Source organism: Amblyraja radiata, chromosome 20 (genome assembly GCF_010909765.2).
Source record: "Amblyraja radiata isolate CabotCenter1 chromosome 20, sAmbRad1.1.pri, whole genome shotgun sequence".
Taxonomy (NCBI): Eukaryota; Metazoa; Chordata; class Chondrichthyes; order Rajiformes; family Rajidae; genus Amblyraja; species Amblyraja radiata.
The window spans coordinates 24,267,966-24,321,911 of record NC_045975.1 but is presented as its reverse complement, the minus strand read 5'-3'; the positions used below and the strand labels follow the sequence as shown (position 1 = coordinate 24,321,911).

Genomic DNA, 53,946 nt, shown 5'->3' with positions numbered 1-53,946 from the left:
CACATGGGTTTTCTCCGGGTGCTCCGGTTGCCTCCCACACTCCAAAAACGTACATGTTTGCAGGTTAATTGGCTTTGTTAAAATCGTAAATTGTCCCTACTGTGTAGGATAGTGCTAGTGTATGGAGTAATCGCTGGTCGACGCAGTGGACTGCAGGGCCTGTTTCTGCACTGTATCTCTAAAGTCTTAAGGGAAATTGAGTGTTATTCTTCATTTTGACAATTGGTTTGAATATTTGTGTGAAGTCTGAAATGAATGTGAATCGGTCTGCAGGGACACCAAAGGCCTGATTTCTGTTGGCTCTTTGCTAATAGCTAAAGGTTGGGCTTTCTATTTTACAATAATGATTTAGGGAATTCTAGTTTCACTTTCGGAAAGTATAGACTACTGACTCTCTTAAACATATAATTGAGACCTGTTGTATCTTACAGTAAGCCATCTTATTTTGGACTACACATTGAGTTTTGTATTATTGTGGCAGAAGATTGTTAGGGGCCTGTCCCACTTTCGTGACCTAATTCACGGCCTCTGCCGAGTTTGCCCTTGTCTCGTACTCGCAGCATGGTCTTCACGCGGTCGTAGGTAGGTCGTGATGCTAGTCGTAGGTACCCGTGGCATTAAGTAGGTCGTGGCGTTTTTCTACCCTGATGAAAATTGTCCACGAGTAAAAAAATTCTCCACGAGTAATTAGGTCGTGAAAGTGGGACAGACCCTTAACCCTATTTTAGAATTATATTTATTAAAACATGGTTCCAATTTTGTAATGATTGAATCAAAGTGTTGCTGTATATAATTACCATGCAATAATTACTGATGTATTGATTTCTTTACATTGGGAACAACACTTTTCACAATGGACCATTTCCTGTCTTGTTGATCTATTCTATCTATAATGCCGCTGGCCAATTAGTAAGTATTGTGTTACTGAGCTTTGAGCATGGATTTGCTGTTGGTGTTATCCTGATCTATGTAATGAGTAATCTGAATTTTATTACTTAAAATGGGATTTGCCTTCTATTTGTACGTTTGATTAGTGTATCCTGGTTTATTTGTCTTTGGTTTCATGGTAAAGAGCTTAATTTTGACATTAAACTAACACTGGCGTGAAGTTGTTCAGTGGCAAAATACTGAAGGCTGTCATTTGTCTAAACAGCAAAGACCAATTGCACTCCAGCTTGAACTGAGACTAACCTTGCAGCTTAATATTTGCTAATAAATTATATAAATCAAATTAGTGACCTTTAATTGTTTAATTATTTACATCCCACTCCTCCTGTTCTGATTTATTTGGTTTGACCTTTGTTGGATGTAGTTCTGGGGATATATTTTGACCCAGTCATTGTAGTTATGCACTGACTTTAGACTTTAGAGAAACAGCGTGGAAACAGGCCCTTTGGTCACCGAGTCCGCTCCGATCAACAATCACCCATACACGAGTTCTATCCCACATACTAGTGCCAATTAACCTACAAACATGCACATTTTTGCAATGTGGGAGGCATCCAGAGCACCTGGAGAAAACCCACACAGTCACTGTGAAAATGTATAAACTCTGTACCAACAGCACGCGTAGTCAGGATTGAACTCTGGTCTCTGGCACTGTGAGGCAGCAACTCTATCATTGTGCCAGTTTGAACACATATGTTAAGAGTTAAGAATCTCCAGTATCCATATTTATAGGAATGACAATAAACAGACAAATTAGTCAATTGGGTCAAATGGAAACCACAATTTTTATATGTGTCACTTTTCTTGGGTAAATTGGCTAAGCAAAATGTTTGGGAAAAGAAAGTGAGCCAAATCAACACCTAACCAATAATGTATTAATTATCACTATGGGGTCCAACTGCCTATAACCTATTTTAATCTCTCTGCCTTCATAATAATGAAAAATCGGGCTGAAGGCCCATCAAGTCGGCCCTGGTATTTGACAAGGCAATGACCAAATTACGATGACCAAGGCAGCACCGTGGCGCAGCGATAGAGTTGTTGCCTTACAACGCTTGCAGCACTGGAGCCCGGGGTTCGATCCCAACTATGGGTGCTGTCTGTACGGAGTATGTACGTTCTCTCTGACCGCATGGGTTTTCTCCAAGATCTTCGGTTTCCTCCCACACTCCAAAGACGTACAGATATGTAGGTAAATCGGCTTGGTATGTGTAAAATTGTCCTTAGTGTGTGTAGGATAGTGTTAATGTGCGAGGATCGCTGGTCGATGCGGACTCGGTGGGCCGAAGGGTCTGTTTCCGCGCAGTGTCTCTAAATTTTCAGGCTGAAGTAGCCTATTCCTGCTATTTTAAACTATACTTCCTCATCCTCTTGTTTGTAGTGCCCAAAAATTATTTACATTTCATTCTTCAACTTACTGATTTGACTATTCCTCCACAACCTCCTGGAGTCAAGCACTAAAGATACACACCTTCCATGTAAATAGGTTTCTCCGCAACCTGGTCATAGGGTCATGCAGCACGGAAACAGGCCATTCGCCCCAACTTACCCATCCTGATCAAGATGCCCCATCCTCGCCAGTCCCACCTGCCTGCATCTGCCAACAAAACATTTCCCCTCCATCTACCTGCCCAAATCTATATTATAAAACTCTGAACTTGGATGTTTATATCCTTGTTTGTGCCTTGCGTGTTTGATTCTCTTTTTCTGTGATTCACATCTCGAAAACCCGACGCGCTAATGGTGTCATTTTTACATATTCCGGTAGATTTACCTCATGAAGTCAAAAATCGCCTCATCTGAAAATTTGATTCATTATTTCCCGAGTCATTTCTTGAAATTCTTCACCAATCTGAGATATTTTTTGAAGTTAACGAGCTGTAGCGAGCTGATGACGTCACAATGGCTCTGCTCCTCACGGCCAGCGTACAGTTTCCAATGCGCAGCCTGCTGGCCACTGTTTTCCACGAGCTGCGAGTCACGTAACCCCCCACCACCCCACCCCACCCCCCCCAACCCCCCACCGCGCGTAACTCGCACTCGGCAGCCGTCTGCAAAGTTGCCCCTTAGTTTCCTATTAAATCTTTCTCCTCTCACCTTAAACTTGGTTCTTTGGTTCTTGAATCCCCCCACTTGGGGTAAAAGACTGAGCATTCACCCTATCTATCCCCCTCATGACCTTATACACCTCTATAAGATCACCCCAAGCTCCAAGGAGTAAAGTCCTAGCCTACCTAACCTTAGATTGTTATGTCCTAAATTGTTCACCCCCTATCCTGTAAAATAAGTGTATGTAGGAAGGAACTGGAGATGCTGCTGTATATCGAAGATAGACACAAAGTGTCTGAAGTAACTTAGCGGGACAATAAAAAGAGGGTTCTTTTAGATTTTTTTTACAGGCAGTTATATTTTGTAAAATACAAAGAATGAAAAATTGCAGTTCCATTACAGACTTTCAGCCGATCCATTTCTCCGATCTCCCTGATTAAGTCGTCGGCAATGAAGGAGCTGCTTGTTTAGGCCCCGGCTTCTTCAACATTTTACTCCTTGCATTCTTCAGACGATAAATCGTACTTGCAACCTCATCGGACAATATCTGTTGGGAATTTAAAGTGGATGCATGTTACTTTACAGGTCCTTTGGAAAGACACAAAATCCTGGAGTAAATCAGTGGGTCGGGCAGCATCCCTGGCGAACATATACACTGCACCAGCCTCTGATTACATTTTAATATGTTCAAACACGAAGCAATTTAAGTTGTTTCATGAATCTGAGGAAAGGTAAAATTAAATGAGGAAAATCTCTGATAAGAATGCACCATCCGTAGCAAACTAAATTAGTAAAAAGTGCTGGAGTAACTCAACAGGTTACCACCATCTCTGAAGAAGAATCCTAACCAAAATGTCACCTATCCATGATCTTCAGAGATGCTGCCTGATCCACGTAGTTACTACAGCATTTTGCTTCTTTCCTTGGTAAACCAGCAATAAGCGAGTTTGGTATTCCGAAAAACGCAAGTAATCATGGGATTTGTCAAAGGTCAAATGCTATAAAGAAATGGGTCTTTTTTTGTCTTTTTTCAAGCTTGCATTCGTCAGGGGGCAGATAGAGGGGGCAGATGCGAGTGGGAGACTGGGGGGGGGGGGGTATTCCGACTGCGCTCCCTCAGCTGCCACCCTAAATACAAGACGGAACCTTGCCGCACCTTCCACATCACCAGCTACTGCCCCTACGGTACCCGCTGCCATTTCATCTACAACCCACTCTCAAGACATTTTATAGTAAGTATCCTGCAATTCATCCTCCAGTTCGTGCCAAAACATGGTATCAATTTCCCTCTTGGTAATATAGCAATCTACCAAACCCTATCTTCTTGGCAAGTGGGAGGATACTGGAGCAGCTGGAGGAAACCCATGAGGAGATAGGAAGATTGTGCAAACTCCACACAGATAGCGCCGGAGGTCAGGATTGAGCTGTGATACAGCAGCTCTACTTATTTTGCTGCTGTGTCAATTTAACAAGCCTTTGGTCTCGTGGTTTTAATTTCTTTCCTGCTGCCAGATTGCTCCTCTCTTGAAGGCACTGATATTTCCTAACATAGTGTCAAGGACACTGGCATCCTCATTTATGTAACACATCCGCAGTTGGCAAGCTCTTTTGCCAACTTTGTCTCGGTCACAAACTACTTCCTTTCTTCGATGCTTTAAACCAAGCCTCAGCCAAGTGTAATGCTTCAAATTATGCCAGTGATACAGTTAACGACTTCAAACTAACATCTGACGACAACTTTAGACTTTAGAGATACAGCGCAGAAACTGATTAGCGGGTATCCTATACACTAGCACTATCCTACACCCTAGGGACAATTTACAATTTTACTGAGGCAAATAAACTTTGGAGTGTTCGAGGAAACCGGAGTACCCGGCGAAAACCCATGCGGTCACAGGGAGAACTTACAGACAGCACTCGTAGTCAGGATCGAACCTGGATCCCTGACGCTGTAAAGGCAGCAACTCTACCACTGTGTCAGCCTAACTTCATCGGTGAACATTTACCTTGAAAACAGAATCACTTTTTTCTTCATAATTTTTTGATTTTGCCACACCTTCCACCTGAAATAAGAAAATATGTATGAAAAGATTGAAGATTGCTCAAATGCAAAAAAAAAAGCATATTAAAGAGAAAAGTAAAAAAAACAAAACAGGATGTCTGGGAATTTTATAAGAGTGATGTGACAATTTTGGTGAAAAGTATTTGGAAAAGAAAATTGGGAATGCATAAGGTGATAAGGTCATATATTATAGGAGCAGAATTAGGCCATTTGGCCTGTCAGGTCTACTCCGCCATTCAATCATGGCTAATGTATCTCTCCCTCCTAACTCTATTCTCCTGCCTTCTTCCCATAACCCCAGACACCTGTACTAATCAAGAATAGATCTATCTCTGCCTGAATAATATCCACTGGCTTGGCTTCCACTGCTTTCTATGACGAAGAATTCCACAGATTAACCACCCTCTGACTAAAGAAATTCATCCTCATCTCCTTCCGAATGGAACGTCCTTTAATTCTGAGGCTATGACCTCTAGTTCTAGACTCTCCACTAGTGGAAGCATCCTCTCCACATCCACTCTATCCAAGCCTTTCACTATTTGGTAAGTGTCAATGAGGCATCCCCCTTATCCTTCTAAAATCCTTCTGAAATATGACATCTCCACGTTTGCGGATGACACCAAGCTGGGTGGCAGTGTGAGCTGCGATCAGGATGCTATGAGGCTGCAGGATGACTTGGATAGGTTGGGTGAGTGGGCAGATGTGTGGCAGATGCAGTATAATGTGGATAAATGTGAGGTTATCCACTTTGGTGGCAAGAACAAGAAGGCAGATTATTTGAATGGTGTCAGATTAGGAAAAGGGATGGAGCAACGAGACCTGGGTGTGCTTGTACATCAGTCACTGAAAGTAAACATGCAGGTACAGCAGCCAGTGAAGAAAGCTAATAGCATGTTGGCCTTCATTGCAGGAGGATTTGAGTTTAGGAGCAAGGAAGTCCTACTGCAGTTGTCCAGGCCCCTGGTGAGGCCACACCTGGAGTATTGAGTGCAATTTTGGTCTCCTAATTTGAGGAAGGCATTATTGCTATTGAGGGAGTGCAGCGTAGGTTCACCAGGTTAATTCCCAAGATGGCGGGACTGGCATATGATGGGTCGACTGGGCATGTATTCACTGGAATTTCGAAGGATGAGAGAGGATCTTATGGAAACATATACAATTCTTAAAGGATTGGACGGGCTAGATGTTGGGGGAGTCTAGAACCAGGAGACATAGTTTAAGAATAAGGGGTAGGCCATTTAGGACTGAGTAGAGGAAAACCTCTTCACGCAGAGAGTTGTGAATCTGTGGAATTCTCTGCCACAGAAGGCAGTGGAGGCCAATTCACTGGATGTTTTCAAGAGAGAGTTAGATTTAGCTCTTAGGGCTAAAGGAATGATCATATTGAATGGCGGTGCTGGCTGAAAGGGCCGAATGGCCTACTCCTGCACCTATTTATCTATGTTTCTAAACTCCAGCGAGTTCAGTCCCTGTGCCATCAAATGCTCATCATACCTTAACCCACTCATTCCTAGGATCGTTCTTGTAATTCTCCTCTGGACCCTCACATGCTTCCTCAGATATAGTGCCCAAACGTGCTCACAATACTCCAAATGCGGCCTGACCAGCGCCTTATAGAGCCTCACATTCTTTGCGATATCTCTGATTGTCTCACTGGGTCCTCAGTAAGTCAAATGCATTTGTACATGGGTCAGGCCAGTTTAGCAAAAGCACATATATGACCAATTTGTTACTTAAAGGGCAACTGCCTGAGCAGGGAACAAACTTCCACGCAGTCGTCAGACTGAAGAAGGGTCCCGACCCAAAATGTCACCTGCCCATTCCCTCCAAGGATGCTGCCTGACCTGCTGAGTTATTCCACCACTTTTGCTCAAGATTCCAGCATCTGCAGTTCCTTGTGTTTCCATGTGGTCTTCCTTGAATTAAATATTTATCCCTTGTGGAATTCTCTTTGTTGACCTCCCCTCCAAAACCTGCCTCTTGCTGATTATAATCTGATGTCTCTGATTATTAGCTAAACACAAAGTGCTGGAGGAACTCGGCGGGCCAGGCAGCATCTATGGAGGGAATGGACAGGCAACGTTTCAGGTCTGAACCTTTCAGCGAATTTGACCCCCTGAGTTATTCCAGCACTTAATGTTTTGTTCAAGATCCCAGCATCTGCAGTTCCAATGTAGAAACTAAGAACTGCAGATGCTGGTTTATACCAAAGATACACAAAATACCGGAGTAACTTACTGGGTTGGACGGCACCTCTGGAGAAAAGGTATAGGTAATGTATCGGATCTTGATAAGTCAACTATCCCTAAAGAGACACAAAGTACTAGAGTAACTCAGGGTGTCAGGCAAGGTGTCTCCTTTTTCTCCAGAGATGCCGTCCGACCTGCATTCCTCCAGCACTTTGTGTCTATCTGCATCCATGTTTCTCCATCTCTGATTATGAATATAATTCCTGCCTCTCAAAACGGTTATGACCCAGCTTCTCTCAGTAACTGATTGAGATTTCATATCATGCTCCATCTTAAAGGAAAGAGCACCTCCACTTTCCCGAGTTATTCATGAATTCTCCTGAGTTATTCACAAATTCTCTCGAGTTTTCAAACTCGTAGAATGTTCGTAACGAGTCCGTAGGAGTCCGTGGATATATCATAGTGGCTCGTTATGCCAGCCGTAGGTACCCGGGGCTATTTTTTTTACTGGTGGACATTTTTCATCATGCTGAAAAAAAGCCCCGACTTACCTGATGCCCCGAGTACATAACGAGCCGCTATGATATACCCACGGACTCCTACGGACTCGTTACGAACATTCTGCGAGTTTGAAAACTCGGGAGAAATCGTGAATAACTCAGGAGAATTCGTGAATAACTCGGGAAAGTGGGACAGGCCCTTAACTCTTTGGATTTCAATTCCTGCCCGATTTATTCTTGACCCTCCCATTCTTGTGCGTCTCTGCTCTGCCTCCTGCCCAATGATCCAGACCTACGGGCTAACTGAGTGTGTGAGGAAAAGGCCTTTTAGAGCAACAGCTATATCTGATGCACCTCAGAACGTCAGGATCGCCACAGCTGTTCTACCTCTCACATATCTGGAACTGTGCAAATTAATATTCACCTCCTCAGAATGGGCGAGGTCCTCACACACGACTGCCACTGATCGCAGCCAGTTCTGATAAATACCTTCCTCTTCTTGATTATGTTTCTTTTCACTGAAAGGGGAAAGACTTGCATCAAAAACACAATAACCCAAACCTCCTTGTTTTCGATATATCATATTCGGTCCACAAAGAAGGGGCCTGCATTATAGCTTCTGTTTAATGTGTGGCTCCACTCAATTTACTTCACATTCTTGACTTGCCTGCACAGGCTGATTGGTCAATAAGTAACAGCTGTGCTGTGAAACTAAAATAATGAACATTGTTGAACCCTTGGTTAAATTTGATATGACTTGGAGAAGCTTCATTCAACATTTTCACACTACATACATTGTCTCCTCTCCAACTGTTATAATAATTATTTTACCTTTATACGGTGGAACGGACTTGTTGAAATTCTTTGCAGCCTAGATTCTGTTTTTCTTTTATTTTTTCTAGTTTAGGGGGTTTTGTTTTTCTCTTTTTTCACTTTTTTTCTTTTTATCTTTTTGTTTTTATATATATAAGTTCTCTTTTAAACACTTAACTATATTTACATAGAGACCGGGAGGTCTATATTCAATGTATATTTTGACACTGGACATTTAGGTTATATCTGTTACTAATGTAATCCTGATCACTATGTATCAATATCACTGTTCTGTTTACCATTATTTTTTTTTTGTTTTATTTTTGTTTTTGAAAAAAAACAAATAAAAAGATTTTAAAAGAAAGAAACTAAAGTAATGAAATTACTGTAAAATCAGGTACTTAAAAAATCCTATTGCACCTCCTGAAGACCTGTCAGGCCGTGTTGTGCGGTAAGTACAATGATTAATGTCTCCCCTTAGCTGGTTTGTGGCGCAGTGGTAGAGTTGCTGCCTAACAGCGCCAGAGACTCTGGTTCGCCCCTGACTACGGGCACTATCTGTACGGAGTTTGTACGTTCTCCCTTGACCATGTGGGTTTTTTCCAGGTGTTCTGGTTTCTTCCCACACTCCAAAGACGTACAGGTCTGTAGGTCTGTAATTGGTTTCTGTAAATTGTAAAATTGTCCCTAGTGTGTAGGTAGTGCTAGTGTATGGGTGAAACCGCTGGTCGGTACAGACTCGTTGGATCAAGGAGCCTGTTTCCACTCTGTATCTCTAAAGATTAAAGTGTGAATCAAGCACGCACAGTGATGTACTCCCGACTGGATAAAGGCATAATGTTGGGTTAGTAAACTGATGCATCAAACCATGCTAGACATGGGTTGCGATATACCAGAACTATTTACTCTGTACTTTGGTACTTGTGGTTTCAATTTACTAGGCTTTTAAAACTCGAAACTAATGTCACCTACATGGTTCACTTTTCCCCTCCACCTGAATCCCTTTACCTTCACTTGCCAGGAATGGACACAAAGTGCTGGAGTAAAAAGGAGATACAAGGAACTGCAGATGTTGGTTTACAAAAAAAAGACAAAGTGGCTGGAGTAACTCAGTGGGTCAGGTGGTATCTCAGAAGAACATGGATTGATGATGTTTTAGGTCAGGTCCCTTCTTCAGACTGATTGTGATGGGAAAGGGGGAAAGAAAGCTGGAATAGAGAAGGGGCAGGATTAGGCCTGGCGAATGATAAGAGGATATAGGTGAGGAGAGGTTTTGATAGTGGGTGCTGGAATAATTCAGCGGGCCAGGCAGCATCTCTCGAGAACATGGATTGGTGATATTTTGGGTCTGGACCCTTTTGGAGATTTATGTCTACATATCATATCACTTTCCAGGCTTTGTCCCACCCTCAGCTATTCCCTCTGTACTACAATGTCTGAAGATTGGTCCTGACTCCAAACATCACCTATCCATGTTCTCCAGAAATGTTGCCTGATGATGTTTGGAGTCAGGACCAATCTTCAGACATTGTAGCATGGTCAGCATGGACTCAGTGGGCCAAAGGGCCTGTTTCATGCTGTATCGCTAAACTAATCTAAACTAAACTAAATACATTGAGTCTTTTATTGTCGCTGGATCTAAATCCCAAAACTCTGTCCTCAACTGTACTGGAAGGAAGGGCAATAAACATTGGCCTTGTCATCATCTTGATTCCAAAATGAATACATAGCAAACATTCTATATCATTCTATATCAGATCATTCAATCAACACAAAAGTTTAATTACACGATCTTCTGGATGAACTCCTTCCGTGCGGCCATCTCGCTGCAAGCTTCTTTCACTCGGCCCTCCATCGTCAGACGACCACTGAGCTGTGCTGCATGTATTCCCAGCACCGTTATGTTCACACTCTCCTCAACCAGGGAACTGAAACAGGGAGAGGGAGAGGGAGAGGGAGAGAGAGAGAGATATCAGACCAAGAGAGAGAGAGAGAGATCAGCCCCTCTCACACCCTAGAACTGGATTCACATGACCAGCATGCAGAAATAGATTGATTGGTTTTAGGTTTAATGTGTAGGAGGGAACTGTAGATGCTGGTTTACACCAAAGATAGACACAAAGTGATGGAGTAACTCAGAGGGCCGGGCAGCATCTCTGGAGAAAAGGAATAGGTGACATTTCGAGTTGAGACCCTCCTAAACTAAAAAAGAGTATTAGTAAACATAGTCAAGCCAAACTCAAGTTCAGTAGGTAGAGCAAAGGGGAAGATACAGAGAACATTTAGAAATGGCGCTAGATTTACAGGTAGACCAAAGATTGAGTCTGAAGAAGGGTCTCGACCTAAAACGTCATCTATTACTTTTCTCCAGTCCAACTGAGTTACTCCAGCATTATGTGTCTATCTTAACCTTGGGTTTAGGTTTATTATAGTCATGTGTACAGCAAAAGCTTTGTTTTGCATACAATCAAATCAAATCAGATTCAGGGACAGTTTATACCCAGCTGTTATTAGGTAACTGAATCATCCTATCACCAACAGTCTTAACATACCATCTACCTCGGAATATCTTTAATTGGACTTTACTGGACTTTATCTTGCACTAAGCGTTATTCCCTTTATCCTAAACTGTACATTGTGGACGGGTTGATTTTACTCGTATATAGACTTTCCGCTAACTGGATAGCACGCAACAAAAAAGTTTCCCGCTGTACCTCTGTACACATGACAATAAACTGGACTAAATTTACAAGAGTAGAGCGATTGCATCAGATGATAATAGATCCTCCTCTGTGACCAGCACACAAAGTTGCTACACTCCGGCATGTTATTGCTGATAATGGAACCATAGAATATCAAAACAATTGATGTGAATGTTTAGTTAAATTACTTTAGACATATAGCATGGAAACAGGCCCTTCAGCCCATCGGCCCACGCTGACCATCACCCGTCAACACTAATTCCACTCCCTACACATTTGGGGCAATTTTTACAAAGGCCAATTAACCTACAAACCCACACATCTTTGGGCTGTGGGAGGAAACCGGAGCTCCTGGTGGAAATCCTCACAGTCGCAGGGAGAACTACAGGAGACCTGGGTTCTATACTGATCTTGGGTGCTGTCTGAATGGAGTAACTCAGTGTGTCAGGTGCATTCCTGGAGAACATGGGTAAGTGATGATTTGGGTTGGGATCCTTCTTCAGACTGAATAGTATTTTTCATGTGCTCTTTCAACCTTTACATAACACAAAATGCATCTGGTCAATGTAGTGCTTGTGAAGTTTGTTAAGTTTACTCAGGGAAACATAACATGCAAATTATATATACACGACTGCATGTCACATGTTTATGAAGTCTTAAACCGGGTGGAGTACCTGTTGTTTGTGATTCGTTTCTCCTGACTGATGATACGACAAGCCTTTCTTCTATCAGGAGTGGTAAAGTTTACTTGCAGCTGGAAGGGCAGTTTTTCATTATCCTGAACAGCTGAGAAAATGTAAAGATATTTGTGTTCTCTGTATCGATAAATCCGAGTCATTGGAGATTAAATTGCACATAGTATGGAATACCTCGCTGAATATGAAGACTTCCCTTGCTATTCTCAATCTGGGAAGTGCAGAATCAGGTGCAGTTGTCATCAGATAACTGAACCATCCTACCACCAACTAGAGAGCAGTTCTGATCTATTTTCTACCTTATTGAAGACCCTTGGACTATCTTTAATAGGACTTTACTGGACTTTATCTTACAGAAACATTATTTCCTTTATCCTATATCTGTACACTGTGAATGGCTTGATTGTAATCCTGGATTGTCTTTCTGCTGACATGACACCACACAATAAAAAAGCTTTTCACTGTACCGCGGTACACGTGCCAATAAACTAAACTAAAGTTAACCTAGAAGAGGAGAACTTGTACAAAGGCAAGGTCACTACTGACTGACCTTTCTGCATCCGAAGGAAGGTCAGGATGGTCGAAACCCATCATGGGGTAAGGGCTGGGGTCAGAGGGGAGATACTGTGGGGGGGGGGGGGATGATTGTGGCTGAGGGTTGGGGGGGGGGGGGGAGGGTGTGATGGGGAGTATTGGGATGGGGGGTAAAGCAGAACTAGTATTGCTTGGAATAAGAGGTAGGACAGCAGGGCCTAGCGTTTCCATGTACAAAGTTAAGACCTCTGCCTAGATAACCATGCGCTTGAATATTCAAGCTAAAAAATAGATTTTAGCTGTTGAACATATAGTTGTGGCTTTATCGTTCCCACAGCATGTGTTGGGATGGATCAAATGTTGCATTTGTAATTAGAGGAACTGGTTTCGGACAGGCGTGTAAGGGGAGGAAAGGGTGGTAATAGATGCACATGCACCGCCCATATCCTCAACCTATGTCTTATCGTGCCGATCTTAAAACCTCTTAAACACCATTATTGGATCTGCCTCCGCTACCATCTCAGGCAACACATTCCAGGCACCCACCACTCTTTGTGTAAAAAGAAATTGCTCTACACATCTCTTTAAACTTTGCGCCTCTCACCTTAAAGCTATGCCCTTTGGCCTTTGACATTTCCACCCTGGGAGAAAGTTTCTGACTGGCTACCCTATTTATACATTAGTAAAACTGTGGGCTGCTTAGTATGATACAATTAGCAGTTCTTTCTAACACTTACTTTGAATGTGGGATTCCTTTATTCCGAATTCAAATGTCATCTCCGTATCTTTGGTAACATTTCCAACTTGCTTCACCAGCTTATTTCCTGTTTGCGCTTCATATCTGAAATACCTAAATACAAGAGAGAAAGAGAAAAAATGTTTTCTCCTTGTGCCAGAGCAGCCGGTATTTACATATGATTTCCAATATAATAAAACATGTCAAGGCACTTCATAGGAACATAAGGCAATTGATCACACAATCAGCAACCAGCTCCAGGTTAGTTTGGAGATACAACATGGAAACAGGCCCTTCAGCTCACCGAGTTACAACCACCATCAATCACCTGTTCACACAATTTTATTCAACTTCCGCATCCACTCCCTACTCATACGGTGCAATTTTACAAAGGCCAATTAACCTGCAAATCTGCACATCTTTGGGATGTGGAGGGAAACCAGAGCACCAGGAGGAAACCTTTGCGGTTGCAGGGAGAATGTGCAAACCACGCAGACAGCACCCAAGCTCAGGATTTCCCCTTGGTCTCTGGTGGTGTGAAGCAGCAGCTCTACCACTGTGCCACTGTGCCACTCTTAGGAGGCACTAGTATAACATGGGCTTGGACTTGACTGGCTCCGTGTCTCCTATTAACAAAGACCATTCATAGTCTAATTTGCAGCACCACCTTACATAGCACAGACTTCATAAAAACAAGTCCAAGAAAATGTAAGCAAATGAATAACGTTATGAATGGTCAAAAATATTTTCTGCTTTCCCAAAATGCTTATGATATACATTAGGATCCCCCTTATCCCGTATGTGTATGCTGTGGACAGTTTGATTGTAATCATGTATAGTCTTTTCGTTGGCATGCAACAAAGAGCTAGGTACACATGGCAATAATAAACTAAACTAATGAAATGTTAATGGATTTGTTAATAATACATCCCTATTATTATAGTGTCAAAATGGATAGCCTCTGAATAGAACCATTGAACCATTGAAAAAGGCAAAATCAATGAAATTGAGCTGCTTACATTGATCGGCTTGAAGGTGGCTTCATTACTGACTGAAAACTGTTATGCAAGATTGTTAGTGCCATGGATATTTATTGGAGATTGCTATTGTGGTGCTAAACGTGAAAGATTCCCAGTGTAATAATGGAAATCTGGATCCCTTTATGTTTACAGAATCAAAGGGTTTTTTTTCCCCCTTCATCACAAGTGATAGAACATTCAACTAAGACACAAGGTGCTGGAGTAACTCAGCGGGTCAGGCAGCACCTTTGGAGAACATAGATAGTTGATGTTTCGGGTTGGGACACTTCTTCAGACTTTGTGTCCTTTTGTGCATTAACCAGCATTTGCAGTTCCTTGTTTATACATTAGAATATTCAACTAGGATGTATTTTCACCTGGAATTCTCCGTCTAATCTTTTAAGTCTTGCAGTCTACTATATTTCTTACCACTTTTGAAATTTCTTCATATTCGAACAGCAACTTCACACCCTACACCTCTTAACTACTGTTTAGTGTCTTTGCTGCCCCATCTTTTGTGATTCACCTTGGGATTGTTACTGAATTAAAGGCATTGCACAGGTGCATGTAGTTGATGTTTTATTGCACTTACATGTGGGGAAGAAAGCAGAAGGTTGTTGTCCAATCTAGTGCAACCAGTAGATGCCTTCAGAGACACATTTGATCTGAGTAGTTTTCACTTACATTTGTTCAGTGACTACAAAGGTAACAGTAACATCAGTCGCAATCACATCATCTTCCAAAGTAGCTTGAATCTCGTTGGGCAAATTAATTGGATTGACAATGTTGACCTGAAATGAGAAATAATAAGATTAGCAAGCTTGGCATCTCCTACTTCATCATTTCTGTCTTTCATTTCTACATGTACACATCCAGTCCGTAAGGCAAACTAAAAGAATGTAAGGAGCACAAAATGCCACTCTCTGACCAATTAGGGTAGCACAGTGGTGCAGCGGTAGAGTTACTGCCTTACAGGGCCTGATACCCGGGTTAGATCCTGACCACAGTTGCTGCCTGTGCAGAGTTTATACGTTCTCCCCGTGACACCGTCGGTTTTCTCCGGGTACTCAAGTTTCCCCCTACATTCCAAAGAGGTGCAGGTTTGTAGGTTGTTTTGGCTTTGGCTCTTAAAGATAGCGGAGTCAGGAGACATGGGGAGAAGGCAGGAACGGGGTACTGATTGGGGATGATCAGCCATGATCACATTGAATGGCAGTGTTGGCTCGAAGGGTCGAATGGCCTACTCCTGCACCGATTGTCTAATGTAAAAGTTGTCCCAATTGTGTAGGAGAGAACTAGTGCATGGGTGATTGTTGGTCGGCGCGGACTCGATGGGCCGAAAGGTCTGTTTCCATGCTGTATCTCTAATCTAAACTAAACCTTGAAAACCCAGGATTAACTTCAGAGTACCCATGTGCAAGACACTTAGTTTAGTTTAGTTTAGTTTAGGGATATAGCATGGAAACAGAGCCTACCGTATTGACCAGCGATCCCCCTACACTAGCACTATCCTATACACTAGGAACAATTAGCAATTTTTGCCAAAAGCCAAACCCACCTACAAATCTGTACGTCTTTGGAGTGTGGGAAGAAACTGGAGTTCCCGGAGAAAAGCCATGCGGTCACAAGGGGAACCTCTAAACTCCGTACGGACAGCACCCGTAGTCAGGATCGAATCCGGGTCTCTGGCGCTGTAAGGCAGCAACTCTACCACTGTGCCACCAATCCGGACACTTCTATGGCATACAGTAGTTTTTGATGGGTCGCTCTTTATTTGCAAGTGAGTCTTTAGCGTTATGAGGCAGCAGCTCAACTGGCTGCACCACTGTGATACCCACAATCAGTCAGCCCGAGTGCAACGTGTTTACATAACTCAGGATGCAACACTGGGATCTCTCTCTGTATCCAGGAATATCAGAGATGATTAACGAGATTGTAGAGGACAAGTAGAAGTCGTGTGCTTAGCGACAACAGCATTAACACAACTGCAAAAGGTCCATTGTTGACCCTCTAGTGCTTGACAGGACAATGAAACTAAATTATGAATCCATACAGGATATATCAGCTTTCCACAGTCAGAAAGTTTATATTGTAATAAAGATCATAACTTTAAGCACATCCAGCAGTGAAAAGAACATCAATCAAATAGTGTCTCATGGTCACTGGATATCTATCTGGAACGCAGCCCTATCTAATTTGGTGGAGCAAACCTAGTCACAGAGCATCCCAGTTGCTGCCTCAGTTGAGACCAATTCACTCAACACATGCCAGGAAATGGACATGAGCTTTTTGTGTTTTGGATTTCTATTCCATGTGACATTTTGTCACATGTATAAGATCATGAGGGGAATAGATAGGGTAAATGGACAGTCTTTTATTGAGAGAAGGGGAATCAAGAACCAGAGGACTTTGGTTTAAGGTGAGGGGTAAAGGATTTAATATGGACCTGGGAGCAACTTTTTTTATACAGAGAGTGGTAGGTACATGGAACGAGCTGCCGGAGGAGGTAGTTGAGGTAGGTACTATTGCAACATTTAAAAAGCATTTGGATAGATACATGGATACCATAGGTTGAGAGGGATATGGGCCAAACGCAGGCAGGTGGAACCAGTGTGGATGGGGCATGTTGGTCGGTATGGGCAAGTTGAACTGAAGGCTATGACTGTGACTATTTATTCCATGACTGAAGCATTAAAGGAGATTAAAATGAGATCTACTCTGAACTTGTAAACACGCATTGAGTCTTTGATCCAGTGCAGGGGAATCAAAAAACAGAGGATATAGGTTTAAAATGGGAGGAGCAAGATTCAGCAAGAACCTGAAGATGGGTCCCGACCCAAAAAATCACCTATCCGTGTTCTCCAGGGATGCTGCCTGACCCGCTGAGTTACTCCAGCACTTTGTGCCATTTTTTGTTGACATTGTTCATTGCTCTTAAGATAATTCCGCTGGAGTTGTGTTATTTTTTGTTTCATTATATAAACTGCATTTTGAAGTGAAGTAATTAACAGTGTTACTGTTTCCACTATTACATTGGTATTCTTACCCTTCCTCCTGTCCGATCTGCCAAGTTTCCAAGTTCTGCCAATCTACAGTCGGTGCCTTCTATTGTCAGAATCGATACAATCACCCTGGAGCAAGGACAGAAAATATAAATCTGTGTGGAGCAGACCATTTTTATTTTGTCACTCTTCTGCTATAACTTTCCAACCAGAAACTCTGAGACATGGTGGCGCAGCGGTAGAGTTTCTGCCTTACTGTGCCGGAGACCCAGGTTCGATCCTGACTATGGGTGCTATCTGGGTGTTTGCACATTCTCTGTGACCATGTGGGTTTTCTCCGGGTGCTCAGGTTCCCTCCCACACTCCAATGACATATAGTTTTGTAGGTTAATTAGTTTCAGTAAAATTGTAAATTGTCCCTGGTGTGTAGGATGGTGCTAGTGTACGGGGTGATCACTGCTCGGCGCAGACTCGGTGGGCCAAAGGGCCAATTTCTGCGCTGTATTTCTAAAGTCTAAAGGTAGCATCTGTGGGAAGAATTTCTGAAAAAGGGTCCTGGATCTGGAACATTAACTTTCCTTCTCTTACCACAGATGCTGCGTAACCTGCTGAATATTTTCATCATTCCCTGTGTTTCCTCCCCCAGGTCTCCAGCATCTGAAGTGTTTTTGAGTTTCATTAAAATGCAATATACAGTAATTGGAAGTCATTTTGTGCAAAAACAGTGGAGCATAAAAATTGATTGCTTACCCATTTAAAGTTGCTTGCTCTCCTAAATCGGTGTAGAATTGTTTGGAGTAGGCATGCATATCTTCCTCCATGCTCTCCAAGTATCCCAGGCCTATATTTGCCTTCCCATCTGTACAGATGATCACCTGAAGTTGCAGAATGTATAAGAGTTATAGAATTGTCCTTGCAGATGAAACTTGATAATACAAGCCTTCTACTCGCGTTGCAGCAAATATTATTACATCATTCTATCACCAGTGGTATTGGATGGCAGTGTGAAAACATTTTTCATGCAGAAGGTTGTGGTTATATGGAACGAGTTGCCAGAGAAGGTAGTTGAGGCAGAGAGAGTCATAGAATCACAAAGAGTGGAACCAGGCGCTTTGGCCCTACTTGCCCATGCTGACCAATATGCCTCATCTACACTAGTCCCACCTGTCTGCATTAGGCCCATTTCCCTCTAACCCTATCCATGTACCTGTCTAAATGCATCTTAAACATTACGATAATACCTGCCTCAACTACCACCTCCAGCAACTCGTTCGATATACCCACCACCCTTTGGTAAAAAAAGAGGCAGGACTATAACAACATTTGAAAGGTAGGTACATGGATAGGAAAGTTTTAGAGGGATATGGGCCAAACCCGGCCAGGTGGGACTAGCATAGATGGAACATCTTGGTTGGCATAGACTAGTTGGGCTGAAGGGCCTGTTTCCATGCTCTTTTACGCCAATGGCAGATTGATATGAAAGAGGCATAGCTCCCTGAAGATAGACACAAAATGCTGGAGTAACTCAGCGGAACAGGCAGCATCTTTGGATAGAAGGAATGGATGACGTTTCGGGTCAAGACCCTTCTTCAGACTTCTTCAGTCCTGAAACATCACCCATTCCTTCTATCCAGAAGTGTTGTGTCCTGCTGAATTACTCTAGCATTTAGTGTCTATCTTCATTGTAAACCAGCATCTGCAGTTCCCTCCTGCACATAGCTCCATGACTCTCTTCCCTGTTCCACCTGTGGCTCAATGCATGGAGCTTTGTACTTGGATTCTTGCCAGACAGAATGATCCAGATACAATTCTGGGTTGGTCCTGGGTGTGTAGATCTCAGGCAGAACAGCTGTCAGGACATTGCCATCGGCTCAGACATACCTTTGAGCCGGGACTCATTGATGCCATCGACACTGCTACAAGTGCAGCTGGACCCAGGGCAGTAGCACCTTTCTCTCTCATCCTACGGAGAAAAATTACAAACTTTGGGTCAAATCGAAGCGCAATTGTGGCCGGGCGTGTGTTGAGCTCCCAGAACTTAGCAGAAATAAGCATTTAAACTTCAACTAACCAGGAACTGGAAGAGGAATTTAGAGACCGGTGTTGGACAGAGTGTGAACATTAGTTGACGACATGAACACCATTGACTAAATCCCTGGAAAAAATGGCTTTAAAAGAAGACTAGAAGATGCTTGTGAGTAGGAAGGAACTGCAGATGCTGGTTTACACCAAAGATAGACACAAAATGCTGGAGTAACTCAGTAACTCAGAAATAGGTGACGATTCGGGTCAATATCCTTTTTTCCAGAGATGCTGCCTGATCCGCTAAGTTACTCCAGCATTTTGTCTCTCTATCTTCGCTAGCCTCGACATTTAGAGTGAGAGCGGGTGCTTTTAGCATAGACCAATGTTAAAAATCAACACAGAAATGGAAAGTTTAAGAAGGAACTGCAGATGCTGGAAAATCGAAGGTAGACAAAAATGCTGGAGAAACTCGGAGGGTGAGGCAGCATCTATGGAGCGAAGGAAATAGGCGAAGTTTCGGGTCGAGACCCTTCTTCAGTCAACTAAAGAAATGTAAAGGATATGCTTAAGTGTGCCAGACCACAAAATTAAAATAAGCATAAGGAAAAAGAAGAAACTACTCACTATAAAAACGTCATATTCAATATCGGCCAGCCTGCCATCCAGTTCAATTGTGCACGTTCTTGTCACCTGCCGCAGTGCTGGGGGGGGGGGGGGGTCGCCACAGTGGCGTAGCTGTTAGAGCAGCTGCCTCACAGCACCAGAGACCCAGGTTCGATCCTGACTAGGGGTGCTGTCTATATGGAGTTTGCATGTTCTCCCTGTGACAGCATGGGTTTCCTTCGATGGGATCGGCTTCCTCTCACATCCCAAAGACATGCAGGTTTGTAGATTAATTACCCTCTGTAAATTGTTCCTAGTATGTACAGAGTTGATGAGAAAGCGTGATAACATAGAACTAGTGTCAACGGGTGATCAATGTTGGTGGGCTAAAGAGCCTGTTTCTCTAAATTAAACTGAATACGCAAGTACCTTCACAAAGAACCTGCTTCGTTACTGCTTCAAGTGCATTTTTCTGTTATTTTATACTGAAAGAGCACTTGAATTTTCATGAACATGATGAGTTTAGTCAAATGCAAAAAGTGAGGAAAGAGTTTATTTTTACACAGAGGGTGGTAGGTGCCTGGAACGCGCTGCCAGGGCTGGTGGGGGTGGGGGCAGATGCAATAGTGGCATTTAAAAGGCTTTTGGATAGACACATGGATATGCAGGGAATGGGGAGGATATGGATCATGTGCAGGCAGAAGAGATTAGTTTATGTTGGCATTATGTTTGGTGGGGACATTGTGGGCCAAAGTGCCTGTTCTCTGCTGTACGGTTTCATGTTCTATGGAAGTATCCACAAAAAACCATCTCGAACATTCCTTCATATTCAGCCCTGGTCATGAACGAATATGTCCATGTAACTCCAGCTAACAAAATATTGGGTTAGTCTGAAGAAGAGTCTCAACCCATAACGTCACCTATTCCTTTTCTCCAGAGATGCTGCTTGATCCGCTGAGTTACTCCAGCATTTTGTGTCTATCAAGAATGTTGTGCCACCTTTATTCTACACACATCAAACTACACCAGTGGCATAAATCCATTAATCGATGGCTTATTGACATTCAATTGGCAAACAATAAATTCTGTACTTACTCTTGGACCCTGTAGCTTAGTGTTTGAATGCTCTCTGCTATGCACTCTGGCCTGGGATAATCTCTGCCTTTTTCCTTTAGGAAGTCTGAATCCAACAGCTGATAATTACTCAGTCTTGTGGGCATCTGTGTTCCATCACCATAGATGGTTACCTGGGAAAAGAAAGGGAATTGAGTCCTATTATTCCTCACACTGCTCTCCAGTGGGGGATTCAGTTAGAATTGACATTTACTCAAACTAAAGGGTCACACATTTTCCACCCGCACCTCTCTTGTATATCTACTCAATGTTTACTTCCCTACCCAACAATGTAATGTAGCTATCAGTATGTTCATTCTTCCACTGTAACATAACCATTATTTCCCAAATATTACCATACCTCATCGTTAAATGTCACCAAGGCAACCCGCTTCTGGGGACAGGTCTGTGTCATGTGCTTCAAAGAAGTCAAGATAGCTTCTTGAACGTTCTGCAAAGTCAAGAAGGAATAATGGTCAGTTTAACAATTGCTAGCTTCCACTCAAAAGAAAGCTTCCACACAAATGTCCACACTTGTAAGTCACATCTTACAGGCTATTTAGTGTAACTGTGTTGGGACAATGGGGATTGATCAATGCAATAGATTAAACCAATTAATGGATGGAGGACTCCCCAGTGAGTTTGTTGCAGCCTCCAGGGTGACCTGTTCCTGCAATTTCTGCTCTATCTATCTATATACTATTAAAACTCTGTGGCTGCCATCCGGCTGCCGTCCGGCAGCCTTTCTGCATTTGATTCATTGCCACGCCGAATCCAGACGCTCAATCGCCGAGATCTTTTCCATTTCGGTAGAGATTTCACTTTTCTTTCTAAGTATCTGCTCCTCATTACATTTTGTCGTGTTTAAGTACACGTTTTTAATCAAATCCTTCTCCCCCCCCACTCGCTCATTTTGTCGCCTCCTGCTGGCCAGCGACCATAACGGCTGCTGGCGCCCGCATCTCGCCTCAAAGACGCCATTTAAAAACAGCCGCACTGCTCATTCCTGAGCCGTTTGAGTTGGAGGACCACGTCTCCCGTGGGGGCTACGGGTAGGGAACAGCTGCGTTGGGGGAGCAGACCCAACGGGTCTGCCCTTGGTCTAGTTTGTAATAAAGTCAGGTTTTAAAACATGGCTTTTACCATGGAGAACAACTTGCTTCCACTCAAATTATTTCAAAAGCTCCTAAAGATACAACACAACGTCCTAGATTTCTATGGGTCATATAGCCCTTCCTACTGCTAGGATATATGGGTACAATAAATAGTCATAGAGCAAGGAAACAGGCCATTTGGCCCAACTTGTCCATGCCGACCATGATGTCCCATCTACACTAGTTCCATCAGCCTGCATTTGGCCCATATCCCTCTAAAGCTTTCATATTCATGTACCTGTCCAAGTGTATTTTAATGCAGTTATACAGGTAGTACCTTATTTGAGCCAAGTCTCTCTGCTCAACAAGAATCAGCTGCAGTATCAGAAGCTTTTTCACAGAGAGAGAACTCGAGGCTGAAAATTATCCTGGCTTGGGATTGGACCCATCTGTTGTGCCGGGCTGATATTACCAGGTACCGCAGACACCACTGGGAAGGTCTTAGTCATTTACCTCAGGTCTAAAAATGTTCTAGATTACTGGGTTTGGGAGCAGGTGCAGGGTTAAATCAAGGGGAGAATGACATTGCATTTAGAAGCAGAAACTAGGAACTGCATGTGTTGGTTTACACACAAAAAAAGACCCAGAGTGCTGGAGTAACTCAGCCGGACAGGCAGCATCTCTGAAGAACATGGATATATGGCATTTCAGGTTGGTACCCTTCTTCAGACTAGTTGTAAGGGGGAAGAAATCTGGAGGAGAGGACGGGCAGGACAAAGCATGACAACTAATAGGTGAACATAGGACAAAGGCCGGTGATTAAAAAAACCCGGTGTGAGCTAAAAAGATCGAAGAGTTGCAAATGCAGCTAGAAGCTAGACGAAGGAAGGTATGGGGAGGGGGAGGGGAGAAATAGGAGCGATCTAGGTGGGGCACAGCGGTGGAGGGGGTGGGGGGTTGTGGATGAAAAGGGAGGGGTTGTTTGTTAGTGGTTATGGCATGGTGGCGCAGCAGTAGAATTACTGCTTTACAGTGCTTGCAGCGCCGGAGACCCAACTACGGATGCTGTTTGTACGGAGTTTGTACGTTCTCCCCATAACCGCGTGTGTTTTTTTCTGAGATCTTCAGTTTCCTCCCAGGCTACAAAGACGCACATGTATGTAGGTTAATTGGCTTGGTGTATGTGTAAATTGTCCCTAGTGTGTGTAGGATAGTGTTAATGTGCGAGGATCACTGGTCGGCGCGGACTTGGTGGGCCACGCTGTATCTCTAAAACTAAAAGCTAAAAAAACTAAAATTGGAGATTTCAACGTTCATTGCGTAGGGATGTAAGCTTCCCAAGAATACATTCAGAAGTCTGTTCCAATCTACTGATTGTCACATCAAACTGCCATGCATCAGGTTACAAAAATATGGTCCCTCAGGAGAGACTTGTTGATCATTTCAGTACCTTAATGGTTCAATTAGAATAGTATTAACATGTAACTGTGGAACAATGGGTTTCCCTCTTTGAAACTCTCCAGGGAAATTAAGCTGGTGATGCATGCAGACTCAACAGTGAAATAAACCAACATTTCATTAACCCTCACAGCTGCTTTCTTGCCCGTTCGTGTAAATGTCTTGATTCAGATTCAGATTCAGAAAACTTTATTGTCTGTCGTAACAGAAAATCTTCTTTGACGTGGCTCAACATACAACCAGGACAATGTACTGATAAGCAGTCATACAACACAAATTTCTGCGAGCACACACAGTGTGTATAGATCTTAAAAGCAAGTATAAAGATTAGAAACTTTAAAAATAGACAAGATAAAAGTTGTGGATACGTATAAAGTGACAGTGCGTCAGGGTTAATTTGTCCCTTGTTCATTTTTTATTTAAGCTGTTTATGGCAATGGGTATGAGTGAGTTTTTGTGGATGTTTTTCTTGGATAGGGGGACTTTATATCGGCGGCCTGATGGCAGAAGTTGGAAGGACTTGTGCAGGGGGTGGGTGGGATCCTGTGTAATGAGGTTGGCTTTCCTTTTAACTGCCTGGGTGTGGAGTACGGATAATTGATTTTGAGTTTTGCCAGTTATTTTGCTTGCTTGATTGATAATCCGGGAAAGCTTTGATTTGTCTTTGACAGAGGTGAGGGTGAACCAGGATGTGATGTTAAAGGTGAGTACAGATTCTATAAGTGATTTATAGACAGCTGTTAAAATGTCCTAGGTACACAAAATTGCTGGGGAAACTCAGCGGGTGCAGCAGCATCTATGGAGCGAAGGGAATAGGCCTACACAAAATTGCTGGGGAAACTCAGCGGGTGCAGCAGCATCTATGGAGCGAAGGAAATAGGCCAACACAAAATTGCTGGGGAAACTCAGCGGGTGCAGCAGTACCCGCTTGTTAAAATGTCCTGTCTGACATCAAAGCTCCTGAGTTTCCTCAGCAGGAACAGGCGTTGCTGTGCCTTCTTGTACACAGAGTCTGTGTGCTGGGAGAAGGACAGGCGGGTGTCAATCTCTGTGCCCAGGTATCTAAAGGCCTCTACCTGCTCAACTGTCTGCCCATTCAGCCTCAGAGGTTCAAAGAGAGGTTGGGGGGGGGGGAAGATGTTCGCCTCCCCCCACAACACAGCTCCTTGGTCTTGGAGATGTTAAGCTCCAGAGAGCTCTCTTTGATCCACAGCATCAGGGAGTTGACCTGCTGATAGTAGGCAGCCAGAGAAGTGTGATCCTTGATGTGGGCCACCAGGACCATATCGTCTGCATACTTAAAAAGGGAAATTGATTGATTGATTAAAATGAACAGCCTAGAAACAGGCCCTTGGGCCCATCGACTCCACACAAACCATCGATCACGTGTTCATACCAGTCCTGCGTTATCCCCCTTTCGCATCCTCTTCCTACTAGACATGCTGTGTCTAGTAGGTGGGTTAATTGGGCCTCTGCAAATTGCCCCTGGTGTGTGGGAAGTCTTACTCAAAGTGGGAATAACATGGAACTAGTGTGAAGGGGAGATCGATGGCCGGCATGGACTTGGCGGGCCGAAAGGCATTTTCCCCATGCTACTTCTCCAATCTAAAAGTAATAAGGTAGACACAAAATGCTGGAGTAACTCAGCGGGACAGGCAACATCTTTGGAGAGAAGGAAAGGGTGGTAAAAGAAATGAGGAAGTGCAATTCACAGTATATTGTCCCATCCACTCTGAAATATAGCAGCAAATATGTACCTGTAACCTTGATATATGAACTGTCCCGAAACCGTGGGTAGCCTTGACCTAGAAAGACAGAATCAACGATCTTGAATCAGCTTGGGATGCAGCTCTGATTCCTGAATTTCCATCCATGACATAACATTCATGAAGTCATTTTTGAGATGTCCTGGACTTGTCCTCACCTCATTGGTTACACACATACTTCCCGAGATATCCACACAGAAAATGACCAAGGAGTCATCCACATTGATGTAGTCATCATCGATTGGCCCAGGGATATATACAACATCCTGAATGTTTGGTACTGTTCTGAAGGATCGAGTGACAACGTTATGCTTTTTACAGAATTCGCAAGGCCAGACCTGGACAAGAAAACAAAGACAGTTCAGCATCTAATGAAAGGAGCTTGCCTAACAGATATAGCAGACAACAAGAGCGGCACACTGGCACAGCAGGTAGAACTGCTGCTTCACAGTGCCAGAGACCCAACTTCAACCTTGACCTCGGGTGCTGCCTGTGTGGAATTTTCATGTTCTCCCTGTGACTGCGTGAGTTTCCTCTGGGTACTCCAGTTTCCTCCGACATCCCAAAGACGTGTAGGTTAGTGGGTTAATTGCCCTCTGTAATTTGCCCCTATTGTGTTGGGGAGTGAATGAGAAATGAGATAACGTAGAGCCAATGTGAACGAGTGATCGATAGTCAACGTGTTCATGGACCAAAGGGCCTGTTTCCATGCTATATCTCCAACTGCACTAAATGACATTTTTACCAATGCCAATTCACCGACAAACCTGTACGTCTTTGGAGTGTGAGAGGTAACCAGAGCACCCGGAGAAAACCCACGCAGTCACTGGGAGAACGTACAAACTCCATACAGATAGTACCCATGGTCAGGATCAAACCCGGGTCTCTGGCACAGTAAGGCAACAACTCTACCGCTGTGCCACTGTGCAGCCACCTGCCTGCATTCGGCTCATATAACTCCATGTAGTGGCGCCTGCTGGCGCACGCAGGTATCGAACCCGGCGTTCGGAAGCCGCGGTCACGTTACTCGGGAGGGGCTGCTGTTTTCGCGCGGTTTCGCTTTCGCGCCACAGTTGTGGTGTTGACCACCGATGTGATCAGACGTGTTTGCAGAGACCTGTATGCCAAGGAGCGATTGTGTTAATAAATCAGTTCAGAAAACTTGGTTGTCGTCTTTGCATCCGCCAAATCTAAACCTTTCCTGTCCATGCTTCTTTATAAGCGAGTTAGGTATTGCAACTGCGCATGCCCAGGTCATAGGTCACTCGAGATAAACATTCTCGGCAGCTGAGCTGCTGCGCGTACACAGTCCTGCGCCCCATCCGCAGCCTGGATCGAATCTGGGCCCTCAGTGCCGCCGCAAGTGTCGCCGAACCACCATTGAATCCCCTTCCGCCCACCGAGAGCCCCACCCCTGTCCGGGGGCGGCCTCAGGCCCACAGCCAACGTGGAGAAGAAGCGCCAACTCCAGCCCAACTCCACTCCAATTCCCGCAAAAAACATTCCCCGATGGTCCAGGACCGACAGCCGCACCTCCCTCCCCACCTAGCGGCCGTCGGTCAACCCCCCCAGGCGCCGGCGAAAGCCGAACACCAGTCACCAACGGGGATACTTACAAAGTGCTGCAGCAACTCAGCGGGTCATGCAACATTTCCGTAGAAGAGTCTCGACCCTAAACGTCACCTATTCCTTTTCTCCAAAGATGCTGCTCGTCCTGCCGACACCGAGAGGGCCAACCCACAGCCACCGGAGAATGCCCCCTACCCCTGGGAGCCGGAGCAGAGCCGAGCCGGAACCAGCGCCTCCCCTCCGCGCCGGCTGCAATCCCGGAGCTGCCACCAATTCGGGCCGGTGCCCCACCAGCCCAGTGCCACCCCGGACTTCCCGGGGCTCTCGGGAAGGGACAGGGACGGCCCAGCTGCAACTCAATAGCGCATGTAGTGCCGGAGACCTGGGCTCGATCCCGACCACGGACGAACGCAGGCTCACGCAGCAGCTCAGCTGCCGAGAATGTCCCTCTCCCCTGTCTCTCACTCGTATCTGCCCCCATCTCGCTGTTACACCCCGCTACCTGGCACCCCCGTTCCTCAGATTAAATATATTTTTACACATCAATTTTAATAAAGATAAGAAAATGTATCAAACATAAGTAATATTTTCTTATTCCAGTAGCAAGCACATTAAGGATTAAATGAAAATAATAAATTCTTTAACTTATTGAACATCTCATAATTGCAGATTAATGAACTGAATTAAAACTGGGATGTTAAGTAAGTAGTGTGTGAACAGCAGAACAAGAAAGGAAGCTATTGAGTTGACATAATTCTAGATTAATTAATAGGTAGAATAGTTAACAATATATACACAGTTTATACAGTGCTGCATTCGTTTTTTTTTTTGTTTATCACGAATGACCTTTGACAAATCCCATGATTCCTTGTGTTTTTCGGAATACCGAACTCGCTTATTGAATTTCATTCAATACGCTAATCCACTAAAATGGTATGTTTCCAGCACAAGGCCTTTCCGACTGTGTCAGTTAGTAAAGCATAGCAGTGTTCTTTTAAGAGATCGGGACCCTTAATTTATTTCTGACATCCACCATTGAATGATGCAGGGTACTCACTATGTCTGCATGTTGTTGGTGAATCCGACTGATGCAGGACAAGATTGCTGAACAGTTTTGGCAGTGAACGGCTTCCACATTCTGTGCTTGCACTGCAACATAATAAAGAAAAGGATTGGTTAAGATTCATCAAGTTCAATCCCAATGGAATAAAACGACAGAGCACCTAAAATCAGATAGTACTTGCAAAGGCCAACTGTGTGTGTGGATCCCATCAAAGGAATCTGATTTTATGCAAGGCCCAGGATTCACATGTGCATGAAAACCATTGGACGTTCGGCCTGCTCCGAAGACCTTCTCCCTCTGCTTCTGGGGGAGGGGGGCTAAAGAAAGTCAGGGGGGGGGAGGGGTGGCAATTTGTAGGACACTGGAGGTTTGAATAGGATATGGGGTAAGGGTTGGGTTTAGTTTCATTTGGGGATACAACATGGAAACAGGCCCTTTAGCCTAGATCACCCATTCATACTAGTTATATGTCATCCCACTTTCTCATCCATTCCATACACACCAGGGGCAATTTACAGAGGCCAATTAATATACAAACCCACATGTCTTTGTGATGTGGGAGGAAACGAGAGCCATTAGCCAGCGGAAATCACGTGGTTACAGGAAGAGCGTGCAACCTCCACACAGACAGCGAGGTGGCAGTGGTAAACTTGCTGCCTTACAACGCCAGAGTCCCGGGTTCGATCCTGACTATGGGTGCGGTCTGTGCAGAGTTTGTACATTCTCCCTTTGACCAAGTGGGTTTTCTCCGGGTGCTCTGGTTTCCTCCCACACTCAAAAGACATACAAGATATCCTCTGGCAGTTTGTTCTATTCACCCAACACCGTTTGTGTAAAAAATTGTCCTCAGGTTCCTATTTCCCCTCTCACCTTAATCCCTTGTCCTCTGGTTCTTAATTCACCTACTGTGGGTAAAAGACTCTATGCATTTACCCTATCTATTCCTCTCATGATCTTATACATCTCTATAGGTTCTCCCCTCATCCTCCTGCACTCCTAGGAATTAAAGTCCAAGCCTGCTCAACCTCGACCTGTGGCTCAGGCCCTCGAGTCCAGGTGCCGGTAGGGTTTTATAGCAAAAGCAAGATCGGACGTGTTCGGAAGACAAAGAAACTTGCTCAATGACGTACGTGTAAGCAGCTGACTGCCTCAGAACAACAGGGCAGGTGAGGTTGGCTTCATTGTGACGAAGGCTGAGGCAGCCACAATCTGCCACTTTAGTTCAGTCTGCTTTAGTTTGGTTTTGTTTATTTTTGTCACTTGTCACTTATAGGTTCAGTAAAAAGCTTTTTTGTTGCGTGCTAACGGAAAGACTATATATGATTACCATCAAGCCATCCATCGTGTACGGATACAGGATAAAGGGAATAATGTTTATTGCAAGATAAAGTCCAGAAAAGTCTGAATAAAGATAGTCCGAGGCTCTCCAATGAGGTAGATGGTAGGTCAGGACCGCTCTCTAGTTGGTGATAGGGTGTTTCAGTTGCCTGAAAACAGCTGTGAAGAAACTGTCCCTGAATCTGGAGGTGTGCGTTTACATACTTCTGTATCTTTTGCTTGACGGGAGAGGGGAGAAGAGGAAGTATCCAGGATGAGACATGTCCTTGATTATGCTTGTGAAGTCTAGATGGAATCAATGGAAGGGAGGTGATGGAATGGTTTGCATCCACAATTCTATCAATTTCTTGCGGTCTTGGATGGAGCTGTTCCAAAACCATGCTGCAACGCCTCCTGATAAAATGCTTTCTACGGCGCATCTGTAGAAGTTGGTGAGAGTTGTCGGGGACATGGCAAATTTCCTAAGCCTTCTATGGAAGTAGATGCATAGAGTTATGGCCTGTTTCAGTATGCTGGGCTTTATTTGTGTAGAATATTTTGCACAACCATTCATCAAAACATGAATGATGCATTGTTTAACATGACTTGCATGGACGGAGACCTCTTTTATATACACCAAGGGTGCACAATAAGAAAAACGTGACACACGTGGGTTTACAATCTGCTTGAGTCATGAACTGCACAGAAACATTGTGCAACAGGACATAATTTTAAGGCTAAAGTAATATCCTGTATTATATGAATAAGCCTAGAATAAATCGCTGCCCGTTTTTAAATTAGCATTCATTCACAGTAGAGATAAGCCCGCCACAGAAACCTCAGACCTACAGTTGCTGCTTTATTTTGGGCAACTTATTTTATAAAGATTCCCGAAGCTTATTCTGAGAAACAGGTCAATGGACTTTATAAATACAAGTCTTCCTTCCTGTATATATGACCTAATTATTTACAGCCCCAGAATGGAGACAATTACATACAGTGTGGCAGATTTGGTAAGGCTGTATCCCGCAGCACAGATTGATACATTAATTCTTGACTAATTTGTAATATAATTATTTGCTCAAAGAAGCAGCAACTGTGGGTCTGAAGAGACTTACTAACTTTAAATGAAGTTGTGGTTACTTTTACACACGAGAGGGCAATGGGCCCAGTCATTTACTCACCACTATCGATCTCCACCAACTTTCCCAAGTTAAGGGCAACCACATTTATATTGGCTTTCCCATCCACATTGGAAGTGAAGTTCTTTGAGGGCGGTGAAACTGTGAGAAAATACTTGCATTAGAAGGTTCAAAAGCCTAAAAGCTGATCAATGATTATTGTCTTAAGCACAGCATTACAGAGTGATGAGCACTGTCAGTCAGATTAAAGAGGGAGTGTGAGCTACATTGCGGAGATAGTCATCTGGTGGTCCATTCTTGGATATAGGAGGGGCAGCTAATTTTAACCCCTTTGCCCCAGCAGTGCGTAAGACCATAAGACCATAATACATAGTAGAATTACACCATTCAGCTCAACAAATCTGCTCCACTACGCGATCATGGCCGATCTATTCTTCCCTCTAATCCCCATTCTCCTATCTCCTCCTTGTAATCTTTGACATCCTTACTAATCAAGAACCTATCAATTTTCACTTTAAAAATGCCTAATGACTTGGCGTCCACCGCCGTCTGTGCCAATGAATTCTACAGATTTACCACCCCCTGGCTAAAGAAATTGCTCCTCATTTCCATTCTAAAGGTATGTCCTTTTATTCTGAATAGCATCAAGGAATGTCTCAGCACCTCTTATTACAGACATTTAAGTATATGCAATAATCTGAAGTTATGATGGAAAATGTTGACCAAATCCTCGAAGCCACTACGTTAATTGAAAGCACAATGGTATTAATTCAGTCTTTTCTAAGAATGACTCAGTTGTGCTTTAATGCAAATGAAATATTCTTCAAAGTTCAAGATTCAAGTTTCAATTTAATTGTCACGTGTACCAATTAAGGTACAGTGAAATCTGAGTTACCATACAGCCATACTAAGTAAAAAGGCAAAAATACACACAGCACATAAAATAAAGTTTATCATAAACATCCACCACGGTGGAATCAACATTCCTCACTGATGGAAGGCAATAAAGTTCAGTCATCTCCCTCCTTTGTTCACCCGTAGTCGGGGCCTTTGAACGGGGCCATTGCCGACGGTCCGCTGTTCAAGCCCTCTCGTCGGGATGATCGAAACTCCGGCGTCGGGATGGATTGGAACACTCCACGGCATGGAGCTTCCGAATCGGCCGCTTATTACCGGAGACCGCTGCTTCACGGTGTTAAAGTCCGCAGGCCCCGCGGTCGGAGCTCCAACACTGGCGATCCTCGGCAAAAGATCCCAGGTCCGTGATGGTAAGTCCGCGCCGCACCCGCGGCTTGAAGCTCCGGGCCGGTCTCCAGGAAAGGCCGCACCACTCCACGTTGTAAGTTGCGGGGGGGGGACGGAGATGCGACAGAGAAAAATCGCATCTCCGTCGAGGTAAGTGACTGGAAAAAGTTTCCCCCAATCCCACCCCCCACATAAAACATACCAAGAGATTAAAACAAACATCCAAGACATATTTAAAATAATAAAAACAGTGAAAGGACAAGACAGACTGCTGGCGAGGCGGCCATTATGGACATACCCGGTGGTGATATTGTCATGGAACAAAGAACAGTACAAGACAGAACCACTGCATTCGGCCCACAATGTCCATGCCAAACATGAAGCCAAGTTAAGTTCATCTCTGCCTGCACATGATCTGTATTCCTCCATTCCATACATATCCTTGTGTCTATCTAAAAGCCTCTTAAACACCACCATCGTATTTACCTCCACCACCTCTCCTGGCACCACTGTCTATGTGAAAACTTGCTCCATACATCTCCTTTAAACTTTAAAGGACACAATGTGTAGGAGTTACTCAGCGGGTCAGACAGCATCCCTGGAGATCATGGATAGGTGATGTTTCAGGTCAAGACCCTTTTTCAGAGCAGAAGTCTGAAGAAAGGTCCTACACCGAAATGTCACCCATCCATGTTCTCCAGGGATGCTGCATGAGCTGCTGAGTTACTCCAACGCGTTGTGTCCTTTTGTGTATTAACCAGCATCTGCCGTTCTTGGTTTCTACATTTTCTCTATCCCTCTCACCTTAAAACTGTGCCCTCTAGTCTTTGACATTTCCACCCTGGGAAAAAGGTTTGGCCGGTTATATAAGCAATATAATTTGCAGAATTCAGTTATTTTAAGAATCCAATATTTTGACTGCACGTTAGCTTACTCCTCTTGGGCCGAGGTGGAGGGACCCGGGAATGTGAAGACGGTTTGGCTGGTAGCGTTGGACAGAGTCGATGCGCAGAGGAGACGTTAGGCTTCCCATCACTGAGGCGTGGAGGCAGAGGAGGTGCCTGGCTGTCTTCATCTTCTGATATCAAGTAAGAGAAAAGGGTTCAGAACATAATAGAAGAGATCACAATATTCATGGTCCACCAGTGACAGTCAGAGGAGGAAGATCTCGACCAATGCCCCCCAGCCGGATCCCCCCCCCCCCCCCCTTTGTTCTCAGCATCAGTCAAGGACTCAGTGGCCAAGCTAAATGAGTATGCCACTGCAATCACAGACTTCATCAGTAGGTGTGTTGTGTGTTCCCCAAACATAAACTATAGATCAACTGTGAGATCCACTCCCTAGTGAACTCCACTGTAGTGTCACACCAGCAATTTCTCATGGGCAGGTAGGGGCAGGTAATGAAAATTGGCCTTACTACTAATGCCCTGATGCTGAAAATGAACAAAAATTGAGGCATACAAAATAAACATAAATAAACACAGGCAGCATCTCTGGAGATCATGGATAGATAACATTTTGGGTCACGACTCTTCAGACTTTTCACTATTATTTCTTACTGATTTTCTCTTAAGCTTTTTTTTCTGAAAACAAGCCCTGTTTACACTCATCCTCCTCGCTACATACACACAGAATTGAATTGTAGACACTGCACAGTATGCTTGCTAATTTAATCTTTGTTGCTCTTCAAAACATTGCCTTACCTCACCTCTCCCAGTTTCCTCCCACTTTGGTTTATATATGTTAAACATTTATAAAGTCTTGGGTTTTGACCCGAAACGTCACCTATCCACGTTCTCCAGAGATGCTGCCTGACCCACTGAGCACTTTGCGTCTTTTTGTGTATCTATAAAACCTAAACTTGACATCTATTAACTGTGACGTTGCCCAGTACGTGACCCTGGTAAGATTAGCTACAGATGGTTCAGGAAGCACCTGCACAGTCTGCTGTGGGTGCTAAAACCGTATTTCATCTTTGCCCTCCTCCTGCTCCCCACAACTCACGTTAAACTTATATTTTCAGGCACTATCACAATGTTTAAGAAACATTTAGACAGGTACATGGATAGGATAGGTTTAGAGGGATGTGGGCCAAACGCAGACAGGTGGAACTAGTGTAGATGGGACATGTTGGTCGGTGTTGCCGTTGGGCCAAAGGGTCTGTTTCCATGCTGTATGGCTCTAGGACTTTGAAACATGGCTGTTGCTTTGACTTAATGCAAGGCAGATTTGGCAAGTGATATACTCCCCAGACTCTGTTGTCACCACTAAGGACCGCCAACGTGTATGTGACAAAATCTGTCTCACCATAAGCACCCAATTTGGCAAACGTCAGCTCTTGTTCTTTTCTGACTGCTGTAAAATTGTCCAACAATGCAGCTTTAGACATTAGACTTCAGAGATGCAGCATGGACACATGCCTTTCAGCCCGCTGAGTCCACACCGACAAGCGATCACCCTGTACTCTAGCACTATCCTACACAAGTTTTACCAAAGCCAATTAACCTACGAACCTCACCTCTTTCAGTTGCCTTTGGTTTATGCAAAGTTAAATATTTTTTTTAATCTAGGGTCTCGACCTGAAACGGCATCTAATCATGTTCTCCAGCGATGCCGCCTGACCTGCTGAGTTATTCCAGCACATTGTGTCCTTTTGTGCATTTATAAAACCTAAGCTTGGAATGCCTTAACTGTGTCTTTGGAGTGTGGGAGGAAACCGGAGCACTCGGAGAAAACCTACGTGGTCACAGGGGGAATGTACAAACTCCTTACAGATAGCGCCTGCAGTCAGGATCAAATCCAGCTCTCTGGTGTTGTAAGGCAACAACTCTACTGCTGTTCCACTGTGCCACACACCAGCAAAGTGAGGAGACATTTATCATTATAAGGAGGTGCATTAGCATTTAAAGAAGGGGGTTGCGGTCTGTCTTATGCTCCCAACTCCCCCTTCCTATAACATCTGTGGGTGCAGGCCCAATTGCGTCCCTCTCGCTCAAGATATGGAGTCAACTCAGGAAAAACTTCGGTTTACAAGGCCCTTCCATCTTGATCCCACGGCTTAAAAAACACATCTTTAAACCTTCAAGTACAGACCACGCATTCAAAACCTGGCATAGCAACGGTATCAGTAGTATCAAAAACCTATACAAGGATGGCATCTTTTCGTCTTTTGCGGAGCTCTCGTCCAACTATAGCCTCCCAAACTCCCACCTTTTTTGTTTTTTCCAGATTAGGGATTTTGTGAAGAAGACATTCCCCCATTTCCCAAATCGCCCCCCTGAAACCCTGACCGATACCATCTTAGCTCTAGATCCCAACTGGAAGAAATGCATCTCTGTTTTGTATAACTTGTTAGGGTTGGTTATATTGAAACCTCATACCTCATTAAAAGCTGCGTGGGAGGGTGAGCTGAATACGAAACTAACAGACCAGCACAGGGACTCTGCCTTGGATTTGATCCATTCTTCCTCCATATGTGCCCGTCATGGCCTAATCCAATGCAAAGTCCTTCACAAAGTCCACTACACAAATGCAAGATTATCTAGAATTTACCCCGCTGTTAGGCACACCTGCAACAGATGTAATCAATCTCCTGCCAACCATAGCCATATGTTTTGGTCTTGCCCTAAGCTAGCAGCCTTTTGGAGGAGTGCTTTCGACTTGATAAGCAGAGCCTACGGCCAGACTATTCCTCCAAACCCACTGTCAGCCATTTTCGGTACCCCTCCCAACACCAACCTCTCTGTTGCGGTGAAACGGGTTCTAGCTTTTACAACCTTGTCAGCCCGGAGACTGATCTTGCTTAACTGGAGGCTCACCTGTCCCCCGACACACACCCGCTGGATTAAGGAGGTGCTTTACAATTTAAAGCTTGAACAACTTAGGTTCTCTCTCAAAGGCTCTACCAAGACATTCCTAGATACATGGAACCCTTTCTTGGAACTTGTTAACTCTCTCAACTTGTCCCCGGACTCGGAAGAGGACTGAGTGCTCTCCACCATTGTTCTGCTCTACTGCAGCTGCTCTCCCCTTAACCCCCCCCCCCCCCCCCACACACACTTATTTATTTAATTACTTACTTATTTACTCTTATTAGTGACCCCCTTTTTTAAAAAAATTATTATTATTTATTTTTTTTAGTACTTTTTGTTTCGTTTATCTTACCATATTTGTGTGGATGTGTATGTATGTGAGTGTTGTTTGTCCCCGTTTGGTTTCGACCTGATTCGGGTGGGTTGAAGGTGGTAGGGTAAGGGCTTTGAGGGTCACTTACATACTGTTGCACAATTATGCCTTGACTGTCACTGTCTGTTATCATTGTATGTATGTAAATTGCTGTGAAATTCAAATAAAAAGATTTAAATCGAAAAAAGAAACATAATCAAGAAGGGGAAGATATTTATCAGAACTGGTTGCGATCAAAGGCACAGTGGGAGAGTTGCTGTTGTACCCAAATAAACCAGAGGCCAACATGAAGGCTTTACCTGGAAGCGATAACATTCTGGCTACAATAGGAGGCCCTTGAATCCTTGCCTGGTTCCTCCTGTGTGCGGACTTCGGCACTGTGGCATAGAGACATTCCTTCCCAGCCGGAGACGATACTAAGAACCGGTTGTCATATTCATGGACACTACCTTGGGTCTGTGGTGGAAAGGCTCTGACGTTTGTGCCTGAATAAGTTTGATTTTCAACATGATCTGAAATAGAAAGTTAATTTGGAATATAGTACATGGAACAGTGCAGCTCAAGAACAGGTCCTTCGGCCCATAATGTCTGTGCCAAACATAATGCCACCTCTTATCTACCCGTGCATAATCTATATACATTCATAATTCATAAGCCATAGGTGCAGAATTAGGTCATTCAGCCCATATATCTCTCCATCTGCTGCACATCCATGTACTTATCCAAAAGCCTCCTAAATGCCACTATTGTGTCTGCCTCAACCACCAACCCTGGCAGCACATTCCAGGCACCCACTACCTGCTGTGTATAAAAAGTTGCCCCGTACATCACCTTTGTCCTTCTCTCCTTAAAGCGATGCTTTTTGATGTTTCCATCCTTGGAAAAAGGTTCTACCCAATCTATTCCCCTCATAATTCTATTTATTGTCTTTGAATAAAATGAGAAAAAAGTCACACATTTGTTAACAGTATTTTAGTTGTTTTCATGGGTTGTGATACAGTAAAACTTGCATAAACAATGGGCCAGAGATTCCACAGCATCTAAAGAAGCACAAGCATGTTAACAGTGCGGCTTGGGGGACCCACACCTGTTGTGTGTGAGGAGCTTCAGTATTAAAGCAGGTTCATTCATCTGGCCCACTGCATCATACAGACCAGGACAGGCCTTGTTATCTTAGTGTGAAAACTAGCCTTTCTTCCACGAGCTCCACGCTGCCTGGGCAGGAATGGGGAACCCACCCTGCATTGTGGAGACAACTGAAGTCTGAGGGGATGTCAATGTCATTGGTGGTGAGGGATGGTCTCGAACATGGTTGGGCATCAAACATGGCATTGATGGGGGGGTGCCAGGTGACCAGCAGTGGGAACGCCAGGGGTTGGTTTGGATGGATACACAAGGACCTGCAGATGCTGGTTTAACAGAAAAAAGACACAAAGTGTTGGAGTAACTCAGCGGGTCAGGCAGCTTCTCTGGAGAACATGGACAGGTGATGTTTCCAGTCAGGACCCTCCTTTAGACTGATTTGGCGGGAGAGTGAAGAAAGCTGGAAGAGAGGTGGGGGTGGGACAAATCCTGGCAAGTGACAGATGGGCTTTTTTTTGATAGGCAGATGGTTGGGTAAAGGTCAGAGATGAAAAGATAAGTGGGAGATAAGGATAGAGGAGTAGAAACAAGGAACTGCAGATGCTGGTTTACAAAAGAAGTCACAGAGTGCTAGAGTAATTCAGCAAGTCAGGCAGCATGTTAGGAGAATGTGGATAAGCATTGATATGGTTCCAGTACTTCTTCAGACAGAAGAAGGATCTTGACCTGAAATGTTGCCTATCCATGTGAGTGAATATTCTGTGGCATTAAATGACTGACGTTTGCTGCCTTTATAAGGTTATAAGGTTATAAGGTTATAGCACGGGTATCAAATGGAAGGAGATTGCATGCAAGGCCAAAGCAGGTTTGGTGGAATATTCAGTGCTTGCCTTGATGAGTGAGAATGGAAGGGTGGAGAGGGTATTGGTGATGTCTGGTTAGTGCTAATGGCAGCTTGTTTATGATGATGAATAGTCTGGGCAAGTGCTGGAATGTTTATTATAACACGTGTCTAATAACCAGACCTAGGAAGCCCATGTCTCCCCTGGGCAAATGGTCTTCTACAATGGTGGTTCCTCACCAAATATAAGCCATGGTTTAGTGCCTGAAACTTCTGTAACTTCCACAGAAAATACATGCTGTTGCAAATTGTCCATGCCATAGTCCTTACTGAAGTTATTCCAGTTAAGGATTGCATTGGATAGACAACAGCATATTTACGCTAATGATTTCAACAACACACAAGTGGCAATACGTTCACAAACATTCTGCAGTTGCTGAGTGTAGCCAAAAGAAGCCTGAGGATATTGAGGCACTAACAAGGAAATCTCACCTCCTTTGACTGGGTTGTAAATTTCGAGCAGGGAAACAGGAAGACACTGTATCACATCTGCTGATGAACCGCAACATGTTTCATCAAAAACCTTTGAACAAATTCAACCGCAAGAGTAATGTTACTCTGGCGGTGACACTTATGACAAGGGGTGGAAATTCCACTTGTAAAAGTGGATTTTCCAACTAATCTTTCATCTTCTTCATATAATTGTTTCCACTATCAGCTAATTAATGACTCCATAAAGGTCTCCAATCTAATTCTCTAAGCATGAACATTAAACATGACTGTTGTGAGATTTTGTCACCAGTGGGATTGTGAGAGAAAATAAAAATATTTTATCCCAGTGAAGATAAAAGTCTACTGGATGGAGTTAAATAGAGATCAAAGATGAGAGAGAGGTAGAGAGAGAGAGAGATGAGGAACTGCAGATGCTGGAATCTTGATCAGAACACAAAGTGCAAGAAGAACACGAGTCAGGCAGCATCTGTGGAGGGAATGGACTGATGACATTACGGGTCAGGACCCTTCTTCAAACTGATCAGTCTGAAGAACGGTCCTGATCCAAAATGTCATTTGGCAATTCCCTCCATAGATGCTGTCTGACTTCCATTGAATTAAGGAATTTTGGCATGACAGGTTTCAAAATATTCACCTGTAAAGTGATTCAACAAGAATTAAAATTGTATGTTGAAATTCTTGAGAAGATACACTGCACTATTTATAGAAATAAGAGAAACAAAGAATTTAAGAACATCAATTGCACTATCAGAATAGCAAAGGTTCAAAGGTTATTTTATTGGTCACATACACCTAGGTGTAGTGAAATGCTTCTTGCCAATGCAGCACATAAAGAAAGAATACAGACATAACATTAATAAGAGATTTAAACATAAAAAACATCCCCCACAATGGTTCCCATTATGAGGGAAGGCACAATGTCCAGTCCCCATCCCATGTCCACCCATAGTCGGTCCTATTGAGGCCTCCACAGTTGCCTTTACGGAGGTCCGATGTTCCATGCCGTTCTTGCCGGATGATGGTGCTTCGGCGTCGGGAGAATCCTCTCAGCAGCTTGGGGCACCTGGAACGGCCGCTTCCCTTACCGGAGACCGCGGCTTCCGAAGCCAACAAGGCCGCGCTGGATGGAGCTCCACCACTGGTGATCCCGGCGAGAGATCCCAGGCTCCCGATGTTAAAGTCAGCGCCGCCGCCCGCAGCGCCACAGACCCGCAGCTCCGCGATGTTTCATCGGCCGTCTTCAGCTCACCGGAGTTCCAGCGCGGTGACCCGGGCAAGGCATCGCCCGCTCCGCAATAGCGCTTCGGCGCTGTGCTGCCACCAAAGCCGAGGTACTGGGCGGTCCCCTCAGGAAACGCCGCTCCAGGCCCGCTGGTAGGCCGCGAGGACGGGTCGAAAGTGCAGCCCGGAGAAAAGCTGCCTCTCCGACCAGGTAGGGACCCTGAAAAGTAGTTTCCCCCTTCCCCCCCACATAAAAAAGACTAGAACTCCAAAAACAAAATACTAAAACTCACAAAAAATTTAAAAAAAGAGCAGCAACGTCATTCGTCAACTTTCCATGGTTAGATTTGGTCAAAGCTACACCTCTTTGTCTAAATTCCCACTCGTTAAATTGACAGCGCTCTGTTTAAACCTTTGAGCGCCAAACCAGCAGTGCTGTGTGCATCACCTTTACACCTCTTCGCGGGCCGATGCGGAAATTTCCCGAAATTATTCAATTTTCCTAAAATTACACGATGACAGCCAGAATTTCCCGAATTTCAGGTAATTTCCTTCAAAGTGAAAACGCTGCTTCAATACCTCAGTTATATCTGCCTCCACCATCACACCTGGCAGCACATTCTAGGCACCCTCCACTCTCTCTCTCTCTTAAAAACACCTGCCCTGCATATCTCCTTTAAATTTTGCCTCTTACCTTAAAGCCATGCCCTCTCGTCTTTGACATTTACTAAACTACACTTTCCTATCCATACACCTTTTATACATCACCATTGTACCCACCTCCACAGCTTAGTCTGGCAGCTCATTCCATGTACTCACCACCCTCTAGGTGAAGAAATTGCCTCTTAGGTCTCTTTTAAATCTTTCCCTTTTCACCTTTGACCACTGTCCTCTAGATCTGGATACCTCTACTCTAGCAGAAAGACTGTGACCATTCACCTTATGATTGTGTTTACCTCTTTAAGGTTTCATCTCAATCTCCTACACTCCGAGGAAAAATGTCCAAGCCTACCCAGCCTCTGCCTATAACTCAATCCCTCCAGTCCTGGTAACATCCTTGAGACTCGTTTCTGCACCCTTTCCGGATTAAAGATATATTTCCCATTGCTGGATGACTAAAACTGCACATGGTGCTCTAGAGTATCACCAATGTTATGTGCAACTATAACATAACGCTTCAATTCCTGTAATCAATACATTTACCGATGAAAGTCAGGGTTTTCAAATACCTTCACCACCCTATCTACCTTTAAAGTTGAGCACGGAAACAGGCCATTCGGCCCATCGAGTCTACGCCAACCAGTGATCACCCCATACACTAACCTACACACACTAGGGACAATTTTACTTTTTACCAAAGCCAATTAATCTACAAACCTATACGTTTTTTTGGAGTGTGGGAAGAAACCGGAGCACCTGGAGAAAACACGCGCAGTCACAGGGAGAATGTACAAACACCATATAGGCAGCGCCTGTATTCGGGATTGAACCCAGGTCTCTGGCACTGTAAGGCAGCGACTCTACCATTGTGCCACTGCTGCCCCATGGTGTAGCCACTTTCAGGGAATTGTGTACCTCTAACCCAATGTGTCCCTGCTCTACAACACCCTCCAAGGCCCTCTCATGTACTGTGTAGGTCCTGTCCTGTTTGACATACCAAGTGCACCACCTTACAATTGTTAGTGATTCTGTGAGGAGAACACAGAACCCCAGCATACTTGGTGGAACAGCACATCTCCTCCCAGACTGCCTACACATCTTCCCTGAACAGCACCTCTTACTCATCTGTGCCGGAGGTTGGCAATCTCCCATTCACCTCATCGTCAATCTGAGAACAGGAGTGGAATGAAGCTTGGATTGTTTTCTGGAATTTGTATTGTTTTCTCTGGAACGCCAGCGATTGAGGGAAGATCTGACAGAAGTATATAAAATTATGAGGGGCGTAGATAGGGTAGACAGTCAGAACCTTTCCTCCATGGAGGAAATATCAAAGACTAGAAGGCATAGCTTTAAGGGGAGAGGGGCAATGTTTTCAAAGAGATGTGTGGGACACTTTTCTTACACAGAGCCTGAAACGTGCTGCCAGGGGTGGTGGTAGAGGCAGATACAATGGTGGTGTTTAAAAGGCATTTAAATAGGCTCATTGAAATGCAGGGAATGGAGGAATATGGATTATGTGCAGGCAGATGAGATTAGTTTATTTTGGCATCATATTTGGCAGGGACATTATGGGCCGAAGGGCCTGTTCCAGTGCTGTACTGTTCTATGTTCTATGTGTCACCATAACTCTAAGGAACTGCAAAGGAAGAACACAGTTGGGTGCTAAATGGAAGAGTCTTGACAAGATAATGGAATAGATAAGCAAGAGGTACGATCATTAAATGTTCATTCGCGGATGCTGAGCTAATTACAGGAAACTTGATATCTGCTACATTTTCCCCACACACATTTAGACACTGCCTCTACATGTTTTAGCACCACAAGTAGTGGCACAGTGGTGCAGTAGCAGAGTTGGTGTCTTACAGCGCTGGAAAACCGGGTTTGATCCTGATCTCGGGTGCTGTCTGTACGGAGTTGGTACATTCTCCCTGTGACAGCGTGGGTTTCCTCTGGGTGCCCCGGTTTCCTCCCACACTCCAAAGACTCCAAAGGTTTGTAGGTTAATTGGCTTTGGTAAAAATTGTAAATTGTCCCTAGTGTATAGGATAGAAACATAGAAACATAGAAATTAGGTGCAGGAGTAGGCCATTCGGCCCTTCGAGCCTGCACCGCCATTCAATATGATCATGGCTGATCATCCAACTCAGTATCCCGTACCTGCCTTCTCTCCATACCCTCTGATCCCCTTAGCCACAAGGGCCACATCTAACTCCCTCTTAAATATAGCCAATGAACTGGCCTCGACTACCCTCTGTGGCAGAGAGTTCCAGAGATTCACCACTCTGTGTGAGAAAAAGTTCTTCTCATCTCGGTTTTAAAGGATTTCCCCCTTATCCTTAAGCTGTGACCCCTTGTCCTGGACTTCCCCAACATCGGGAGCAATATTCCTGCATCTAGCCTGTCCAACCCCTATAGAATTTTGTAAGTTTCTATAAGATCCCCTCTCAATCTCCTAAATTCTAGAGAGTATAAACCAAGTCTATCCAGTCTTTCTTCATAAGACAGTCCTGACATCTCAGGAATCAGTCTGGTGAACCTTCTCTGCACTCCCTCTATGGCAAGTAATGTCCTTCCTCAGATTTGGAGACCAAAACTGTACGCAATACTCCAGGTGTGGTCTCACCAAGACCCTGTACAACTGCAGTAGAACCTCCCTGCTCCTATACTCAAATCCTTTTGCTATGAAAGCTAACATACCATTCGCTTTCTTCACTGCCTGCTGCACCTGCATGCCCACTTTCAATGACTGGTGTACCATGACACCCAGGTCTCGCTGCATCTCCCCTTTTCCTAGTCGGCCACCATTTAGATAATAGTCTGCTTTCCTGTTTTTGCCACCAAAATGGATAACCTCACATTTATCCACATTATACTGCATCTGCCAAACATTTGCCCACTCACCCAGCCTATCCAAGTCACCTTGCAGTCTCCTAGCATCCTCCTCACAGCTAACACTGCCCCCCAGCTTAGTGTCATCCGCAAACTTGGAGATATTGCCTTCAATTCCCTCATCCAGATCATTAATATATATTGTAAATAGCTGGGGTCCCAGCACTGAGCCTTGCGGTACCCCACTAGTCACTGCCTGCCATTGTGAAAAGGACCCGTTTACTCCTACTCTTTGCTTCCTGTTTGCCAGCCAGTTCTCTATCCACATCAATACTGAACCCCCAATGCCGTGTGCTTTAAGTTTGTATACTAATCTCTTATGTGGGACCTTGTCGAAAGCCTTCTGGAAGTCCAGATACACCACATCCACTGGTTCTCCACTATTCACGCTACTAGTTACATCCTCGAAAAATTCTATAAGATTCGTCAGACATGATTTACCTTTTGTAAATCCATGCTGACTTTGTCCAATGATTTCACCACTTTCCAAATGTGCTGCTATCCCATCTTTAATAACTGACTCTAGCAGTTTCCCCACTACCGATGTTAGACTAACTGGTCTGTAATTCCCCGTTTTCTCTCTCCCTCCCTTCTTAAAAAGTGGGGTTACGTTTGCTACCCGCCAATCCTCAGGAACTACTCCAGAATCTAAAGAGTTTTGAAAGATTATTACTAATGCATCCACTATTTCTGGAGCTACTTCCTTAAGTACTCTGGGATGCAGCCTATCTGGCCCTGGGGATTTATCGGCCTTTAATCCATTCAATTTACCCAACACCACTTCCCGGCTAACCTGGATTTCACTCAATCCTCCAACTCCTTTGACCCGCGGTCCCCTGCTATTTCCGGCAGATTATTTATGTCTTCCTTAGTGAAGACGGAACCAAAGTAGTTATTCAATTGGTCCGCCATATCCTTGTTCCCCATGATCAACTCACCTGTTTCTGACTGCAAGGGACCTACATTTGTTTTAACTAATCTCTTTCTTTTCACATATCTATAAAAACTTTTGCAGTCAGTTTTTATGTTCCCTGCCAGTTTTCTTTCATAATCTATTTTTCCTTTCCTAATTAAGCCCTTTGTCCTCCTCTGATGGTCTCTGAATTTCTCCCAGTCCTCCGGTATGCTGCTTTTTCTGGCTAATTTGTACGCAGGATAGTGCTAGTGTATGGGGATCGCTGATCAGCACAGACTTGATGGGCCAAAGGGCCTGTTTCCATGCTGTGTCTCTAATCTAAAGTAACTAAAAGTAAAGTAATTTATTTATCCACAGAAATATTAGGAGACCAGAAAAAACATCCTTCAACAACCATTTAGTCAGCACTTACCACGGGGCCTGTTTCTGCCATTTGTGGAAGTTGTGTTTTGTGGATTGTACACAATGTGACTGCAGGCAAATTCCATGACTTCACCTGGACACCCAGTTGGTAGTAATGTGACCTAAGAGAGGAAAAGTCATAATGGCAAAATGAACCAATAACTTCTCTACAGATCGGCACGGTGACACAGTTGCTGCCTTTCAACACCAGAGACCCATGTTCGATCCTGTGGGTGCTGTCTGTGCATAGTTTGTATGTTCCCCCTGTGACCGCATGGGTTTTCTCCGGGTGTTCTGGTTTCCTCCCACACTCCAAAGACGTACAGGTTTGTTGCTTAATTGGCCTCAGGGGTAACATTTTAAATTGTCCTTAGTGTGCAGAATGGTGCGAGGATTGCTAGTTGGCGCTGACTCAATGGGCCGAAGGGCCTATTTATGCACTGTATCTGTATCACAACAAACTAATACCAATGACAGGCACTGTCAGATAGACAGATGGCAGACTGAAAAACGTTCCAACCTTTTTCTCCACAACTCATTTTTCTCCACAGATGCTGCCTGATCAGCTGCGTTACTCCAGCACTTTGTGTCTTTGTGTCCATCTTCAGTATAAACCAGCATCTGTAGTTCCTTCCTACACAAACTAATACCAATACCGAACTTGGTGAATATGGACATCAGCTCGTTAAGTGGAGATGTTAAGAATTCTTTGGAAAGGAAGCCATTTATAGTCATACAGTTGAAAACAGGCTCTTCAACTCAACTTCCCCCCTGCTGACCAACATGCCCCATCTACACTAATCCCACCTGCCCGCATTTGGCCCATATCCCTCTAAACATTTCCTAGCCATGTACCTGTCCAAATATCTTTTAAACGTAGTTAAGGTACTGTGCCTCAACTTATGGCATACCTCAACTATCTCCTCTGGCAGCTCGTTCCATATACCCTTCACCCACCGTGTGAAAATGTTGCCCCTCAGATTCCTTTTTTTTTTTTTTATATTTTAATTAGTAGACATATTATAAAGTATAGTTACATATTATAGTAAAAATACTTTTCATATACATCAGTCATACATTATTAAAATTTTCAATTATCAATTACTTCTGCTTCTAGTGTTTTTAGTTTTTATAGAAAGAGAGAGAAAAAGAGGGAAGAAAGTTACAAATTTAAAAAAAACAGAAAAACAGAGGAGGTGGAATGGGTTACCTGTAATACGTCAATGGAGATATGTTCGTAGATTATAAAGTATAGCTTTTCATCTGATCCTGAGTTCAAGTTTCAGTTGGGTCCTCGTGCTGTGCCAATCTATCCCTTCAGATAGTTAATGAATGGAGCCCAGATTTTATCGAAAATATCTTGTTTGTCCATTAAGACAAGTCTAATTCTTTCTAAGTATAGGGTCTCCGACATTTCCGTAATCCACATATTAATATATTTTAAACGTAGTTAAGGTACTGTGCCTCAACCTATGGCATTCCTCAACTATCTCCTCTGGCAGCTCGTTCCATATACCCTTCACCCACCGTGTGAAAAAGTTGCCCCTCAGATTCCTATTAGATCTTTCCTCATCCCAACTTAAACCTATATCGTCTGGTTCTTGATTCCCCTACCCTGGGTAGAAGACTGTGTATCTGCCCTAGCTAGTCCGCTCATGTACTTTTACATCTCTATAAGATCACTCCTCATCCTCCTACGCTCCAAGGAATAATGTCCTAGCCTGCTCAACCACTGCATATAGTTTAGGCCCTCAAGCCCTGGTACCTTAAAGGTAATCTAAATGAAATTTTTAAATGATGGAGGAAATTGAGAAAAAGTTAATACCTATAACCTCTTACAGAGGCGTGCAAAATCATGAGAGGAATAGTTTGGGTAAAAGCACAGGGTCTTTTGCCCAGAGTAGGTGAATTGAGAACCAGAGGGCATAGGTTTTAGGTCTTCTTCTTATCGAGTCCACATGCAAGATTTGAACTTGTTCAGCCAGAGCTGAACACACTTCTTGGCATCTGCATACAATGGTGTCTGTCCTGCACTTCTTGTGGGTGGTGGTGGAAAGATTGGTGGAAATAGGGCCGTGACGTGAACGCTCTTTCCTTGACCCCATAGGTTTTATGTGACGGGGAATAGATTTAACAGGAACCTGAGGAGTACCTTTTTCAAGTTGGTGGGTGGTGGTGGGTGTACGGAACAAACTGCCAGAGGAGGTAGTTGAGGCAGGTACTATTGCAACGTTTAAGAAACATTTAGAGATGTACATGGATAGGACAGGTTTAGAGGGATATGGGCCAAACATAGGCTGGTGGAACTAGTGTAGATAGGACATGTTGGACGGCGTGGGCAAGTTGGTCCAAAGGGCCCATTTCAACACAGTATTAACGAAATTAAATAGAAAAGTTATAATTCAATGAATAGTTACACTGCAAGCATGTTACCTGGAAAGTATACTAAAAGAAGCAGCCTCTTTGGATAGAAATGACAAATGGATGTACTTCTGGATGGAGACGGGTTTGGAGAGTTGGGTTTATATTGCAGTGAAGATATTTTTAACCAACTCTTGTCTTTGAGAAATGTGTTTATCATTTCATGCACGCGTTGGTACGCAGGTTCTGCAACAGTGACCTTTACTTGCCATGCATCAGTAACTAATAACTATCACCAGCACAGGTCTATGCCATTTTAGCATCTGCTTTTTCAATAGAATTCTGCAGAAATTCTACAGAGAGAATTTTAAAAAGCGATAAGACCCATTTTGTCAATCTACGTAAAGCTTCATAGCTTTAAGACGAGAGGGGCAAAGTTTAAAGGAGATGTGCATGGCAGGTTTTATACACAGAGGGTGGTAGGGGCCAGGAGCACACTGCCAGGGCTGATGGTGGTGGTGGTAGATATGCAATAATGGCGTTTAGGAAGCTTTCATATAGGCACGTGGATGTATGCTAGGGATGGAGAAATATGGGTCATTTGCAGGCAGATGAGATGAGTTCATCTTGGCATCATGCTCGGCACATACATTGTGGGCCAAAGCACCTGCTCCTTGTGCTGGAGGGCTCAATGTCCTATGTATTCAGAATCATAGAGTTTTACAGCACAGAAAAGGGCCCTTCAGCCCACTGTCACCATGCTGTCCTTTTAGTCCATCTACACTCATCCCTTTTGCTCGCATTAGGTCTGTATCCTCTCAGCCAGTCCAAATGTCCATTAAATGTAGTGATTGTATCTAACTCTCCCACCTCCTCTGGCAGTGGAGTCAATATCAACCACTCGGTAAAAAAAATGTTCCATTCAAATTCCCTTTAAAACCCCTTCCTTTCACCTTAAACACATGCCCTCTTATTTTTGATACCCATAGCATGAGAAAACGATCCTGAAGATATACCCTATCTATTCCTTTTATAATTACATCCACCTCAATCAGGCCATCACTCGGCCTTTGTCTTTCCAGGGAAAACATTCCCAGTCAATCCAATCTCTCCCTGTAATTAAAGTCCTCCAATGCAGGTAAGATCCTGGTGAATCTCCTCTGCACTCTCTCCCAACCAACCATATCTTTCCTGGAGTGTGGTGATGAGAACTACATGCTAGAGTCCAGTATTTTGTAAAGTTCCAACATATTGATACAACATTTATATCCTGTGACTTAACATACAAAGATCTTCCTCACCACCCGATCTATCCATGTTGCTGCTTTCAGGAAACAATGGACTTGAAACCCAAGATTCCTCAGTTCATCAACATTCCTTAACACCTTACTATATATGTCCTACCCCAATTTGATTTTGCAAAATTCCACTCGTCATCTTTGTCAGGGTTAAATTCCATCGGTCAACATGCCACTCAACTTTCCATCTGATCTACATCTTGACATAGTCTTAGGCAACTTTCCTTTCTATCCATGGCCAACTTTCATGTAATCTGTCAACCTACCACTTATACCTTTTACATTCACATCCAAGTCACAAATGTTTATCACAAACAACATAGGTCCCAGCACCAATCTCTGGTGTAATCCACTGGTTCCAATTAGGAGAGCATCCTTCTAGCACTATCCTCTACCAATCCACCTGTTTAGACATCAGACTTTAGAGATTCAGCGCGAAAACAGGCCCTTCAGCCCAAAGAGTCTACGCCGACCAGCGATCACCCTGTACACTAACGCTAAGCTACACACTAGAGACAATTTACACCAAAGCCAATTAACCTACAAACCTGTACATCTTTGGAGTGTGGGAGCAAACCGGGGTCCCTGGAGAAAACCCACGCGGTCACAGGAAAATGTACAAACTCTCTACAGACAGCACTTGTAGTCAGGATCGAACCTGGGTCTCTGGTGCTATAAGGCAGCAGCTCTACTGCTGCGCACTGTGCCACCCTCATTTTCTTGTATCTTTAATGCACGTTCCATTAATACAACTATGCTTAAATGATACAACAATCTACTAATAATCCAAATTGATCAACATTGACCCTGTCTGTCAAATTCCAATAATTTTGTCTCATTACTATGAACATCCAAATAACATCCAAGACAGAGTGCTGGAGTAACTCAGCGGGTCAGGCAGCATCTCTGGAGAACATGGGTATGTAATGTCTTTGGGTCGGGACCCTTCTTCAGATTGTTTAATGTATATGTCCCACCCTGTATTTTCCTTGTTTCTAACTCCATCCATAGCTGGGCGAAGATATCTCTCAAACACTATCTCTGAAATTACTTACCTGCTGTTAATTGTGAGCCATCCTGCACTCAATTAAAATGACCAATTAAAGTCACATTGGGGTGACATTAATCCAGGCACTTCACCTGGGTATTGTTTGAGACATTATGATCTACCAATCGTACTTAACTCCTACGTGATTAAGCACAGTTTTCCAATGTATTTAATAAATTAACATAATTCTGTTTTGAAAGCTTGTGAGCAATTGGACACATTTTCCCCAAAGATCTGCATTTTATTCTAAAACCACTACATTTTTTTAGAGATGAAGCCACTTTTATTTGATTGACGGAGCTTGAAAGATGGTCAGATCCATTGGTACATAAAACAGTCAGCGTAACATGAAAATATTTTTTGAGTTGTGAAGTACAAATGGTTCCCAGGTTACATGGATTGGGGACATTTCAGTAACACAGTGGCACAGCAGGAGAGTTGCTACCTCACAGCGTCAGAAGCCCGGGTTCGATCCTGACTACGGGTGCTGTCTGTATGGAGTACGTTCTCCCTGTGATTGCTGAGTTTTCTCAGTGCTGTGGCTGTCTCCCACATTCCAAAGACGTGCAGATTTGTAGGTTAATTGGCCTCTGTAAATTGCCCCTAGTGTGTTGGGAATGGGACAGTGGGACAATATAGAACCAGTGCACAAGTGATGGCGATAGTCGATGTGGACTCAGTAGGGCCGAAGGGCCTGTTTTCATACTGTATCTCTAAGCTAAACTAACAAAAGAGTTGGAACTCAAGTCAAGAGTGTTTTATTGTCATACTTCCCAATCTGAACAATGAAATATTTACTTAAAGCAGCACAACAGAATATGTAAACATAGTACTCTACACACACACACACATATATTATATTGTTATGTTAATAATTATATTATATTTAGCTATTAACATAACAATTGTCAACAATGGACAAAGGGTGGCAATTATCAAATGATGGACTTGAGAAATAAACCTAAGAAAGATGAATGAGTTGGAGAGTGAATTTCACACTGATCAGGAGCAGAGAGAGAATGAAAGGCGTGATGGAGATTTATGAGGATGTTGCAGGCCTGAACATTGATTCTTGAGAGGAATGGATGGTTTCCTTTAGAACAGTGGCGAGATTTAATGAAGGTGTATAAAATTAGAAGCTGCCATCAGGGTCTAAAAGCCCTTTCATCAATGAGACGTCAGTAACCAGGGGACATAGATTTCAGGTAATTTTTCAAGTAAATAATTAGTTAGCTAACAAAATACATTTAACACAGGGGTGGGGGGGTCTAGTTATACAGAACCTGCAAGTGTGGCACACGGTACCAGTCATCACTGAATAAATCAGTTTAGTTTAGTTTAGTTTAGAGATATAGCATAGAAACAGACCCTTCGGCCCACCATGTACGTGCCAGCCAACGATCACGTACGCTAGCACTATCCTAGAGACTAGGGACAATTTACACGGCAACTATTAATCACCTGTTCACACTAGTTCTATGTTATCCCACTTATTCATCCACTCCATGCACACTAGGGGCAATTTACAAAGGGCAATTAATCCATAAACCCACATGTCTTTGGGATGTGGGAGGAAACAAGAGCACAAGGAGCAAACGCACGCAGTCACAGGGAGAACGTGCAAACTCCGCACATACAGAACCCGAGGTCAGGAACCCGAGGCTCTGGCACTGTGGCAGCGGCTCCACCAGTTGCGCCACTGTGGACTACGACCATTGAAACTAAGCAGGACAACAGTGAAACTAACCCTCTGTACAAACCAGTCAAGTTAGCAAAATCAATATTCATACCGCTGCCTTGTAAGCTGCCCAAGTGAAATATGAGATGCTGTTCCACCAATTTACAATTGGGCCTCACCTTTCCTTGATATCTCTAACTTCAAGTAATCCGTGCATCCCCCTCTCTCTCCATCCCTCCCCACCCTAGTCGTCGTACTAGTTTCACTGTCGTCCTGCTGCGTTTCACTGTTTGTATCAATCGTTATCACCTTCTCAACACCGAACCATGAACCATTGAGAGCTTCACCTTTCCTTGATCATTGTTGCTGGCTTTGATTTGACCGTTTGCATATCTTCCATTAATTTGTTCTATGTACCTTTTCTTATCTCCCCTCTCCCCTGACCCTCAGTCTGAAGAAGGGTCTCAACCCAAAACATCACCTATTCCTTTTCTACCTGACCCGCTGAGTTACTCCTGCTGTTTGTGTCTATCTGGTGTTTCCAACATCTGCAGTTCCTTCCTAAACTAGACCAGTGATTTGGAATGTGACTTATGACTTTAGAGTTTAGGCTTCAGAGATACAGCCTGCCCCTGATTATGCTGGTAGCCTTGAAGGCAGCATGAAGTGTAGATGGAAGTGTAGTTCACACACACGACTGACATAACTTATCTGAGAAACGTTGCCTATCCCTTCCCTCCACCGATGCTGCCTGACCTGCTGAGGTAACCCAGCACTTGGTGTTTTTATAAAGAAATCTTTCCTTCCATTGAAATGTACGAGTTTCATATAGGCTTGTCCTCTACGGTAATAAATGACTCCCGTACCTGATAATGAGGAAGAATTTGTCCACGGATATTGAGGTTGAATCCAAAGATCAGTGCTGCCGTGCACCTTACTGCTCTCGCAGAGTCTGCAGAATCATCTATCAAATGGTGAAGGACAGAGCTGGGACCGAAACAGGAAATGGTTAATTCTGCACTACTTCATCGGCAACTATTTTTAACGGAGAAAAGATATACATATAAAAAATTATTCTGCTCTGCACAGGAAGCAGAGAATGCCATTTTTCACTAAGTATAACATAAACAGGAAACTATAAGAAAAAAAAAAGCAGATCTTATGCGATGACAATTGGCTGAGGCTAAATAACGAATTGGATTGTAATGAGAGTTGGTTTGAGAGGTTGAGTGATACAGCGTGGAAACAGGCCCTTCAGCCCACCAAGTCCATGCTGACCATCGATCACCCGTTCACACTAATTTTTATGTTATCCCACATTCCACTCCCTACACGCCGGGAACAATTTATAGAGGGCGAATTAACAGACATCTTTGGGATGTGGGAGGAAACCGGAGCACCCGGGGGGAACCCACACAGTTACAGGGAAAGCGTGCTAACTCCACAGAGACAGCACTTAAGGTTGGGATCGGACCCGAGTCTCTGATGCTGTGAGGCAACAACTCTACCCGCAACATGACTCTGCTGCTCAATACATGCTTTTATTTTTACATGTTGAATTTAACAATGTGCTTTGCACTGATATCTCTGTGTTATCTGACATCTCTAAACTGCTGAGGACATTAATATAAATGTTTCACAAGAATTAGAATTAGATTCCTTTATTGTCATTCAGACCTTTCGGTCTGAACGAAATTATGTTGCCTGCAGTCATACACAGAATCAATAATAACAAAACATACAATAAACACAAATTAAACATCCACCACAGTGAGTTCACCAAGCACACCCTCACTGTGATGGAGGCAAAGTCTTAGTCTCCGTCTCTTCCCTCCTTGCTCTCCCTCTGCGCTGAGGCGATTGATCCAGGCCGAAGATGCCGTCCTCCAGTCCAGCGGACCTCCGTGGTAATGTCGCCGCCGCCGAAAGCCGGAACGCCGTCTCCGCTCCGAGACGGCCCGCCACAGCATCAGCTTCGGGTCGCCGCCCCCGCTCCAGGCCGCCGCCCCAGCCCCGGGTCCCACAGTCTCCGCTCCGGGCCGCCGCTCCAGCTCCGGGTCCCGCAGTCTCCGCTCCGGGCTGTCGCCCCAGCCCCGGGTCCCGCAGTCTCCACTCCAGGCCGCTGCCCCAGCTCCGGGTCCCGCAGTCTCCGCTCCGGGCCGCCGCTCCAGCTCCGGTTCCCGCAGTCTCCGCTCCGGGCTGTCGCCCCAGCCCCGGGTCCCGCAGTCTCCGCTCCGGGCCGCCGCCCCAGCTCCGGGTCCCGCAGTCGCCACTCCAGGCCCCGCAGTCTCCGCCCCGGGCCCCGCCGCCCCAGCCCCGGGCCCCGCCGCCCCAGCCCCGGGCCCCGCAGCCCCAGCTCCGAGCCCCGCCGCACCAGCTCCGAGCCCCGCCGCCCCAGCCCCGGGCCCCGCCGCCCCAGCTCCGAGCCCCGCCGCACCAGCTCCGAGCCCCGCCGCCCCAGCCCCGGGCCCCGCCGGCCCAGCTCCGAGCCCCGCCGCCCCAGCCCCGGGCCCCGCCGCCCCAGCTCCGAGCCCCGCCGCCCCAGCCCCGGGCCCCGCCGCCCCAGCCCCGGGCCCCGCCGCCCCAGCCCCGGGCCCCGCAGCCCCAGCTCCGAGCCCCGCCGCACCAGCTCCAGGCCGCCGCCGAAAGCCAGAAAGCCGCACCAGCAAGTCGGGCCACCGCTGCCCCAGCCCCGAAGACGGCCAGCCTCTCGTTGGTAAGTCCTGGCAGGCTCTGCCTCCGGAGCCTCGGGGTCGGTCGCAGGTTGGAGGCCGCCAGCTCCGCCATTAGGCCTCAGCGCAGACGGAGGCAGAGAAGGGGGATACGACACGAAAAAGTCGCATTCCCCCGAAGGAAGAGACAGAGAACATGTTTCACCCCCTCTAACACAACCCAACAAATTAAAACTTAACCAAAACAAGACAAAAAAAACAACAGAAAAAAGTAAAAACAGACGGACTGCAGGCGAGCCGCAGCTGTTAACAGCGCCGCCACTTCCGGAACAGTGCCGCCACTGCCACAAAAATTGGAGATTATGAGTTCAAATTAAATAATCTAAATTGTAAGTCTAGTTTATCTTCATGCCATTTAACAACATGTTCATAATAATAATAATAATAATAATAATAATAAATACTTTATTGATCCCCTCAGGGAAATTCAGATGTCCAGAAGCTCCCAACCAACAAACCCACAGATTCAAAACGA

At 44.5% G+C, this 53,946-nt stretch overlaps 1 protein-coding gene across 1 annotated transcript; it reads right to left on the bottom strand.

The window, feature by feature from the left end:
• Positions 1 to 3,345: 3,345 nt before the first annotated feature.
• Positions 3,346 to 51,785, bottom strand: LOC116984722 (circularly permutated Ras protein 1-like). Its single transcript, XM_033039054.1, has 20 exons — positions 51,606 to 51,785; positions 44,365 to 44,476; positions 36,129 to 36,341; positions 32,579 to 32,722; positions 30,442 to 30,540; positions 27,935 to 28,026; positions 25,467 to 25,646; positions 25,300 to 25,347; positions 21,352 to 21,441; positions 20,973 to 21,124; positions 19,131 to 19,212; positions 18,000 to 18,124; positions 17,294 to 17,378; positions 14,932 to 15,038; positions 13,230 to 13,342; positions 11,938 to 12,049; positions 10,349 to 10,489; positions 8,173 to 8,266; positions 5,004 to 5,060; positions 3,346 to 3,544 (listed from the first exon to the last, which is right to left on the bottom strand). Exons 2-20 carry the CDS (start codon positions 44,438 to 44,440, stop codon positions 3,434 to 3,436), a joined length of 2,121 nt encoding a protein of 706 aa, XP_032894945.1. The 5' UTR covers positions 44,441 to 44,476; positions 51,606 to 51,785; the 3' UTR covers positions 3,346 to 3,433.
• Between the last annotated feature and the right edge of the window lie 2,161 nt (positions 51,786 to 53,946).

What these genes read in the sequence shown, in the direction of transcription:
- LOC116984722 (XM_033039054.1), bottom strand. Translation starts at nt 44,440, where the DNA reads ATGGAATTTGCCTGCAGTCACATTGTGTACAATCCACAAAACACAACT. An exon ending in AAACGAATCACAAACAACAG is followed by an intron (nt 10,490 to 11,937) that starts GTACTCCACCCG and finishes TCCCTGTTTCAG; the next exon opens with TTCCCTGGTTGAGGAGAGTG. An exon ending in AAAGTGATTCTGTTTTCAAG is followed by an intron (nt 3,545 to 5,003) that starts GTAAATGTTCAC and finishes AATTCCCAACAG; the next exon opens with ATATTGTCCGATGAGGTTGC.